At 43.3% G+C, this 72,089-nt stretch overlaps 2 protein-coding genes across 11 annotated transcripts; one reads left to right on the top strand and one right to left on the bottom strand.

The window, feature by feature from the left end:
- Window positions 1-12,741: 12,741 nt before the first annotated feature.
- On the top strand, window positions 12,742-52,752 carry LOC147630941 (uncharacterized). 10 transcript variants are annotated; one of them, XM_086809287.1, is made up of 10 exons: window positions 12,826-13,183; window positions 13,276-13,423; window positions 13,599-13,858; window positions 49,685-49,802; window positions 49,932-50,024; window positions 50,118-50,238; window positions 50,320-50,927; window positions 51,019-51,158; window positions 51,930-52,022; window positions 52,227-52,752. In XM_086809287.1, exons 2-10 carry the CDS (start codon window positions 13,412-13,414, stop codon window positions 52,315-52,317), a joined length of 1,536 nt encoding a protein of 511 aa, XP_086665413.1. In that variant the 5' UTR covers window positions 12,826-13,183; window positions 13,276-13,411; the 3' UTR covers window positions 52,318-52,752. The 10 variants fall into 10 exon arrangements, with proteins under 10 accessions (XP_086665415.1, XP_086665413.1, XP_086665412.1 ...); XM_086809285.1 differs by having other exon boundaries at window positions 12,940-13,183; window positions 49,620-49,802; window positions 49,937-50,024; XM_086809290.1 differs by having other exon boundaries at window positions 12,940-13,183; window positions 49,620-49,802.
- On the bottom strand, window positions 26,019-27,677 carry LOC147630942 (uncharacterized). The gene is made up of 2 exons (XM_086809283.1): window positions 26,599-27,677; window positions 26,019-26,477 (listed from the first exon to the last, which is right to left on the bottom strand). Exons 1-2 carry the CDS (start codon window positions 27,202-27,204, stop codon window positions 26,049-26,051), a joined length of 1,035 nt encoding a protein of 344 aa, XP_086665409.1. The 5' UTR covers window positions 27,205-27,677; the 3' UTR covers window positions 26,019-26,048.
- Window positions 52,753-72,089: the final 19,337 nt, after the last annotated feature.

The following is a 72,089-nucleotide window of genomic DNA, read 5'->3' as shown; positions in this document are numbered from 1 at the left end:
ATTTAGTGTCGATAGGCCGACTGAGGTAGCACATTCATTTAGTGCCAATTCGCCAATTGAAGCAGCACATTTATTTAGTCCCAATTCGTCGACTGAGGTAGCATGTTGATTTAGTGCCAATTCATCAAACTGAGGCAGCACATTGATTGAGTGCCGATTCGCTGAGGTAGCACGTTAGCATGAGGCTGGCCACCCTTGCTTTTGTTTATTACACACAACTGAGGACACAACTGAGGATAGTTGCTTTTTAACCCCATGGTATGTTATGGAAATGAGAATTGTGGAATTATTTGATATTTTATGTGATACGCTCATTTACCACATGGTCGTAACTGGCTACGCACGAGAGCGTGGAGCACTGGTTGCATCGTGTTGGGCGGATAAGCCAGATTTAATGTGTCTTGTGTTTTTGGTGAGCATATCAATGCACGGAGTAGCGTGGGTGCGATGGATTTTGGCCAGTGTGCGGTCCTTGTATTTTGATGTGCGATGATGGTCGTCCATCCATAGTTTTATTAAATTAAATTGTAACAATTTTAATGTAAATAGTAAGCTTGGGAACCAAGTTACTTTTTTTGATATTAATGGCCCAAAATGGAATGTATCAAGCTATATTTATGAGCACTTGCTTTTTGCTAATACATACATACATGCATGAGAAAGCGTGCTCACTCATGCATGGAGGGAGATTGAACCCACTCTCTTTGTCGTGCATAGTTGCTATATTTATCTTCTTCTTGTCTATTTATCAAGCTTATGATTTGGTTATGGAGGAAGATTGACAACAGTGAGAGTAAGTAGAGATGTTGTCTTTGACAAGATGAGTAGCTGGTAACACCAGTGGGATGAAGGCAACAGAAGATGCAGATGTAAGAAGTACTGATGTAAGAAGTGCTGATGTTGCACCACATGTAGAGCAACAATCACAGGTAGACCTGGAGAATCCTCTAGCAGTGGATCCAATGTTAGTCCATGGTCAGGCAAGTTGAGGGCAGATGTAGGTACACATGTATCACCCAAAGGGAAGGAAAAGGTAGATCAACCTTTTGTGGCTGATTTGTCAACAGGTCACTCATATATGGATGGTGATTCTAGCGGCTATGAGTAGAGTCTTGATGAGGAGCTTGGCATTTTGTCTATGGCTACTCCTGGTATAGGGAGAACTAAGGCTATTTTGAGGACACCTAGCAGTGATACAAGTATACACAAGTCTAGGAGGGTTAGGTAGTCTATTGTGACAGGTTGAGATATGATGGATATACAACCCATCATTATGCTTCCATGGTTAAAGAAATACAAGAGTTGGAGCCCACTTGTTTTGAGAAGGCACTTAGAAATAAGAAATAGGAAGATACCAACATTGGATGTAAATGCAACATGGGAGTTAGTACCTTTGCCTAAGGAAAAGAAGGCAATTGGATGTAAGTAGGTGTATAAGGTCAAGCATAACGCTAATGATTCAGTGAGCAGGTATAAGACAATATTGGTTGCCAAGGACTATGCGCTAACTTATGGCATTGATTATGAGGAGACATTCAACCCGGTTGCAAGAATGGCAGCCCGGTTGTTGCAAGAATGGCAGCCCGGTTGCAAGAATGGCAATTATGAGAGAGCTGCTATCATTGCTATGGTTGCAGCAAAGGGTTGGTCTCTACAATCAAATGGATGTAAAGAATGCCTTCTTGCATGGTGATTTGCAAGAAGAAGTATACATGATGCAACCACCAAGCAATGAGAGGGATGCACACCCAAATTTTGTGTGCGGGTTACAAAGCCTTGTATGGCTTAAAGTAGGCACCCAGAGCATGGTCAAACAAGATTGGGGAGTATATTATTACCATTGGATTTCAGATATCCAATGCAAATTTTTCACTTTATGTAAAAAAGACATAGAGGGATCATGCTATTAGTAATTTATGTGGATGACTTAATTATCACTAATGATAGTGATACTGACATACATGATGTCAGGAGGCTTTTGAAGCAGAAGTTTTGAAGGATTTGGGTGAGCTCCGGTATTTCTTGGGCATAGAGGTGGTGAGATCACCTCATGGCATTTTGTTATCGGCAGAGGTAGTATGGCTTGGACATGTTGTCCAAGTATGGTATGACAAGCTGTAAGCCTATTTTAATGCCATTGGAGCAGAACACAAAGCTCTCTACAGATACATGTGAGCTTTTGGAGGACCCCACTACGTATAGGCATATAGTGGGTAGCTGGATCTACATGACCATTACTAGGCCATACTTGAGCTATGCTGTTGGACCTGCGAGTTAGTTTATGAAAGCCCCGATAGGAAGCCACACTTGGATGCCGCTAGATGGATTCTTAGGTACATAAAGTCCACAGTTGATTATGGACTTTTCTATGAGGCTGGTATAGAGATACAACTACATGGATACACAGATGCTGATTGGGTTGGTAGTGTTGCAGAGACAAGAGATCCAACTATGGTTTTATGTTCTCATTTGGGAGTACTGCTGTGAGTTGTAACAATAAGAAGCAGCCAACAGTTGCCTTGTTGAGTATGGAGGCAAAGTACAGGGGTGCTGCTATGATAGCTTGTGAGGTAGCTTGGTTTCAGAAGCTACTTTTGGTGATATGGGTGGGCCTGTGGATAAGGAAGTTGTCATTTATTGTGATAACATGAGTAGCATACAATTAGCCAGTAACCTAATATACCATGCTAGAACAAAGCACAGAGGTGCACTATCACTTTGTGAGGGAGAAAGTTTAGTAGGTGATGTAGATCTAGTATATGTCAACATAGAGGATCAAGTGGCTGACATCTTCACGAAGGCATTGGGCACAGAGAAGCTCCATAGTAGGAGCTTACTTGGAGTGCAGTGTGTGGAGTTAAGCTCAAGGGGGAGTGTTGAGATATCAAGCTTAACTAGTGCTATGAGACGAACATTAATGACCTGCCTGATGAAAAGATGCAGGGGAGAAGAGAGCTTGAGCTCTTGCAAGCACACACACACACTCACAAAACCCTAATAGAGAACACACAAGGTGAGAGGCTGAAAATCTTCTTCTTCTCTACTCAACACTCAACACACCATACACAAGAATAAGAGTACACATAATATGAAAGGTACTCAACCAATACATACACGGGTTCTCTATAGTGTGAACCCGACTAAATAAGCTGGCGCTATAACTATGCCAGTCTCTAGAATGGCTGTCACACAGCCTGTCATCCCACTGGCCGCATATCTCCCATAATCTCACCAACCATGCCAGTGGTGTAAATGTGGGGCCTATCCCCCAGGCGGGTCATCAGTGGCCACCGCCTCACTAGACGAGCTCGATATCTCAACACTCCCCCTCGAGCTCAACCCCATCTCATGTACACTAAGCGAAGCCCTGAATCTGCGGAGCTTCTCTGTACCCAATGCTTTGGTGAAGATGCCAGCTACCTGATCCTCTGTGCTGACATAAACAAGGTCAAGATCTCCTGCCAAGACCTTCTCTCTGACGAAGTGGTAGTGGACCTCTATGTGCTTCATACGAGCATGAAAGACTGGGTTCATGGGGCCAACTGTATACTGCTAATGTTGTCACAGAAAATGACAACTTGTCTATCCACTGATAGACCCAAATCTGTAAGTAGCTTTCTCAACCAAGCTACCTCACATGCTGCCATAGCAGCTCCTCTGTACTCGGCCTCTATACTAGAGCAACTGTAGGCTGCTTCTTGCTACTCCAAGTCACAGCAGCACTCCCCAAAGAAAACATGAATCCACTAGTAGATCTTCTATCTGAGATACTACTAGCCCAATCAGCATTTGTGTACCCATGTACACATATCTCTGTCCCAGTCTCATAGAATAGTCCACAATGCAAAGTAGACTTCACATACCTCAGTATGTGTCTCACTGCATCCAAATGCGATTTTCGTGGAACCTGCATAAACTGACTCACCAACCCAACAGTATAGCTCAAATCTGGTCTGGTGATCGTCATATAGATCAAGCTTCCTACTATGCGCCTATACATAGTAGGATCCTCCAAGATCTCTCCTGAATCTGCACTCAACTTGCCATTCTGATCCAATGGCATAGAAATAGGCTTACAGCCTGTCATACCATACTTGGACAACATGCCCCAAGTAAGCCACTCTATCGTTAGACTAAGCCTTCCTTTTTACTATATAACTAAAGAGCTAATGCCCTAGCTACCATGTGGTGACCTAATCACCTCAATGCCCAAGAAATATCTAAGCTCCCCCAGATCCTTCATCTCAAACTTTTGTCTTAGCAAGATCTTTACATCAAAGATCTCTGCATCATGGTCCCCCGTAATGATCAAGTCATCTACATAGATGACAACAAGCACAACTCCTCTATCACCATGTCTCACATACAACGAGAAATCTGCATTGGCTACATGAAAGCCAATAGTGACAAGATATTCAGAAATCTTGTCAGACCATGCTCTTGGTGCTTGCTTTAAGCCATACAAGGCTTTCTTCAACCTGCAAACATGCTCGGGGTGACCCACATCCTCATAACCAGGTGGCTGCAACATATACACCTCTTCTTGCAAATCCCCATGCAAGAATGCATTCTTTACATCCATGTGATGTAAAGACCATTGCTTTGATGCAGCCACTGCTATCACAACTCTCACCGTTGCCATCTTGGCAACTGGGCTGAAAGTTTCCTCATAATCAATCCCATATGTCTGCGCATATCCTTTGGCTACCAATCTAGCCTTGTACCTGTTTATGCTTCCATCATCACTGTTATGTTTAACTTTGTACACCCACTTGCATCCAATGGCTTTCTTGCCTTCAGGCAATTGCACTAAATCCCAAGTTTCATTTCCATATAGTGCATCCATCTCCTCATCCATAGCTTTCTCCCAACACACATTTCCAACAGCCTCATCAATGCATGTGGGCTCAACAACCTGCACAACCTTTGCCATATATGCATAGTGATGTGCCACATAACCATCATAAGTAAACCTTTGCACAGGGTTCTTCACTCTCCCAGATTTTTGCAGCTTTTCATTCATGGCTTCCATAGCCTTCTTTACACCAGGTGTTCTCATAGCTGGGATCCCAAGCTCCTCATCAAGGTTCATATCTGAACCACTAGACTCTCCATCAACATGAGAATGCCCTGCAGAAATGTTAGGCATACCAAGGGGCTCAACCACTTTCTCTTTTCCTTTACGTGATGTAGTAATCACATTTGCAGGGTTGGTATTATGATGCAGCCTGCCACTCCATGGTCTATCAATAGACCCACTAGATGAGGACTCTCCTGGTCCACTCAAAGACTGTGATTGTTGACCTGCATTCTGTGCAACCACACTTCCACTCACATCAGCCCCAACAGCTTCTTTTTCAACAGCATACCAGCTACTCATCTCATCAAAAACAACATCCCTGCTTACCCTCAACTCACGTGTAGCAGGGTTATAACACCTGTATCCCTTTTGCTCAAGGGAATATCCAATAAACACACATTTTTCAGCTTTCGGATCCAGCTTAGTTCTCAGCTCATCTGGCACATGCACATATGCAATGCATCCAAAGACTTTCAGATGAGACAAATCTGGTTTTCTGCCAGTAAACCTCTCCTCTGGAGTTACATCATGTATGGCTGCAGTTGGAGTCCTGTTCATGATGTATACTGCTGTAGAAACAGCCTCAGCCCAATAGCAATGCGGCATATTCTTCTCTTCCATCAATGCTCGCGTAATCTCAGCAATGTGCCTGTTTTTCCGCTCAGCAACTCCATTTTGCTGCGGAGTGTATCTGCATGTAAACTGTCTCCGAATACCATTCTTCTTCAAAAATTTAGAGAACTCATTGGAGAAGTACTCTCCCCCTCCATCTGACCTTAGGCACTTTACATATTTCCCTGTTTGCTTTTCAACCAAAACTCTGAAATTCTGAAAGTGAGTGAACACCTCACTCTTCTCCTTCATGAAATATACCCACACTTTCCTTGTGTGGTCATCAATGAAAGTCACATAATACCTGCAGAGCCTCCCATAGATATGGTCTTCGTAGGACCCCATACATCTGAATGCACAACATCTAGTACATTTCTGCTCACATATCTATTACGTGGAAACACATGCTTTGTTTGCTTCCCAAATTGGCATGCTTCACATATTTTCTGCATACCTTCCACTTTAAATTTTGAGAGCCCTGTCACAATTCCTTTTGTCTGCATAGACTTCAATCTCTGCACATTTACATGTCCAATCCTTTTATGCCAGATGTCTGTGTCTGCAACAATTCCTGAACCATTTTCAAACATCGCAGCACTCATTTCAAGCATGTCTACATTCAACGTAAACATTCTGCCCACTCTGTTGCCTTTTGCAACCAACCTGCACACTTGTCTTTAAAATCTTCAACATAACATCCATCAGGGTTAAACCGAACCTGCAAACCCTACTCAATCATCTGGCCAACTGAAACCAGATTCTTTATTATGTTCGGAACGTGAAGTACATCTGCAAGGTACTTCACTTTGCCATCCTGCATAGACAATGGCACATCTCCAACATGGGCAATTGGATGAGCAGTGTCATCCCCTGTTTCCACAAAACCTGGTCTTTCCGGGTTTTTCATCTCCTTGAACCACTCCCCATGACTCGTCATGTGGTTCGAAGCGCCTAAATCCACATACCATACATTATCTTTTTGTGTTGCTTCAACATTTTCAGACATGGCATTCATGACATGCTACATAACAAACCACCTTTCATTATCCTCATTATTTCTGCTTGAGGATGCATAGTTGTTTCGTTGCACTTTCCCATTTTGCATGTCAGCCTGCTTCTTATAACATTCTGCCTGCACATGTCCAGGCTTACCACAATAGTAGCATTCACGTGCATCATTATATTGCCTTTGCCAATTTCCACGGCCTCTTTGACTCCCCCTGCCTCTGAATTTGCCTCTTCCACCTGTGTTGTTGTTGTTGTTGTTGTTGATTCTGGGACTGTTGTTGTTGTTGCTACTGCTGCTGGCCATAATTCTGATTACCTGTTCGGCCACCTCCTTGACCGCGTCCATGGCCTCCTCTACCTCGTCCTCTTCCTGAACTCGTGTAGAAGGCCTGTTGCTTTGAATTGTTTTTGCTTTGTGAAGACTGTTGGTCTTCACCCAAGCTCTTCTCTTCGATAATCAGCATAGACACCAAATCTGTAAAGTTGGGAATGTTTTCCCGAGTCTGAATAGACGTCTTGAATGCCTTGTATTGTGGCCCGAGACCACGTAGACAGACCTCCACCTTATCATCATCATCTACTGACACACCAATAGATGCAAGGGATTCCACAGTACCCTTTATCTTCAACGCATAATCATTCACAGACATGCTCTTTTTCTCCACAGTATGAAGTTCATTCTTCAACTGTATCTTACGTGCCTTGGTATTTGTTTCATAAAGCTTTACCAAGGTGTCCCATGCCTCCTTGGGGGACTTGGCATCCTGAATCTGCCCAATCATGGTGTCCTGTATACTAATGGAGAGCCAATACACAACCTTCCTGGCTCCTTGGTTCCAGTCTTTAAACTCTTTCACATCTGCAGCAGTCGGATTTATATCCAATATCTCGGGTGCCTCTTCATGCTCACCTTCTATGTAGTCCCAATAGCCTTTTCCCATCAGGAAATTCGTCAACCTGAACCTCCAAGCATGGAAGTTATTCTTATCAAGCTTCTCAGCCACAATCTGAGTTATCCCATCATTTGACATCTTGCCAAACACACAATTTTACCAGAAACTGCACTCTGGTGTTTCTGCACAAACTGCTGTATTTTCTGCACAGCGGTATATCACAACCAGTGACTTCAATGTGCATACATACACCCAATGGCAACTGTAGACCTCTTTGCAGCACCCACAGTGTCTGCACAGTCAATCTGTCTTCTTGCAGTTCTTAAAACAGAGTTCTGCAGAGAATCGATGACTTACCCGCAGTGCTCGAAATCGCCTGCTTTCTGAAAAACGGAGGTCCAGACGCGCCCGAAACGCGTTTTCGGCCCAAAAATTGTTGTCCGATAAGACCGTATAGTTGCCCTATAGCTTTACTCCCGCAAAGAAAGCTCCTCAATCAGAGATCGTTGCCGGTGCCTCCCGTAGAGCTCCCGACAAGGGTGTAGTCACCAACACAAATAGGGAAGAGTAGTTGCAGCTCTTACCCTCGTACCGCTTCCTGTGGTTCTCTTGCTTGCAGCTCAGCCCTTAGCACGAACCAGGCTGTGATACCATGAAAAGATGCAGGGGGGAAGAGAGCTTGAGCTCTTGCAAGCACACACACACACTCACAAAACCCTAATAGAGAACACACAAGGTGAGAGGCTGAAAATCTTCTTCTTCTCTACTCAACACTCAACACACCATATACAAGAATAAGAGTACACATAATATGAAAGGTACTCAACCAATACATACACGGGTTCTCTATAGTGTGAACCCGACTAAATGAGCTGGCGCTATAACTATGCCAGTCTCTAGAATGGCTATCACACAGCCTGTCATCCCACTGGCCGCATATCTCCCATGATCTCACCAACCATGCCAGTGGTGTAAATGTGGGGCCTCTCCCCCAGGCGGGTCATCAGTGGCCACCGCCTCACTAGACGAGCTCGATATCTCAACACCTGAGTGATAGCTTCTACACTTATGTCACTGGCATAGTTGGTGAGATTATGGGTGATATGTTGCCAGTGGATGATAGGGTGTGTGATAGCCACTTTGGAGTACTACAGTTATAGCATAGCTATAGCTCCAGCTTGAATGGTCAAGTTCCAACCATTATATGTTGTTGTTTGTAGGAGAGCACTTTCCCTTTATGTATGTACTCTTATCTTTTAGTTATATGGTTGTAGAAAAGAGAAGAAGATAGAAGAAAATTCAGCCATCCATCTCTCTCTCTTGTGTCTTGCACTCTCTTGTGTGTGTGTGTTTGCTTGCAAGGAACTCAAGCTCTCCCTCTCCCTTACATTCTCTTTATAAAGAACACCTCGTCTTTGAGCTCAATAAAGGCTCAAGTTTTCCCTAATAGGTAGGCCTCTATGGCATGGTCAAATACTTCCACAACCATAGGGATATGTTGGATACTAGGTTCTTGGAATCCTTTGACAACATACAATGGTGGTCGATGGGGTTAATGGCTTTCTCGCAAATTCTCTACCAATACTGGTGGTATCTTTGGCACCAATGTGAGTTGTTAAGTCTCACTGCTGTAATGTCGGGCCTAGTCTACCACTTACTCTATGGTGCTCGACTTTATGAAGTGGCCATACCATGTGCTTAGTAACAAATAGGGAAGTCACAAACTTCATGTACGTACTTACTTAAGGCTAGAACTAGTGGCCATGTACATTTTCAAGTTATGTCTGAACACTAGACATTTTTAAGTTATGGGCTAGCCAAGTGTGAACACTAGCCATTTTTATATAAGTCAATTTTAACATTTAGTAATGAACATTTATTCCATTGCATTAGAGTTCAAGAGCTCTCCCTCTTGATTTTATTCTCATGGATCTTTACATAGCTTGATGATTTGCTTGCTTAGATAGGAATGAGTATAGGCTTTTCCCTCACTTGAGCATCTCCTCTACCCCCATCTCATTCTCATGGATCTTTGCATAGCTTGATGATGATTTGCTTGCTTAGATAGGAATGAGTATAGGCCTTTCCCTCACTTGAGCTTCTCCTCTACCCCCATCTTAATCGCAAAGGCTATTCTCTTAGATAGGAATGACTCATGAGTATAGGCTTTTCCCTCACTTGAGCTTCTCCTCTACCTCCATCTTGTGAGAGAGAACCACCGCAAAGTGAAGTCAAAATACCAAATGTGAGACCAAATGACACGTGTTTTGGCCAAGTGTGAGAGATTGGTACAGTAGTGGATGCTACCATTCAACTAGAAGGGTTGGTTTGGGGATATAATTAGGACTAGTCCTCAACCCACGTGTTGCTACAGTATGTAAAAGGGAGGCGAAGCAGCCCCAACAATGAAACATTTGAAATTTTTTGGGGGACTCATTGTAATTAGCTAGCCGATTGCTCAACGTTCCAAGATTTCTCTTTTTTCTCCTCTCCTTGTCTCAAAGTTGTCCATGGTTAATATGTAATAGATACTCATCTTCATGTTCATACTTGAAGGGTTTGTTTGGGGATACTCATCTTAATATTTATACTTGCTTAATTTCATCATGCTCATGGGATGATAGTCATGACAACATTAAAATGTTATTGTAATGCTCATTAAAGCATGTGCTTTTGTATCTTTTCATCGAGGATGGTGGAACAATTAAGTCTTGTAATAACTTGTAGATAGCTGAAACGGTATTGTAATGCCATTGAGACAGTTGCTTTTGTGTCTTTTCACCGGGGAAACATTTAACTCCTAGAGTACTTGTAGATGGCTTAAATGGGTCCATTCATATAGTTTTTGAGGCTCTTTTGGTATTATTTGGGCAGACAAATGGGTTAAGTGGAAACAAATGCCATTGGCACTGATCTTACTGTTGATCCTAAGGCCCATCAATTTCTATGGAGGATATTGATGTGAGAAAACGTCTCACTGCATTGCTTGGAAAATGGTATGTTTACCCACGACTTTTGGTGGTCCTGGCTTGAACCTCCTAGATTTGCTACATACCAAGTTCATTTTTCAAGATCAATAGTGGTCTCTTATGTTGATACAACTGGTTACCTTTTTTCCAAGTAAAGGTCAAATGATTAACAATTTTTTTTCTCTAGTCTCTTTGACTTTCAAGGTTGCTTCTTTTTGTAAATTTTTTTATTTAATACTTGGAATGGAAGGGGGGCTCTATAGTAACTTGCAACTTAATTTTTAGCTTACATATTTAGTGTTCCTTCATCTTTGACCCCCCCATCATCTTTGCAAGACTTAGCTGATGCAAGAAGGCTTAACAACAAACATGTGGTTCATCTGGGATGGCCACACTCTAGGTTGGAGAGAGAGATTTGAAGTGAGAGTCATCTATGATATAGAGAGAGAAGACTTAAATTTGTTTTCCTTGGCTTTGGAGAAAGCATAGACTTTGGAGGTTAATACTTAAAACTGGGTTAAAGAATGGTTTTGGCCTAATGGAGTCCCTCTTCATAAACCTAAGACTGCTAATGTTGTATACTTGAAGTTGACCACTTGATGATTACCTCAATAAGGATAAGGTATGGAACCTAAAATGGGGAAATAAAACTTGGTTGTCTAGGTGTAAGAAGATTTGGGAACTCAAATTTCCTTTGAGGATAAATAACTTCCTACGTAAGGTCCTTTTTGGAGCTCTACCCATGGGTATAAAGTTAATGAGGAGAACTTTGGCTATGGAAGATATACTAAAAGGTGTAGGTCTAGGTTGGAGGATGCTTGGTATCTGTTCTGATAACCGGGCATCCTCTAAAAAAATCTAGGTTGGAGTTACCAACAAGTAATGTTTTGATTTTTTTTCCATTAGGCAAAAGTGCATAGTCAATACATGGTTTCTTAGCTAATGTTAATAAGTGGTCACATGGTTCTTAGCTTCTGTTAATAAGTGGTCATCATCTCTTAACTATGAAGTTTTTATAGACATTGCTCTCTTGTAAATATGCAAAAACTGAGCTGATGCTTAAGTTGTTTTTGGTAGGCTCACCCCTTTTCTTTTTAGTTAGAAGGAGAGTGAGGCTTTGAAAGAATCCCTTGATAGAGGTTGGTATTATTGTGGAACTTTGCTAACCTTTGCGATAGATGTCTCCAATAGAGCCCTAAAGTTGCAGTAGTCTTAGAACTATTAGATGCTTGTTTTTAATAGGCTCACCCGTTTTCCTTTTAGCTAGAAGGAGAGTGAGGAGAACTTTGGCTATGGAAGATATACTAAAAGGTGTAGGTCTAGGTTGGAGGATGCTTGGTATGTGTTCTGATAACTGGGCATCCTCTAAAAAAATCTAGGTTGGAGTTACTAACAAGTAATGTTTTGATTTTTTTTCCATTAGGCAAAAGTGCATAGTCAATACATGGTTGCGAGCTAATGTTAATAGGTGGTCACATGGTTCTTAGCTTCTGTTAATAAGTGGTCATCATCTCTTAGCTATGAAGTTTTTATAGACATTGCTCTCTTGTAAATATTCAAAAATCGAGCTGATGCTTAAGTTGTTTTTGGTAGGCTCACCCCTTTTCTTTTTAGTTAGAAGGAGAGTGAGGCTTTGAAAGAATGCCTTGATAGAGGTTGGTATTACTGTGGAACTTTGCTAACCTTTGTGATAGATGTCTCCAATAGAGCCCTGAAGTTGCAGTAGTCTTAGAACTATTAGATGCTTGTTTTTAATAGGCTCACCTGTTTTCCTTTTAGTTAGAAGGAGAGTGAGGCTTTGAAAGAATCCCTTGAGAGAGGTTGGTATTTTTTTAGGGAACTCTGCCAACCTCAGAAAGGTTGATATATTATTGGGGAACTCTGCCAACCTCACAAGACATGTACCCTTGAAGGATAGATGGTCAGCTCACTCCTCTGTGATAGATGTCTGCAAAGCCCTAGAATTACAATTGTCTTGGGATTATTAGACGCTCTTTCATGATGGTTTTGTGTCATTGGCCCTTTTATTGTATGTATTGGTACTCTCTAGCTATGTCAGAACAACAAGCTATGCTTGGGCGGTGGGGTATGTGTAATGGGCCTTACTATAGGGCCACTTTTTGTTGCAAAATTTCAAGGAAAACATGTGCATGATTACTCCCCGAGTGTAAGGTTTCAAGGAATACATGTGCATGGTTACTCCCTACACTATAGCAGAATCTAACCATCCACGCGGGATAAAACTGGTTGAAGTTCTCTCAATCTTCTCTTTGCATGATGTGTTGGCTTTTGAAGGAGGGATTTATAGCTTATGAGGGAGGGATTTATAGAAAGTCTTCTAGGATAATATAGGGTTCTGGAGAACACATATGCAGGCATTGTGTCTACTAAACGAGAGAGAGAGAGCGCCAAGAAGACGTTAAAGTTGTGGGCACATTTCAAAACACGCCATTGCAGCATAGTTTCCTGGATCACTTTCTAGGGTTCTTTTTGGACCGTTCGATCTGCATCTGAGCCGTCCCAAAACACGACTTGGGGCGTTTTTCTGCATCGACAAATCTGAGCTTGTTTTGGATTTGTGCCTTCCTCGATTGCCCATCATGGGTCGGCAAGAAAGAACGGTAAGTGCCCTCAGTTTGGCATCGCAGAGAAAATTAGGGTTTTATTTTTCTGTTTCTTGAATTCTCTTTCTGCATATGTTTTTTTTTTTCAGGGAAAAAAGCAGAAAAATACCTTTTCTTTGTCTGTACTGTCTTTCCACATGCCACAGAAGATGTGACCTTTTAGCAAGAAAAAATTAGGGTTTCTTGTATACATTCCACCTCTATGTATGATACAGAGCACACGTGATGAGCTCAAGGGTGAGCTAAGCAGGAAAATTAGGGTTTTCTGTACTTTCCATATGCTTGTGATGAGCTTTAGTTTTTGGTCACCGGCTGATTTTTTCCGTTGGCATGATTTCACATATTCACTAGGAGTTTTTTTGGGGGTGGGGAGGGATGTGCTCTTACATTATTTTTCTCTGCTTTGGAGCAGGATTTTTACAGAGACAATAGAGACTATGCTAGTCTCTTAGGTGACCAGGAAGCTGAAGATGAAGAAGTGGAGGAAGATGAAGGTGATAGGGCTGGATCACCACCACAGCAAGCACAAGAAGATTTCCTGTCTCAAGAGTGTCAAGAGTATTTTGAGCGTAGGGAAAGACTGAAAGAGCTTGAGCGGCAGAAGTTGAGGGGCGCCAGTAACAATGGGAGAGGCCATGCGACCACGGCGAAGAGACCTCTACCTTATGACAAGTAAGGCTTTCTCTATCTCCAACAAGTGCAGCATCATAGACTATACTGCATGAGCAGTCACATGATTACATGAGTTAAGCGGCTTCTTGTTGCATGATTCATAGTATGAGTGTATGGGTTTTAGTTTAAAAAACATTGATCTTGCATCCTATTGCCTTGGCCAGGTTACATCCTCTTCAGTTCTACTGGTGGAGATATTTCAGTTACTCTACATTTAACAGTCAACTCCTCCCATGAATTAATCTTTTGTTTGACTTTAACATCCTGCTCCTGTGCATCGATTTTCACAGGAGGATTTCAGATCACCAGACCACGTTCATGATAATTTGGAGAGGCATGTGTCTTTACTTGCCTGCATACATGATGCGATACTAGCTGCTTTTCCTACATTTGAGCCATTTTAGGTTGCTCCAAGTGCTCTTGCTGCTAAATAGAAAACAAGGGCTAGGGGTGAGTAATATTTAGATCGCAAGTTGGATGGTTTTTCTCACAGCCCTATCTCTTGGCCATTGTGTGAGGGCCCCTTTTCAGCCTGTTTCCACCATATTTCATTGCAAAAGCGATTGTTGGCCCTGGGCTACCAGAGTCTAGTTAGATTTAGGGTTTATCAAAGGAGTTATGTTGTGAGGCCGTATCCAGAAGACTAACAGAATCAGCCAGAACAACATCAAGTAAGGCAGATGAGTGCGGGAGTAGATTTGATCAGCTGGGAGAGGATTTTTTTTCCTCTGTTCATGGCCATGCTGTGTGTGCTTCAGTTCTTAGCAGATCCATTAAGTATCTTTGTACGTTTGTATGCTTTTACAGATAATAGATTAGGCTGAGAGATTTACGCCTGCCATTGGCAAATTTGCTCAGTTTTGTGCTTAAGTGCACTGGGTCAATGATATTAGAGTAGGGTGTTTTCTACTCCTTTACAAAAGGTACTAGAGCATGTTTAGATAGCCAATTTTCAGCCTTGTATTCTTTTTCTTCTTTTTTTGGGGGAGGATATGAACTGCATTGTTAAAGGCAGAGGTGGTTTTCAGGATTTGAATCTCAAATGCAGCAGCTGGAGGGGCTATTCTGTAGATTTCTTTGTTCCTCTCGCTTCAAGCAGCTATTAATGCTGGCCATGTCACGAATGTGTGATATGATTATGCACATGATGCACCACCGACACCAGGCCTGTTACTAGTTGTAGTTGATGGGAGAAGTGTTGGAAAGACTTGGAAAGAACAGGGCTGAGTGAGTAGACGCAGACAAGAAAACAAGAAGAGCATAAATGAAACGCTAGACAACTTGCGATAGTTGAGGGATTGATTCACACAAGCAAGCTCAGTTTGAAGGGAGTACCAAGGTTAGTACAGACCATAGTAGCTGCCACAAACCAAGTTATTGCTTGTATTGCGATTCGCAAGGCTGTCCCATATGCCTTTTATTAAGCATACCCGTGCTGCCCAAGTTGTCCCTAATCATGCCATCCATGCGTAACTTGGTTGAACACAATGCTAATCAATACACTTAAATACACTTAAGATTTGATGGACACTTGCTCAAACACAAGAAGTAATTTGCTGAATTGACAAGAGACACACAATGAGCCGGAACGGCCGATCTATCCCTCAAATAAAGTATATTGATCTTGGGAGAATCAAGTACATAGTGTCATGGGCATTTCTGACAAGATTTCCATACCAATGCATCTGAATACAGTATTGCAAACAAGTGGTTGTCGATGTAGACTTGCAATCCACACTACCCTCTCAAGTGCCCATGTTCCCTACCATCTGCTCTCTATTGTTCCACCAACACATGGTAGCAACAATATGCAAGAGAGTACCTAGGACAAGAGAACACTACACAGGGTATGTGATCTTGTAATTCGGTTCCTCCCTCTTGCTACTTGCTTCCATATTTAAGCATAAAAGCTTACCAATTGCAAGTAGAGTCGATGACAGCGGAAGTCTTCGTGATGGAAGTCCTTGGAGTGATGAGATCTTCGATTTGTCGCATTTCTTCGCGACAAAAGTCTTCAAGAGGATGAAGGGAACCTTGGGAAAGCTTCCCCTATGGTTCAATTTGAGAAAGAAGGGCTGAAATTAGGGTTTTCAGCAAAAAGACCAAAAATTACAGCAATAAAGAGAGTTGTTTTGTAGAATTTCAGTCATTGGGAGTGTGTAGGAGAGTGATTAGCACCCGGAAACACTCTTGGAAGCTTGAGAAACACCTTAGCAAGCTTGGATATGGAGTTGGGAAGGAGAATGTGCAGAAAATGCAGCCCAACAGTCCTCGTGAAGGAGGTGCCTATCTCTAGAGAGAGGAGGAGTGAGGTGTTGAGTTGTCCAGTGTAGGTGGCAGGTAGGTGCTTTGTGGAGCAAGCTAGAGTGGACACATGGTTGGTTACGTCCTTTGTACAAAGGAGATAAGGTCTGGATGGTGGACAATGGGCTTTGTTCACCTCACGACATCAGTGTGTGTGAATACCGGGTTAGTCATAATTTATAAGTGAGTTTTGGTTGCCCAAAACTTAATGAAGTATGTACGCACTCACTTATAAATTAGTGGTCACTCCTAAGGCTAGGTTTATTACCAATACTTACCACCTGTCATATGCCACATAACCATGTCAGCAGATAGTTTCACACGCACGGTTTGTGGGCGGGTGTCTCTTTACCCGGAACTACACATTGGTCAAGCAAGCATGAATACAGCATGCAATTTCAATTGCAAGCAAGCACATAAAGATGCTATGCAATGCAGCATTGGTATGGACAATCCCCGTTCATGAGACTATACCAAAATAGACGTGCTTCAGGCAAGTACATTAGGTACACCAAGCATTTTCGGGCATGTACACAGAGGTATAAGTCCCAACGGAAAGCCAAGTCCACAGTATCACATGAGTGGCATCAATCCCCGGTATATACAACTGCCATGGACACCAGTCCAATGTATATACATGATGAGAAAGCACGGGTGGACCAATTGGGTGGCCAAATGGTGGCACCATGTATCTTGTGTTTGTTGGACAATGAAAATGTTGCTTGTTGTAAGTTTTGCACATTCTTGTCATAGATATGGTATACAAGACCAGTTGTTTAAATCAAACTACTAACTATGAAGGATCGTGGTTTTAGATTATTTATCTTTTATGATTCTTTGTACCTGAGGATCTTTTCTCCCAATTGTTGGAGAAGCTAATGCATCATATAGCCATGTTATTACTCCTTGCCTTTAACGACTTGTAATTCTTCTTTGAGATCGCATGCAAGGCCTGCATGTGGTGTTCTTCACGCAAGGAATGGTGAATTATTTAGTCAAGACATAATACAACAATGGATAGGACTGTTTTCCTTCACCAAGTGTAGGAAGTTTGTGCCATGATATCGATGTAACGCCCCTGGGACAATAGGGTCTCTCTCTCTCTCTCTATATCGTGTTCACATTAATTGACAACTTAAAATACCATTCACTTAACATAAAATGAGAAGACACACATTGGGGCGAGATTGGGGTGACCCACCCTTAGGGTGGTGAGTCATATTTCCAAGTACATGAAAATAAATTAAACAATAGTCCCAACCCAAAGGCTAGCTACATAGTTGGGTCAAGAACCAAGAGGCACCACCCACCAAGCCACTAAGCAAGGGGAGACGCTTGCTACTTGAGCCACTCCGCAGGAGTAAAAGCACCACCACCCAAGCCACTAAGCTAGAGGAGATGCGTGCTTGCTAATCAAGCCACTCAAGTAGAGGCACCATCGCCCAAACCACCATGTAAGGGAAGTTTTGTTAGGTACCTAGCGCTAATCCTTGATATTAGTGGCCTAATTTGGCAAGGTTAAGCTATGCTTGTGATTAGGAGAAAGCATGCTAATAAGGTTATAATTAATAATAACCTTAATGGCCTGTATTTCTTCTAATCGTAGGGCTTTCCTAACCTTGCTAGGTTAGGCCACTAATCTCGAGAATTAGTGCTAGGTACGTAACAAGTTCCTAGCTTCACATCGAGCCTGTGGGGACCTTGCTAGCCAAGCCTAGTCACACACAAGCCTTGTTTAGTGGCTTGGGTAGTGGTGTCTCTCCTTTTGATGTCACGTGCGCCCTACACTGGGGTACACAATGAGACACTGGCATGATCATCAATGCAATATTTTGTATAGAAGCAGTACCTTTTATAGGAATATTTGTCATACGCCGTGGCTCCATTGTGAGCCCTCAACAACCTTAGAGGTCAGTCGAGAGTGAGTCCTCTTACCCCACTTGGAGAATTCATCAGATAAGTGCATGTAGAGTCAGCCTTAGTAGTAGGTATGCATCAGTAAGCATTGCATTGCCTATGGGCTAGCCAATGGGCCAACCTATGGCTTCAAGACTCAAGAGCCTGTCAACCGAGTGCAGCCACTATGAATTTGTGGTTATGCTCTTTGGACTCACCAATGCACCAGCGATGTTTAACAAAATGATGTCGCGGGTTTTTCGGAATCTCATTAGCAAATGCGTCTTCATGTTCTTAGATGACGTCCTTATCTTCTCAAGGACTGCAGAGTAGCATGAGCGAGATGTGGCACAGGTTTTGCGGCTCTTGCAAGACAATGAGTTGTTTATTAATGCCAAGAAGAGTGAGTTTGGAGTACTGGAAATCCATTACTTGGGATACATCATTTGTTCATCAGGTATTAGCCTCGATCTTGAAAAGGTACATGTCATTCTCAGTTGGGACGTTTCCACTACAGTCCAGGAAATCCGCTCATTTGTGGGTCTTTGTCAGGCCTACAACACACACATGGACAAGTTTTTTGACCTTGCAGCACCTCTCACCGACTTGCTCAAGGACGTGAAGACTCCTCAAAAAGTGTCCGTCTCACGGGCAAGACTTTAGAGGCATTCCAGGCAATGAAGTAAGTTGCCTCTGAGTCACCAGTTTTGAAGTTGGCGTCATGGGATGATCCTCTCAAGGTGATTGTCAATGCCTGTAACCTTGCCTTTGGAGGTGTTTTACAGCAAGATGGTAGGCCAGTGGCTTGTTATAGCTGCAAGTTGAATGATGTTGAAAAGAATTATTCGATGTATGACAAAGAGCTTTTGGGATTCGGAAGAGTTCGGGACTCAGTATCAGTTGGCCCTCAGTTCAGAACCAAGCCACTGCAGTATACCGGATGGTTGGTTGTTTTTCAAGAACCGTTTCTGTGTACTTAAAGAAAAGCGTCAAGTCCTTCTCCATGATATCCATGATTCTCTTGTTGGAGGTCATCGGGGTATCAACAATACCTTGGAGAAGTTAGAGAGGTCATTCTATTGGTCTAAGATGCGACGGGATGTCTACCAACATGTCCAATCATGTTAGATATGTCAAAACGGGAAAGTTTCTCATACAAAACAGGCAGGGTTACTTCAGCCTTTGCCTATTCTTGAGGGACCTTTTCACCATCAGTATGGACTTTGTAGGTCCTCTTTCCGCCTTAGCTAGATCTAGAAACACACAGTATATGCCAATTGTGGAGAGATTCAGTAAGTTTTGCATGTTCATTCCATGCAAGCAGGCAGACAACCACAATTAGGGACATAGCTCGCTTATTCATTCGGTTTTGGTACCCCATTGGTGCTTTGCCGCGAATAATCACATCAGATAGGGATCCAAAATTCACATCCCATTGTAGAGCATTGTTTGACAATTTTGGGACTAAGTTGCAGCTGTCCAGTGCATTCCATCCTCAAATAGATGGCCAAACAGAAATTTATAATCAATTGGCCTTTGACGTTCTCAAATCATACTGCCATGACCAGCAGTCGAAATGGGAACAATACCTTCCATTGGTTCAGGCAATCCTAAATGATACTCACTCATCGAGAGTATTGGCCGGATGCCGTATGAGGCATCATTTGATCGCCGATTCTCATCTCTTTTGACGAGACATGTATCACTATCCCTAGATGCCAATAAGACAATTGAGGCATTCTCGAAAATCATTGAGTCAGTTAAGGAGCGTCTTGCTGCCAAAGCTCAAGAAGCATATACCCGACAAGCCAACAAATCCAAGTGAGATGTCAACTTTAAGGAAGGGGATTGGGTATATCTCCGCATCATGAAACGACGACTTAAGTACTAAAGTGGGCAAGTGTTGTCCCAAGCTTTTATTTCAAAGTTTTGGCCCATTTCTCGTCATTTAGAAGTTAAGTGATGTCTCTTTAAAGTTAAAGCTGCCGGAAAGAGGGACTATGCACATTGTCTTTCATGTTTCTTGGTTGAAGCTATATGTAGGTCGAGCATTGTAGGATATATCAGAAAAGCAACAACTAGATATGATCAGACGAAGCCGAAGTCATAGAGCCAGAGCAAATTCTCCTCCACAGATGGAAGCATGGTTCTGGTCAAAGAATACGACAGTTTTACTCGAAGTTTAAAGAGCGAGGAACTCATGAAACAGTATGGTTGGAACTTGGATGAAGAGTTCTTTCAGGAGTACCCCCAGTTGTTGGCGGACTACTTGGAAGCCCTAAACGTGTCGCCAAGTTAGACAGGTGGGAATGTCACGTGCACCCTGCATTGGGGTACACAGTGACACATTGGTATGATCATCAGTGCAACATTTTGTATAGAAGTTGAAACCAATCTAGTCGAATGAAAGCAAATCATAGAACACTTGGAGCACAGATAGACAGCACAACACCAGAAATAAACTTTGAGAGAACACCAAGATGCCATCAAAGAATACATGTGGATTTTTGATGCTCTCGGAAGATACGGTCCATCATTCTATTATGTAGCGAAAAAACCATAAACAATCACCAAAAGAACACAGCACTGAGCTGGAAAACCCCCCCACCCCCCGCTAAACTTTATTCAAAAAATAAGCTGTTACAACAGACCAAGGTGCTAGTGCAAGCTTGCACGGGATTTTCCACAAAACTTCCTCAGCAAACACTTGCTCAGGGATCTAGGTACAAATAGCACCAAGAACCACTACAAATCAGCCTTGAAACAGCCCCCAAAATCAGTGGTGGCCAACTCTAGAAAAAAGAGAAAGTGTTGCCTTGTTGCACGACCAACGCTCAGGATAGAGAAGGTGATGTCTTGTTGTATGGCCAGCACTCATGAGAGAGAGAGTGCTGACCTGCTGTACAACCAACACTCAGGAGAGGGAAAGCGGTTGTACGCCCAACCCTCAGAGAAGAGAAAGTGCTTGCTGCTGCCCTGTTGTATGGCCAGCACTCGGGAGAAAGAGAACACCAGTCGTCTGCTGCAGTGTACGGCCAACGCTCAGGAGAGGAGAATAGGCTGGTGCCCTTCTATACGACCAGCGCTCAAGAGAGGAGAGAAAGCACATTGTTGCCGACTAGGATAGATGAGGGCGCTTGAAGATCCTCCACGCTTTTATAAAGTTGGCTTAGCCCCAAAAATAGCTGTGCGTTTCCCCCTTTTTCCAAAAGTGCCTGAATAGCCAAAAATATCAAGTTTCATGGTTTTCCCAGCTTGTTGGTCAAGATTCCTCTAGGCGTCTCCTTTTGGTCCACATATGCATGCTTAGAAGGTGATAAATCTGGCCACACTTTAATGATGCGTGAAACTGTTTCAAAATCAAACCAACAAATAAAATCCCTTGTAGCTCATACTCTGTTGCCATCTTTTAGGCCAAAATATGTCGGTGAATGCTTCAGCTTTCTTTTGTGGAAAATCCCCATTCTCACCTTGGCTCCATTCAGTGTGTGAAACACTGGTCAAGACGGGTCACTGGTGAAGGGACCAAATGGTGACAGAAGTAGTACCTTTTATAGGAATATTTGTCGTACGTTGACTTTATTGTGAGCCCTCAGTCTAGGAACAGTCAGACACTAGCTACGTAGGTCAATCTCCGAGCCTTAAGAGGTCAATCGAGAGTTAGTCCTCTTAACCCACTCAGAGAATTCATTAGATAAGTGTGTGTAGAGTCAGCCCCTAGTAGTAGGTAGTAAGCATTGCATTGCCTATGGGCTAGCCAATGGGCCAGCCCATGGCTTCAAGAGCCTATACAAGGGTTGTTCACAGCCCTAGATAGCATATAGGACTAGCCGACAGCATGGGGAAGCCCTATGGACCTTGTCGGCCAGCAGTGGGATGTGTCCAGGGCAGCAGGTCAAGTCTTGTTGCAGTTGGCCAACAGTAGAAAGGGACAACATTTAATGTTGAATTTTAGCATTTGGCGTGAAGACTCATCGGTAGAAAGTGTCCGTTACGGGCAAGGCTTTAGAGGCATTCCAGGCATTGAAGAAAGTTGCCTCCAAATCACCACTCTTAAAGTTGGCATTATGGGATGATCCTTTCGAGGTGATGAATGGTTGAGGACTGATGCGTTGCTTTCATATGCCTTCAGGCTACAAGTCAGCCAGTCCTTATGTTGTCGGCCAATTCAACAACACGACAAACTTGAGCAAGTCTGTGAGAGGTGTTGCAAGGCTAGAAAACTTGTCCATGCCCATGTCGAAGAGAGCAATGACTTGTTGTCCCCTTGTAGTGCCATAGGCACATATGAGAGCTTTCTTCTGTCCCTTAGTCTCACCCTCTTGCTTATCATCAAATACCATTGGTGGCACCAAATTCAAGGCGGGCAATAGTTGAACGGCATTAGAGGTTGATGGCGGAGGTGTGCTACGATCGGTATTGTGGAAGTGGGTGCCTTTGTAGACTTTTCAAATTGCCACTTAGTGCAATCCTTCTTCTCATGTCCGAGAATGTGGCTGAAGAAACAATGGTTCTCTTCGTTGTACTGTGTTTGTTTATCTAGCTGGAGGTAACTTCCAGTGATGTCCTCCTGAGATTTTTCCTCAAGAGTCTTCTTGGGTGTGGAATCTTTCTTATTGCCCATTGACCCTGATAATTTTTCTTTTGGTCCTTTTGGTCTTTGCTGGTATGAGCCCCCTTACCCTAGTTAGATGACTGTTGGGTAGATTGTACCTGCTTGGGCTTACCTCCGTTCAGCATCAGTTCTGATTCTGAGCGAGGATCAGTGCCTGTGCATAAGTCTAAGGCTCAAAATTCTTGACTGGGTACCTAATGTTTGTGTCTAAACCTCCAATGAACTGTTTTAGCTTGTGTTCTTCTGATATACCCATGTGATGGGCCATGGTAATGACCTTTTCGAAGAAGGTCAAAACAAGAAAACCATTCTGAACGAGTTTGTAAAACTCATCCTCAAGATTGGTCATAGTGTGAAGGAAGAGAACGGGTCTTGAGTTCAGCCACAAAAGTAGCCCAATCAAACTGAAATTGGCTTGGCAAGGGGTATGTGTGAAGTTGAGACCAATGCTATCACCAAGTAACAACCTCTCTAGTGAATTGAGGTGTTCCCACATGGACTTTGTCTTGTGGATCTGTGATTTTAGCTAAAGGAAAATGAGCTTCAAACTGATGAATAAATTGAGTTACAGACAGATTGGTTTTGTTTGCCGTTTCTAGCCGTTTGCGGGGCCGTTTCTAGTCGTTTGCCTTGGCCGTTTCTAGCCGTTTGGGGAGGCTTTGAGGCTTGGGCCTTCAGGCTTGGGCCTTGGCCCTTGCCTCTCTCTTGCCTTGAGGCTTGGCCTTTAGGCTTGGCCTTTAGGCTTGAGCCTTGGGCCTTGAGGCTTGGCCCTTGCCTCTCTCTCTCTCTCTCTCTCTCTCTCTCTCTCTCTCTCTCTCTCTTGCTCTTGCGTCTCTCTTGCCTATCTAATATCTATATAAGAGCAAGGCTACAAGGCTACAAGCACACACACACCCCTTCAAAGTTTTCAAAGTTCAAGCCTTGGCCCTTGCCTCTCTCTTGCCTTGAGGCTTGGCCTTTAGGCTTGGGCCTTGGCCCTTGCCTCTCTCTTGCCTTGAGGCTTGGCCTTTAGGCTTGAGCCTTGGGCCTTGGGCCTTGAGGCTTGGCCCTTGCCTCTCTCTCTCTCTCTCTCTCTCTCTCTCTCTTGCTCTTGCGTCTCTCTTGCCTATCTAATATCTATATAAGAGCAAGGCTACAAGCACACATACACCCCTTCAAGTTTTCAAAGTTCAAGCAACTCTCTCTCTCAACTTTCAAGCCTCAAGTCTCAAGCTACACTTCATGAGTGTATCTACTCTCTCTAGTCTCTCTCCCTCAAGCTTCTTCTAACTTAGTAACTTCCAACTTCTTCCAAGCCTCTCACACAAGGCCCTACTCTCTACTATCTAGACTCTCTCTCTCTCTCTCTCTCTCTCTCTCTCTCTCTCTCACCTCTCCCTCAAGCCTCTTGAGTCTTCCAACTTCCAAGCCTCTAGGCCTGTAGGCTCTCTCTCTCTCTCTCTCTCTCTCATTGCTCAAGGCTCAAGCCATCTTCAACCATGGCATTCTCCTCATGTTTCGGGGCTTCCCGTAGAAGGACAATGGGATGGACATGGTGGGAGGAGGTTAACTACACCCCATCCGCTCATGGAGGTGGTTCTCGTCCGCTCATGGAGGTGGTTCGTGGTTTTCGGCCATGGGCATGCAAGCTTTGCCCGTACCGGCGAACGGGTGGCGCCGACAAAGTGCGAGTCCACCTCTTGCATGAGGGTGGGCATGAGGTGAGGTTTTGCACGAATGTCATGCCCGAGAAGAGACGGGAACTTCTTGACAAGCTTGTCGTAGAAGGACACCATGAGTGGCCGTGGATCCTGCGATGATGGGGAGAGGAACTCAAGCCTCTGCAATGGAGTCATGTGGTGGATCGGGATCACGCACGCCATCACCTTCACCATCGAGTCGGAATGTTGCTCCATCCACGACGCTGGCACCCTCCATCTCCATGGCCTCTCAACCATTACGTGGCCCACAGTGACAATCTACACTTGGGGAGAATTGTAACCCCAAGTTGAAGGAGGTGGATATGGCGGTGGCCCGCTTCTTCTTCCACGACCACATTGCCTTTCAAGCGGCTAGGTAAGTGCAATCGATCATTGCCAATTCATCATTCACGTTTTCATCTTGCTAGTCTCCTTCTCATTAGTAAATTGCTTTCTTGAATAGGTTGGAATACTTCAAGGTCATGGTTAAGAAGATTGGGGAGTATGGCTCAACCTATATGTCCCCCTCATCTGAGAGCTTGCGCACTACATTGCACAAGAAGGAGAAGCTCATTGTAGAGCAAGCGACGGACAACACAAAGCGATAGTGGGAGAGGAACAGAGTCTCCCTCATTGTTGATGGATGGAGTGACACCCGCAAGAGGAGTATTCATGGCGTGGTTGCATATTCCCGCGGAGAGATGTACTTCATCTCATCTCATGATGCATCCGGGACCAGGAGCGCAGATGTTCTTGCGGCGGAGTGGGCTACCACCATGGAGATCGTTGGCCCCGAGCATGTAGTGGGCTTTGTTGCGGATGGGAAGCCTTCCAATAGGGCGGCGGGAGCTATCCTCCAAGGTATGCGTGGACATGTCACGGTGTCCTTTTGTATGGCTCATTGCCTAAACAACGTCCACAAGGACATAGGGGCATTGCCATGGATCAGTCCGCTCATTGACGAGGCCAACACCATGGTCTCCTTTGTCCTCAACCACCAAAGACTTCGGCATGAGTTCAACAAGAGGTCCTCTCTCTCTCTTTCTCTCAAATATTCTGACACCCGGTTTGCCTACAACTTTCTCATGTTGGGCCGGTTGAAGGATTGTAGCGGTGCTTTGAGGGGGCTTTTCCTTAGCGTCGAGTTTGTCGACATGCAAGAGTCCCGTACAAACACTGGCCAAGAGTGTAGGTTACGGGCGGATGACGCCTCTTGGTGGGAGCGTGTGAAGACCACAGATGCTATGGTGAGGCCCATAGTCCACCTATTGAGGATTGTAGACACTATGCAACCATGCATGAGGCAAGGTCTACGAGGCCATGGATTGTATGATAGAGAAGTTGAAAGACTTCGTGTGTGACGAAGACAGATACGAGGAGATCATAGTTGTCACGGTACGAAAATACGATACCGTACGGTACGATATTGTACGGGAATATTCGGTACGATATGAAATTTTGGGATACGGTACGATAAAATACGATTTTTTAAATTAAAGAACACCTACAAACATAGACATTTTCAATTTGGAAGGGTAGAGTCTAGAGAAGTTGTTTCAAACCAAAATATCATTAAAAACAACTAAACAAGTTTGAAGTGACAAACAAAAGTACATAAAGTATAGAGGTGCGATGCGATCATGCGTGCTAGGCGCGAGTACAAAAAGAGAGGCTAGAGCCAAGGCCCAAGGAGAGACTAGACAAAGGCATCACTATCAGAGCTCTCGCTGAAATCATCCTCATGAGAAGAGGACACATCAGTGGCCTCGCCGAAGTCGCCATCGCTAAGAAGGTTGCCCTCATCATCGAACTCGGGCTCTCTAAGCTCATGTGAGAAGCCAAAGGGAGCATCCTCATCTGCAAGAGCGAGTGTGGAGCTACCCGATCCACGCCGCACATAGGTATGCACTATGTCCTTGGGAGCACCACGAACCGTGCATCCACGGCTTCCTACTTGCACTCCTCTGCCACTACCTCCACGCCCACGACGAGTGCGAGTAGGTCGTCGATCAAACGACTCGAGCTCTCGATAGATCTCTGCATAGATCCTCTCCTCCTCCTCATCCTGCACTTTGTTTACACTGTGAAGAGTGCCCCCTGTGAGCTTGAATGCATCCACATTCACCTACATTGTACAATGATCAAGTGACAAGCAATGTATTAGAATTTGGTTCCAAATTTCAATAAACATTGAAGTTTGAAATTTGAATGCTTATAACTTATAACTTATAAGTTGTAACTTATACCTGTCTCGCCGATTCCATCTTTTGCATTGCGTGCAGCATGCGCAAGTTAGCGCGGCAATACACTAGCCGCTCTAACTGTTGCGTGCTCAAGCGATAACGTAACTTCGTGTGTACAAGTGAGTAGGAACTCCAGTTCCTCTCACATGCACCTGAAGAGCAATCCTGAGCTAGGATTCTCAAAGCCACCTTTTGGAGGCTTGAGAGCGCATACCCAAATGTCTCCCACCAAAAGAGGGGCTTCACAAGGGATTCCCTCTTCCAACAGGTAGTAGATGCAAACGCGGCTCCTCCCCTTTGGTCATTGTAGCTTATGAGCTCCTCAAGGAACTTCCCATGGCGATCCTCCGGCAATGCTTTGGGCAAGTAAGCATCTCGGGCTTCAAGTAGCTCCACGTTGGTGAAGAGGGCGGGTGATTTGTAAGCCAGATGTAATAAAGCGGCAAGACCATGGATAGGTCTTCGCATCCACTTCCACCTCTTCTCCACAATGGCCAACATACCATCGCGCTTCTCCTCGTCGATGGAAGGAGAAACGCGTAACTCTGCTATGGCCTCTCCCATGAAGTGAACAAGAAGGCCCATGGTGGCTCCCTCCATGTCGGTCATCCGCAATACCCTATAGAAGGGCGTGACCGCAATGACAATAGTGCGGACCGACTGTCAAAACTCCTCCTTTAGGCAAAGCCGTTGCATGGCTTTGGCCTCCGCCGATTCTCGCTCATCCCACTCATTCCACATTGTGGAGACCACTGTTTGGCGAAGGGAGGATTTCACATCGTGGAGGCGCTCCAAGAGGAGCCACATGTAGGCGAAGCGTGTAGATGAAGGCTTCTTCAATTCCAACTTGCTATGTTCGCGGAACATGGCAAGCACCTTCACCTTTGTGGTGAAGAAGGTAACAATAGAGATAGCTTCGGTCATTACTTCCTTCATCCACACTAACTTGCCCATATCCTCCATGAGCAAGTCAATGCAATGGGAGGCACAAGGCGTCCATACTATGGAGGGATAGTCCTTCTCGAGCAACTTCCCCATCCGACGGCAATTTGAAGCGTTGTCGGTGATGACTTGCACCACGTTCTTCGATCCAACCTACATGTCACAATGCACATGAATGGATGCAATGAGCGTATGCAGTATGAGACTTGAGTCATGACTCATGATATAGCCACATATGATCATATCACATATACTAAAGCCTAAACTTTAAAGACTTTAGTGCAATTTGAAAGTTGAAACTTACCTCCATGATGGCTTGCTTGATATGGCGATATATGAATGCACCCGATGTTTTCCTCCCCGCCTTTCCGGAATCCACGCCCCGCACAAAGTATGTGCCAAGAGGGCAAGAGACAAGTATATTGATGATGCCTCTCTTCTTCCGGTCACTCCATCCGTCGGAGAGGATGCTACACCCATACTTGGACCATGCCGCCCGCACCGGATTGAGAGATCTATCGATTCTTTCCCTCTCGTCCACAAGCCTCTTCGTGCGCATGTCATGATAGGAGACGCCGGTCCATCCTTCACATGGGCCCACATTTGCAATGGCTTTCACCATTGACTTCCATTGATCTACCTTGAGCACATGGAATGAGAGATTGCACTCAATAATGGTGCGTGCAATCTCTATATCCGCTAGCCGTTGCCGTTCTCGGAGATGTGATAGAGAAGAAGAGAACCCCCCGGTGGCTTGGGCTAGAGTGGCTTGCCTCATGGGAGACTCAAGCCTTTGTCTCTTTGAGGAGGCGGAGGCGGAGGCGGCACCGATGGAGGTGGCACCGATGGAGGCGGCGGGGGAGGATGTATCACAAGGCGGGGAAATGACCTCATCATCCGCCCTTGAGCTTCTACCACTATCATAGTGAGCACCCAATCCACCCTTGATCTTGTTGAAGATCTCATCGGATATAGCAAGGGGGACTTCCTTGCATGGTGCAACTTGCCCCCCCACCTTTCCAACATGTTGGAGAAGCCTAGTAACTCCACTTGTGTATTGTTTGCCACAATACTTACAAAGTCCACCTACATGACTTGGACTTTCCATCGGCTTTCTCTACATGGATAGCATGCACATTGAAGGCTTCATTCTTCTCCCTTGTCATTGTAATAGAGAGAGAGAGAAGTTAGAAGATTCAAGAGATGGATAGGCTTGAGAGAGAGAGAGAGAGAGAGAGAGAGAGAGAGAGAGAGGCTTGAGAAAATGAGAGAGTGAGGCTTGAGTCTTGACTCTTGAGAGAGAGAGAGCCTAAAGGCTTGAGAGAGAGAGAGGCTTGAGAGAGGGCCTATGGGGGAGAGAGTGGCTTGAAAGTTGAGAGTTGAGAGAGAGAGGGGGGGGCTTGATGGTCACTTGAGCAAGACTCAAGAGAGGGGGGGGCTTGATGGTTACAACTCACTAGAGTAATGAGAGGCTAGAGCTTTGAGAGAGGCTTAGGGGATGGGCATTTTATAAGGCCATGTAGCATGTCCAATGGGCACATGGGCCACAAAGCATGCCCAAAACGGCCAGCAAACGACTACAAAACGGCTACAACAACGGACAAAAACGGCTAGAAAAATGCGCAGTCGGCGGCGGCGCAACGGCAAAAAACGGGCAGATTTCGCATATCGTACGATATCGTACGGTATCGTACCGTACGAATCGTACGTACGAATTGATTCGTACGCGTACGAGAAACAACCATGGAGGAGATCCATGCCTTGTGTCTAGGAAGGTGGAATTCCTACTACTCTCCATTGCATGCAGCAGCTTATGTGGTGGACCCAGAATTCCAAGGCAACAAGCAGGAGAGCGATCGGGAGGTGAGCGCTGGATGGAGGTCCGAGGATCATCTTGGACCGTCTTGTGCATTGGTTAGGCGCAAGATCAGGGACCAGCTTTCCATGTACAGGTCATTCCATGGATCCTATGGCTGTCATGTACAGATTGACCGCTCCAAAGTTGGTGCTGCTCTATGGTGGGAGGACTTTGGTTCGGATGGACCGGAGCTACAGTAGCTTGCCATCCGCATACTTAGCTAGGCCGTCAGCTCCTCTTGCTTGGAGCAACTTTGGAGTACCTACAGCCACATTGCCTCTAGGAAGAGGAACCAACTCGGGGTAGAGCGTGCCAATGACCTTGTCTTCGTCAGCGCGAACTTGCGAATGCGTGACCAAGAAGGCAGATCTCTTCACCGAGTGGGAGATGAGTCAACAAGAAGAGCAACAAGAGGATGAGGTGCAGGAGCAGCATGCGAGTGAGGATGAGCTTGATGCTCCTTTGGCACAAGCTACCCGTGACCATGAGGTGAGCACGTCACGTGGATGATCATTCATCGCGATCATGATTCATGGGCCTTATTACTTAGCTCTAGCCTCTAGTCTCTAGGCTTTAGCACTTTTTGTCATTGATTCATTTGAGTCCGTCTATGTATTCTGCCTCCTTAAGGCGTAGTCCTGACTCTTGAGTCATGACTCATTTTGTATCTACTTAATTATTAATACAATCAAGCGTCAATGCCTTCACTCTTTGATTGGCGTATTTTGTTAATAGGACTCAAAAGCTTACCATTTTAGTGTAAATTTGTGCTCATTTTGATGTACTTCCAAAGTAGAATAAGTGTAGAGTAGAAAAGCTTTAAAAAAAAGTATTTTTTGAGTGCCGTCCCCGTTCCCTACTTATGGCCGTCCCCTGTCCCGTCCCGATGCAAGTCTAGGATAGTAGTTGGACTACACATATGCTGGCTGAATGCTGAAGAGAACTTCAGGGTTTTGCCTAGAGAGGTAGGAGACTCTAGGCTGACTTGATGCCTGAATTCTACTTGATAAACTTGGTTATGATGAATGATTTTATGCTGAATATCAGCATAAAATCAGCACTTGCTTATGTATGGACAAAAGCTACTGGTCGGCCAGTTCATGCTGTCAGCCAGTTCTTTATTGGACTAAAATGCCAGAATAAGCATTGAAATCTAGTGCTTGCAGCATTTAATGCTGTGCTTACTTCTGGTTATGATGAATGATTTTATGCTGAATATCAGCACTTGCTTATATATGGACAAAAGCTACAGGTCGGCCAGTTCATGCTGTCAGCCAGTTCTTTATTGGACTAAAATGCCAGAATAAGCATTGAAAGCTAGTGCTTGCAGCATTTAATGCTGTGCTTACTTCTGCTGCCCCAATGATGCTGTTGGCCGACTGCCAACTGTCCACGACCTGCTGCAGTAAGCCCATTATGCTGGTCGATAGGAGCATAAAAGCTCCCTCTATCTGTTGGCTGCCTCTTATGGTGGTTCAGGGCTGTAAACAGCCCCAACCAGGCTGCCACTGTGGCCACTGGCCATGGGCTGGCCTTTTGCCGGTCCATAGGCATGCCTTTCTAGCCTCTACATTCTTACTACATATGCTAATGCTTTCGATGCTCAAACCTAAGCTATGACTGACTGCTACATGCACTTATGTCTCCAAGTGGGTTAAGGGGACTGACTCCAGACTAGATTGACCTACATAGCTCGTGCTTGTCCCTCCTTGTACCGAGGGCTGACAATGGGGTCACGGCATATGACAAATGTTCCTAAAAGGTACTACTTGTGTACAAATGTTGCACTGATGATGATGCAAGTGTGTCACTGTGACCGCTCCCTACAGGAGACCTACAGATCGGAAGACAAAATACACATATTTAGAACACTTAATTTAGCTGTTATTAAACAATTGAAACAAATACTGGAAATACTGAAAATACAAATGACACCAGCACTGGGGCCGGAAAGCCCCCCCCCCCCCCTCAATACTTTTTTGTATTTCTTGGAGTATTTATATTTGTACAAGTGTCACGGGCCTGACAGGCCAGATTTCTCCACAAGGGAGTGAAAACAACCAAAAAGAACTGGTTCAAGTCGATGAAGAGGTGTTGGGCAGAGTAGCCCCAAATCACAGGCTCATTCCCACCTTCATTGGGTAGACACCTGCCTTTCATTGGTCTCCCGGGACCGTGCACCAAGAGGCACGCCCGTACTGATGCAGGCCAAGGAGTACACCGTGGAGGGAACGTGGCTTGGTTCTCCCCAATGAGCTTTGCTCCCAAATTCCTTGGTGAGCCTAACCTTCACTGGCTCTCAGAAGCTCTGACAGCGCGGTTAACAACACCACACAAGGAAATATACTAACCACACCAGGAAGAATTTCCTGAATATGGTCAGCATATACATGCCATACTCCTGCACTACACAACTTTAAGCATTTTCTGAATTTAAATTAGCAAATTTTAGATTTATTCAAATGAGAAAAAGAATGCGAGAGCACCTGGTACGGTGAGTACAATCCAGATACAACCGGTACTATTTGTAGCAGGTACAATCAAGCACTTTAGGTACTTCACACGTGTGCAAGTACAACCAGCCAGGTACTATGTAGGTACCTGTACTTGCAACAGGTACATCAGGTACACAAGGGCAGCCAGCAGGTACAGTAGGTACACCAGGGGTTGGTACAGGCGGGTACAATAGGTACTGTAGGTATTGCAGGTTCAGCAGCCAACAGGCGGGTACAACAGGTACTGCAAGGCTGGTACAAGCGTTGACAGCAGGTACACTAGGGCTGGTACAGGCGTGAACAGCAGGTACACAAGGGTTGGTACAGCCATGGACAGTAGGTACACGAGGGCTGGTACAACAGGTACTGTAGGGCTGGTACAAGCGTGGACAGCAGGTACACATGTCTCCTTGTGAAATACAATCTGCTCTGGCTGAAGGATCTCCTCGAGCTCATCAACTTCTGGCGGATCTTGTGTGATAGGCTCATGTGGATCTGGCCCCACATACTTCCACAAAAGACTCACATGAAAAGCATTGTGAATCTTCCAATGGCTGGGTAAAGCAAGCCTGAAGGACACTTCATTGATCTTGTCAATCACTTGGAAGGGTCCATAATATCGAGTAGAAAGCTTTGGATACGATCCCTCTTGTCCTGGCCTCTTCCGAAGCCTAGCTTTCTCAAATTTCAACAATATCCAATCACCTTCCTTGACTTGCATGTCTCTCCTATGCTTGTGAGGAGCCCTTTTATGCTTATCTTGTGACCTTGCAATGGCTGTCCGCACCTGAGCAAAGGCTACATCCAAGTCACGTACATACTCATCAGCCCGCAAAAATCTCATCCTTTGTACGAAGGATGGGTGGCAAGACCACTCTGCCATAAATAATCTCAAACGGGGCCTTTCTCGTGGAGGCATGAACTGTGTTGTTGTAGGCAAACTCTACAAGTGGAAGATACTTCTCCCATGCAGTCTTTTGATCTGCCACATAACACTTCAACAAACCCAACACGGTTGAATTTGCAGCTTCACTTTGGCCATCCGTTTGGGGATGATAAGTTGATGAAAACTCAAGTTTAGTACCCATGTTATCAAATAAAGCCCTCCAGAAGAGGCTCGTAGTCTTGGAATCTCTATCCCCAACAAGGGACTTAGGCATACCATGATGCTTGAAGATGTTAGCAAGAAAAAGCTTCACCATATAATCAACTTTAATGGTTTTCTTGACGGGCAAGAAATGAGCTTGCTTGCTAAACCTGTCCACAATGGTCCAAATAGCATCATTCCCATGCTGGGATCTAGGCAAGTCCATAGTAATACTTTCCCATGGCTGCGAGGGAATAGGCAATGGCTGAAGCAAACCTGGAGGCTCTTGCCCGTGAAATTTCACCTTTTGGCAAGTAAGACATGTACGTACATATGCCTCAATGTCTTTACGCATGCTTGGCCAAAAGAAATATCTCTCGTTATGATACCTCTATGACCAGCATAAGGTGGAGCGCGACATTCCTCCATAGCCTTTGGACGCATTTCCTTCACCACACATAAGCATTTATCCTTCATAAGATAAACCCTCTTTGATCACATAAGAGGCATGCGAGTGACTAGCCATCAAATCAGTCTATATATGGCAAAAATTAGCATCCAAATGATACAAATCTCGCATGGCAGATAAGTCCCCATGAGAGGCCATTGAAATTGCAGCCACAAAAGGCCTCCTAGATAATGCATTTGCCACCACATTTTTCTTTCTCGGAGTATGTACAATCTGAAAATGAAACATGGAAAGAAAGTTTGCCATTCTCATTTGCTTCTCCGAAAGCTTTGTTTGAGATGGAAAGTATCTCAAGCTTTGATGATCTGTCTTGACTACAAATTCAGCCCCAAGAAGATAACGTTTCCATATCTTTAAGGCATGAATTACAGCCAAGAGCTCTTCCTCATAGATATCCATATGAAGCTTGGCATCATGCAATCGACGGCTCTCATGTGCAACTGCATGACCTTCTTGATTTAAGACAGCCCCTATACGATCGCACAAGCATCACATTTCACTATGAATGACCTTTGCAAGTCGGGAACAATCAATACGGGTCCACATATGATAGCATTCTTGAGTTGCAAGAAGGCATCCTGCTCCTTTGGAGTCCATTTAAAAGTGGCTCAGAAAACTACATACTTGATGTACATTTTGCAACTCTGACCAATTTCGAATGGTTTCTATCTTGGCAGGATCCATTCTTACTCCATCATTGGATACAATGTGACCCAAATAGTGTATCTCTGAAAGAAAGAACTCACTTTTCTTGGTATTAATGAAGAGTTTATGCTTCCGCAACTCTTCAAACACTGTGGCCAAATGAGTTCTATGCTCCTGCTCATTCTTGGAGAAAACCAAGATGTCATCAAAGAATACACCTGTGAATTTTCGATGGGGTCGGAATATCCTATTCATCATGCAATTGAATGTGGCTGGGGCATTGGTGAGACCAAAAGGCATCACCAAAAATTCATACAATCCAAAAGCTCTCACAAAGTCACGCGAGACTCTATATGACTAATGACTAACCTTGGCCACCCTTTTATAGGCTCTTGGCCGATCATCGGGCATCCACACTTGGGCGCCCGCCCGTCCATACTTGGGTGCCCGTTCGTTAGTCTATCCCTAACTCAGCTCGCCAATCAGCCTGCCTAGCTCCAAGCTTCCATACTCCCCTTCCTCTAAGAGCTCACTAAAAAGCCAGGGTAATCTCTCTGAAGAGTAGTCAATGTCTCCCATGTAGCGTCCTCCTCAACACGATCCTTCCACTTGATCTTGTATTCCGTGATAAGTGTATTACGCAATCTTCTTTCACGAAATCCAAGAATCTTTTCAGGTTCGTGTGGAATAAATGTCATGTCCTTGACATCTATGATTTCTTGAGGAGTAACTAACTAGTCTGTTCCACCCAATACTTCCTTAAGTCTACTGACATGAAATACAGGATGAACTTTCACATGAGAAGGCAAATCCAATTCATATGCAACTGAACCAATCCGTCGTGTAATACGAAATGATCCACAGTATCTGGGAGATAATTTCGGAGATCGACGTGTCCGTAAAGTCTTGGAATCTTTCGGAACTTGCAAATACACCATCGTTCCTTCAAAGAACTCTCTGGGTGAACGATGTCTATTAGAATAAAATCTGTCTCGGTCTTGAGCACTTCTAATAGATTCCTTCGCAACTTGTAACATTTCTTGCATATCTTGCAAAAAAGTTACGTGATGCATCATGCTGAAGAGGATCCCACTGTTACAGGTGATCTAGGTTGAAAACCATACATAAGCATAAAAGGACTAAAACCTGTACTCGTATGCTTAGTTTGTTATATGCAAATTCTAACATAGGAAGATAATCCTCCCATGAACTCTGCCTTTTGAATACATATGCTCGAAGCATATCCTCCAAAATTTGATTCACTCTTTCAGTCTGGCCATCAGATTGAGGATGATATGAGGAACTCAAATTCAAAGTTATTTTCAACTTCTCAAAAACAAGTTTTCAAAAATCACTCGTAAACTTAGCGTCCCTATCACTGACTATGTTCTGTGGTAACCCGTACAGTCTAAACAATTGCTCGATAAACTGCCTTGCTTATTGCGTAGCTGTAATGGTCTTCCGGGTTGGTAAAAATCTAGCCATTTTTGTCAAGCAATCTACCACAACCCAAATAGAATCGTGGCCTTGATGTGTTGTTGGCAATCCGGTAATAAAATCCATGGAAATACTTTTCCATTTATTACCTGGGATTTGCAAAGGATGCAACAACCCAGCCTGTCTAAAGCGTTCAGCTTTATTTGCTTGACAAACTTGACACTTGAGAACATAATCTTCTACATACCCTTTCATCTTTGGCCAATAAAAAGTGTGTTTCACTAACGATAGTGTCTTGTTGTCATGTGCACAGTGGGTATCTACCGTGTGCTATACGCATGCAAGACTAGTTTCGAGGCTTGGGGAAGCTTGGAACTAGGCAGGTTGATTGACGAGCTGAGTTAGGGATATACTAACGGGCGGGCACCCAAGTATGGACGGGCGGGCGGCCAAGTGTGGACGCCTGACCGGCCAAGAGCCTATAAAAGGGTGGCCAAGGTTAGTTATTGTGTATAGAGAGTCTCGCGAGTTTGTGAGAGCTCTATGGTCTTGGAGCCTGGATCTAGTGCAGACGTGCACCTGCTTTATGCAGCCGAGGCCGGCAGCAATCTCGAGGCCCGCGAGGGCAGCTTCACGGCGGTATGGGACGTCGTGAGGAGGAGATTGGTCGGTACGTCAACCTAGTTAGCTCAGCTCGTGGCTCGGTGGGGACAGCCAAGACTGTGGGCTTGCCCACGGCTGTCATGGTTGGGAGGTGAGTCAGGCCTGCACCCCCTTGCTTGTTTGTTGTTCGTTTGTTTGCAGGATTCGAGTTTCGAACCAAGATCGATCACGAGGGGATCCGTGGGGATTCGACAGTGGTATCAGAGCATACCTCGTGAACGAGCAAGTCGGTAGGTAGAGAAGAAGAGGTCGAAGTACGGTATGTGTTAAAAAAGCTTGCTGTTTTTTCTGTGCATATTGCAGTTTTCAGATTAGTATGTGTTTTTTCTTCATCAAAGAACCCCATGTTGATGGGAGATGGTAGCTTTGGTAGGGTTGAATGCTTTTGCAAAGAAGAGGCCTTGTGTGTAGTCGCATGACCTACAGGGAGAGAAACTGGAAAAAGAGAGAAAAAGCACGTTGCTTTCGTTGAACGCATGAGAGAGAGAGAGAGAGCGAACGAAGTGCTGGCGAGTGGGTTGCTGGCCGATTTGTGTTGACATGACAGTCGAACAGCTGCTACGTTGCAGGCGGGCTAGGCCTGTAGGCAGCCGGGGGGGCCAAGCCTGCCAAGCCAGGCGGCTTGTGCAGCCACCCCAGGCCGGCCAGGCAGCGCCCAGAGGCAGCGTAGCCCGCCAGGCCAAGCTGCGTAGGCGCCAGCCCAGGCCCACATGGCCTCATGACAAGGCCTACGCGAGGCTGGCGCAGGTCGCACAGGCGCCAGCAGCAATTGGCGACGGCGATGGTTGACTTCAGCAACTCGCCGACGGCAGCTAATCCAGGCGCCAGGAGGGAAGCGAAGAAAAAAAAAACACACGTAAGGAAAGCAATGTTTTTTATGCTTTCGTTTTTGTTTTTTTTAAGGGGAGGTTAAAAGTTTTAAATTTTAAAAGAACCCCCCCTCTCTAAGGTTTCCAAGGTTTTTATTTTTTTAAGACAAGAGAATATATATATCCATATATATATATATATATATATATATATATATTCAAGAAAAAAAAAAGAAAAAAAAACAAAAGCTAAAGCAAAAGCTAAGTCTAGCTTTTCGAGTTTTTTTTTGGCTTTTGGGAAACCTTTATAAACCCCCTCACGTGGGCTTCTTGCCACACATCTCTCGAGTTCTCAAGTTCTCAAGTTTTCAAGCTCTCAAGCTCTCAAGTTCGCTCGCACTTTCATTGTGCAAAGATCGAATTTTCTCTCCGCGTACCCTCTTCTCGATGTCGACCCAAGAATCAAAGTTGGAGCCCCTCGTGGAAGGCGAATGCTTGCCGGCTACGGAAGGCACTGATGCCGATCTTTTTGACGAGTTTGTGTCAAAATCAGATTTCCAAGAGTTCAAAGTAGCTCTCGAAGCTTCTTCGACGGAACGTCAGGCACAAATCGCAGCCCAGATGCAGGCTTTGCAGAACTCCATCGCTCTATTGACCACTACCCTCTCTACTTTTTCGGGAATGGATACCTTGGCTTCAGCTTTAGGCCCCAATATTACTCCGGAACCGTTCGGGGGCGAGCAAAAGCAGCGAACCAAGGAGATCGTGGACACTTGGCTACACAAGTGGCAAGTTCACTTTCAGTTTCATCCATATGATGATGGAAAGAAGATACAGTTAGCAGCAGGTTTCCTGTCCGGCAAAGCTTTGCTTTGGTGGAAGGAACTGAACCCAAAGCCAATGACTTGGGCGCAATTTGAAGATATTTTCAAGAAAGAATTCCTCAAGAAAGAGGATGACTACGATGATGTTGTCCGGTTTTCAGCTTTGACCATGACCTCGCAGCACCTCACTTATGAGGTCTATCTCCAGAAGTTTCGTGACTTGCAGATGAAAGCTACAAAGATGGATCCCACTACTCTTTTGGGGTTTTTCGTAGCTGGTTTACCAGACTCGTACTACCGATTACAGGTTAAAAATAATAAATGTAAAACTTTGGACGAGGCCATTCATTCAGCTCGTATCTATGATGATACGATGGTCTCTTCCAAGTCAAAACCCGTTACCGAGTAGGGGAACAAGCATAAAAGAAAGTTCTCCGCACCTATGGCTAACACGACTGAAGGCAAGTCTTCGGACCAACCTTCGAAGAATACAAGTTCGACACCAGCGAAGAAGAAACGTCTCCTTAGGGCTTTGAAGCTCAAGAAGGAAGGACGTTGTTTTATCTGCGAAGAAAAAGGACACATGCGTAATGAGTGCCCGAAGCAAAAGGGTACCAAGACAAACGCAGGACCCAAGCCAAAGGCAGCTAACCAGTTGTCTTTGACAGGTACGTCAATTACTGTACTCTCGCCCTAGTACTTGTTCTGATTGTCTGTTCAATTCTAAGGTATTTGGCATGCATGATCTTCTCCGAGTTTATGGAGAAGTGAATGGCCATAAAATTCACATTCTGTTAGACCCTGGCAGTTCGCATAACTTTGTTAACTACAAACTTGTGCAGAAATTGAGTCTTGATACGACACTCAGCGACCATACCTATGAGGTACGTCTACTTGCGGGCAGACAAGTTTGGGATCGCAAGGTGGAGATGCTTCCAATCCAGATTCAGGACTACAAAGATACTCTGGAATGCTATGTCATGCATCTGGAAAATGTAGACTTGTTATTAGGGATTGAGTGGTTTAAGACTCTTGACGTCCAGATAGATTGGTCTAGTCATATTTTTTCTTTTCAGCATAGGGACACCAAGTATAGTATTTTAGGTGATTGTATTCATCCCTCTCAGGGACCTCTTGTAAATACAATTGATTTTGGAAATATAATGAATTCTTCTTTGTACACCGCTTTCCATTGTGTCTTGATTCCACTTTCTTCTTTTCTCATCTCTTCCATGGATGTGAATGAATTAAGTGTCTTTGAAAGCAAAGAATTACAGAAGATACTTGATTCGTTTCAAGATGTATTTCCTAAGGAACTGCCATCGGGTTTACCACCTGAACGGGCAGTAGATCATCGTATTGACTTGATCCCTGGTGCTCATCCTGTGAGTATTCCACCTTATAGGATGAGCCAAGCTGAGGAAGATGAGTTGGCTAAACAACTCGAATCCGTCCAAGTAAATCACCTTGGGGTGCACCTGTGTTGCTTAGGAGAAAGAAGGACAATACTTGGAGAATGTGTATAGATTACAAAAGATTGAACAAGCTAACAATTAAGAACCGTTATCCTCTCCCTAGATCAGATGACCTAATTGACCGGTTAGCAGGAGCGAAATATTTCACGAAGATAAATTTGCGTACTGGCTACCACCAGATACGTATTCATGAAAGGCATGTCGAAAGAACCGCCTTTCGGACTAGGTATGGCCATTACGAGTTTCTCGTATTACCTTTTGGGTTAACCAATGCTCCAGCCACTTTCCAACAAATGATGAACGATTTTTTTCGTGAACATTTGGGAAAATTTGTGGTGGTGTTCTTGGTTAATATTTTGATTTATAGTCGTACTCTTGAGGATCATGTCAGACACCTCACGATTGTCTTATCTATTTTAAGACAGAATCGACTATATGCCAAATTGAGTAAATGTGAGTTCTTTATGACCGACATCATTTACTTGGGACACAAGATCACTAGAGATGGATTGAGCATTGACTATGACCGAGTTCAGAAGGTTTTGGACTGGCCTATACCACGAACAGTGAAACAACTTCATTCTTTTCTCGGTTTTGTAGTTTTTCTTAGGAAATCTGTACGGGAGTACTCTCAGCTCACACTACCGATGACCGACTTATTGAAAGGTCATCAGTCAATCAAGTATGTGTGTGATGCGGATGATTTGAGAGGAAGGAAAGCTCGTTGGGCAGAGTTAATGCAAGATTTTGATTTTGAGATCCGTTATCGGAAAGGGTCCATGAATAATATTGCAGATGCGCTTAGTCGGATTAGAGAGGTGAATACTTTGTCGTTCATCGAGATTTCTACTGACTTATTTCAGTCATTGAGAGGGCTTTGCAGGACTGATAGTTATTTTGGTCCATTTTGACAGAAGATCTAGGACGGGAGCTCATTGATTGACCAAGACTCGGTGACTGAGCAGTCTACCATTTAGGCTGCAGGAGGTCAGTGGATGATTCGGAATGGTTTACTATTCTGTAATGACAAAATTTGTGTACCACAGATCCCGGACATTAGGTCCAAGATTCTGAGGGAGTGTCACGACGCCCCTCCTGCTGGACACCCTGGGGTACACAGGACACTATCATTAGTGAAACACACTTTTTATTGGCCGAAGATGAAAGGGTATGTCGAAGATTATGTTCTCAAGTGTCAGATTTGTCAGGCAAATAAAGCTGAACGCTTTAGACAGGCTGGGTTGTTGCATCCTTTGCAAATCCCAGGTAATAAATGGGAAAGTATTTCCATGGATTTTATTACCGGATTGCCAAGAACACATCAAGGCCACGATTCTATTTGGGTTGTGGTAGATCGCTTGACAAAAATGGCTAGATTTTTACCGACCCGGAAGACTATTACAGCTACGCAATTAGCTCAGCAGTTTATCGAGCAATTGTTTAGACTGTACGGGTTACCGCAGGACATAGTCAGTGATAGGGACTCTAAGTTTACGAGTGACTTTTGGAAACTTGTTTTCGAGAAGTTGGAAACAACTTTGAATTTGAGTTCCTCAGATCATCCTCAATCTGATGGCCAGACTGAAAGAGTGAATCAGATTTTGGAGGATATGCTTCGAGCATATGTATCCAAAAGACAAAGTTCATGGGAGGATTATCTTCCTATGTTAGAATTTGCTTATAACAGTACTAAGCATACGAGTACAGGGTTTAGTCCTTTCATGCTTATGTACGGTTTTCAACCAAGATCACCTGTTACAGTAGGATTCTCAGGACTTCAGCATGATGCAGCACGTAATTTTTTGCAAGATATGCAGGAAATGTTACAAGTTGCAAAGGAATCTATTAGAAGTGCTCAAGACCGAGACAGGTTTTATTCTAATAGACATCGTTCACCTAGAGAGTTCTCTGAAGGAACGATGGTGTATTTGCGAGTTCCGAAAGATTCCGAGACTTTACGGACAGGTAGATCACCGAAATTATCCCCTAGATACTGTGGACCATTTCGTGTTACACGACGGATTGGTTCAGTTGCATATGAATTGGATTTGCCTTCTCATGTGAAAGTTCATCCTGTATTTCATGTCAGTAGACTTAAGGAAGTACTGGGTGGAGCAGATCAGTTAGTTACTCCTCAAGAAATTATAGATGTCCAAGACATGACATTTGTTCCGCACGAACCTGAAAAGATTCTTGGCTTTCGTGAACGAAGATTGCGTCATGCGCTTATCACGGAATACAAGATTAAGTGGAAGGATCGTGTTGAGGAGGGCGCTACATGGGAGACACTGACTTCTCTTCAGAGAGATTACCCTGGCTTTTTAGTGAGCTCAGGAGTGAGCTCTTAGAGGAAGGGGAGTATGTCATGTGCACAGTGGGTATCTACCGTGTGCTATACGCATGCAAGACTAGTTTCGAGGCTTGGGGAAGCTTGGAACTAGGCAGGTTGATTGACGAGCTGAGTTAGGGATATACTAACGGGCGGGCATCCAAGTATGGACGGGCGGGCGGCCAAGTGTGGACGCCCGATGATGACCGGCCAAGAGCCTATAAAAGGGTGGCCAAGGTTAGTTATTGTGTATAGAGAGTCTCGCGAGTTTGTGAGAGCTCTATGGTCTTGGAGCCTGGATCTAGTGCAGACGTGCACCTACTTTATGCAGCCGAGGCCGATAGCAATCTCGAGGCCCGCGAGGGCAGCTTCACGGCGGTATGGGACGTCGTGAGGAGGAGATTGGTCGGTACGTCAACCTAGTTAGCTCAGCTCGTGGCTCGGTGGGGACAGCCAAGACTGTGGGCTTGCAATCTCGAGGCCCGCGAGGGCAGCTTCACGGCGGTATGGGACGTGGTGAGGAGGAGATTGGTCGGTACGTCAACCTAGATCCAGGCTCCAAGACCATAGAGCTCTCACAAACTCGCGAGACTCTCTATACACAATAACTAACCTTGGTCACCCTTTTATAGGCTCTTGGCCGGTCATCGAGCGTCCACACTTGGCCGCCCGTCCGTCCATACTTGGGTGCCCGCCCGTTAGTATATCCCTAACTCAGCTCGTCAATCAGCCTGCCTAGTTCCAAGCTTCCCCAAGCCTCGAAACTAGTCTTGCATGCGTATAGCACATGGTAGATACCCACTGTGCACATGACACTTGTGTATCCCAGGGTGTCCAGCAAAAGGGGCGTCGTGACACTCCTTAAGAATCTTGGACCTAATGTCCGGGATCTGTGGTACACAAATTTTGTCATTACAGAATAGTAAATCATTCCGAATCATCCACCGGAGCCTGAATGGTAGGTTGCTCAGTCATCGAGTCTTGGTCAATCAATGAGCTCCCGTCTTGGATCTTATCCCAAAATGGACCAAAATAACTATCAGTCTTGCAAAGCCCTCTCAATGACTGAAATAAGTCAATAGAAATCTCGGTGAACGACAAAGTATTCACCTCTCTAATTCTACTAAGCGCATCTGCAACACTATTCATGGACCCTTTTTTATAACAAATCTCAAAATCAAAATCACAACTGGTTAGCTGCCTTTGGCTTGGGTCGTGTGTTGGTCTTTGCACCCTTTTGCTTCGGGCACTCATTACGCATGTGTCCTTTTTTCTCGTAGATGAAGCAACGTTCCTCCTTCTTGAGCTTCAAAGCCTTAAGGAGACGTTTCTTCTTCGCTGGTGTCGACGTTGAATTCTTCGAAGGGTGGTCCGAAGACTTTCCTTCAGTCGTGCTAGCCATTGGTGCGGAGAACTTCCTTTTGTGCTTGTTCCCCTGCTCGGTAACGGGTTTAGACTTGGAAGAGACCATCGTATCATCATAGATACGAGCGGAATGAATGGTCTCGTCCAAAGTTTTGCATTTGTTGTTTTTAACCTGTAAATGGTATGAGTTGGGTAAACCGGCTACGAAGAGGGTAAACCGGCTACGAAGAAACCCAAAAGAGTTGTGGGATCCATCTTCGTAGCTTTCATCTGCAAGTACCTAAATTTCTGGAGATAGATCTCATAAGTGAGGTTCTGCGAGGTCATGGTCATAGTAGTAAACCGGGCAACAACATCATAATCATCCTCCTTCTTGAGGAATTCTTTCTTGAAGACGTCTTTGAACTGTGCCCAAGTCGTTGGTTTAGGGTTGAGTTCCTTCCACCAAAGCAAAGCTTTGCCCGAGAGGAAACGTGCTGCTATTTGGATCTTTTTTCCATTGTCATATAGATGGAACTGAAAATGGACTTAGCCAAGTGTCCACTATCTCCTTGGTACGCTGCTTTTGCTCACCCCCAAACTGTTTCGGAGTAATATTGGGGCCTAAAGCAGATGCCAAGGTATCCATACCCGAAAGAGTGGATAGGGTAGTGGTCTGCAAAGAGATGGAGTTCTGTAAAGATTGCATCTGCACGGCGATTTTTGCTTGACGTTCCGAGAAAGAAGTTTCGAGAGCAACTTTAAACTCTTGGAAATTTATTTTTTACACATAGTCGTCGAAAAGATCGGCATCGGTGGCTTCTGTAGCCGGCAGGTCTTCACGTTCGATAATGGGCTCCAACTCAGATTCTTGGGTCGACATCTTGAAGAGGGCAAGGTGAGAGAAAATATTTATCTTGCACACAAAGAGAGTGCTAGAGAGCGTGAGAGCTTGAAAACTGGAGAGACGTGTGGCAAGAAGCCCGCTTAAGGGAAATATATAGGCTGCTAACTTTAGCTTTTGCTTTTGTGTTTTTTTTGGGACAAAAAAATAAAAAATAAAAAATAAAAAATAAAAATAAATAATAAATAAATAAATATATTTTGTTTTCCTAAAAAAAAAGAAAAAAACAACTTATAAAGCAATACTTGGGTTTTAAAACTCTTTTTTTTACAAACACGCTGGTAATTAGATAGGTCATGTAAACCCTCCAGTGAAGGTTCAAAAACAAAAGCAACGCGTGTATTTTTTTCAAAAACAAAAGCCAAAAATATCGAAAGCTTTTTTTCACCCGACGACTGCTTTTCTTTGCAGGAACCTTAGTGCCACCCGTCGACTGCTCTTTGCGCTCGCTTGCAAGCGACTAGAGTGCTTGGAGTGCCATTGTGCGCATACCTGCCTATCTGTGTGCACCGCCTGCTTGCCTGTGTGTACCGCCTGACAGCATGTACCATGCCTGAAACTGGTGTAAAGCTCATACGGCTGGCGTCTTCGCTCATAAGGGATGCGTAGCCACTTATGCGCCACACAGCTACAGCCAAACAGTCCTCATAACCACAGGCGCTACTTCTCTCTCTCTCTCTCTCTTACAAGAACACAGCCGACTGGCTTTTACTACTTTTCTCTCTCCTCAAACTGTTTACACAGTTGAAAAATATCTTTCCTCTTCTTTGCAAAGCAAACAACCCTTTCTAGACCACAATCTCCATCATCATGGGCTCCTACGATGAAAAAGCAACATACTGAATCTGAAAAACAGCAGTATGCACAGAAAAAACAGCAAGCTTCTCGAACTCATACCTTTTCTTCGACCTCTTATTCTCTACCTACCGACTTGCTCGTTCACTAGGCTTGCTGTGATACCACTGTCAAATCCCCATAGGATCTCCTCGTAGAACGCTCTTGGTACAAGACTCGAAACCTGCAAACAAACGAGCAAACGTGAAGGGGGTGCAGGCCTGACTCACCTCCCAACCTCAACAGCCGTGGGCAAGCCCACAAGTCTTGGATGTCCCCACCGAGCCACGAGCTGAGCTAACTAGATGGACGTACCAACCAATCTCTACCTCGAGACGTCCCATACCGCCACGAAGCTACCCTCGCGGGCCTTGAGACTGTTGCCGGCCTTGGTTGCATGAAGCAGGTGCACGTCTGCACTAGATCCAGGCTCCTGACCATAGAGCTGTCACGTGAGACTCTATATGACTAATGACTAACCTTGGCCACCCTTTTATAGGCTCTTGGCTGGTCATCGGGCGTCCACACTTGGGCGCCCGCTCATCCATAGTTGAATGCCCGCCCATTAGTCTATCCCTAACTCAGCTCGCCAATCAGCTTGCCTAGCTCCAAGCTTCCCCAAACCTCGAAGCTAGTCTTGTGTGCATGTAGCACACTGTAGATACACACCGTGCACATCACAACAATCATCAAATATAAATAGGGCGGATTGATCCTTGATTTGACCCCATGCTTTGCAACCATCCTCTCTTTTCCGTCATGCTTTGTGTTTCCCTGCACATCGGGAACTGCATGCACATTTGCCTTGGTTTGCTTGTCCTCATGCTTTGGTTTGCGGTTAGGACATTATCTAAACATATGCTCTTTGCTGCCACAATAAAAACATTTCCCTTGCTCTCTTTGCTCGGGGGTCAAGCCAAATTTGTTCTTCTTTGGCCCATGATCCTTAGATGAGGTATTTTCGGCTTTAGAAGCTCTTTTTAGGTGGCTGTCCACCTTTTTGCAGGTTTGAGACAGTCTTATCTTTGCTCTTAGAACCCCCTTGATCTTGCTTAATTTTGAGCACCAATTGCTTCGTAGCAAGAGCAGAGGCTATAAGTTGTTGCAGAGTGTGTTTCAGGTGCAATTCAATGCTCGAATGATAAGCTGGTTGCAATCCGGAGCGAAACTTCCTCTTTCTTTCATCCTCGGAGATTTGCGTAAAGGGAGTTACCTCAAGCAACACTTACCAAAACTTATTGACATACTGTTGCACACTTTCATTATCTTTTTGCTCAAGTCTATCCCACTTTTGGGTGAGAGTTTGCTTCGCATTAGGTGGCAAGAATTGGGCATAAAATCTGTCCTTAAACTCTTTCCAAGTGCAAATGGAGTCTTTGGTGGTCTTTTCAGTGATCCACCAATGGGCAGCTGTCCCCTTCAAGAACATGCTTGCATGACGAATTTTGGACTTCTCAGTGAAGTCCTCATCACTAAAAGCCATATCAAACTGTGCCACAAATGCTAGCACTTTAGAGGCATCATACTATCCATGAAAGGCATCAAATTTCACGGACTTGTCCGTTGCCTTGAACCCCTTGAGCTTCTTGGGATGTGGTACATATTCTCTTTTTCTCTTCCCCTTATCCAATGGGGCAGCTCTCTCTGCATGAGCTGCATGGGCAATGATAGGTGTTCCACTAGCCAAAGTGACATGGGTCTTTGATTCTTGTGGCCCCACCGCATGTGACCTTGCTGAGAAATGCCTTGTCTCGCCACGAGACAACTCAATAGGCAAGGTCTTTTGGCTTGCATGCGACCACTGTCCCCATGATGTATATACCTAGAATCCAAATGGCCTTGAGCATGCATAAACCTGTTTCCTCCTGTGTCATGAGGAGTGGATGCATGGAAGGTGATCTTAACCTTTGAGAGGCTGGGTCTCCATGCTGCAAACGGGGTGGATTCTTGAACATAAGCTGTCCATCCTCTCCCTCTTTAAGGTCACCCTTGCGGATAAGATAAGAGAGTGCCAGCTCCCTTGGCTTCTTACCCACTTCTCGAGCCATAGACTCAAAAGTCATGTCCACCATAGCATCAGCTTTCTTGGCTTCTATGACACTTTGTACATGGGGGTCCTCATGCAAGAATTTCAGCTCTTGCTCTTTTGCCTGCAAGAGCCTCTTCACGTGCTCCAACTCAGCCCTCAATGCATTGGGCTCTTCCTCGTGCATGGGTTCTTTACCACGTGATGGCTGTTCCATGTATGTACTGTCATAGACTCTCTCAAGAGGCTTATGCCTTCCATGCAATGCATCGGAATCCCGTGAAGCACTTGATTGGCCCCTCGAATTCGGCACTTCCAATGGGTTGTCCTGGCTATCCATTGAATTAAGTGTTCGTGCTTGCTTCTGATCTCAAAACTCCGTGTCTCCTCTTGAGAAAGAGAGACGACCGGGCTCTGATACCAATGTGACCGCTCCCTACAGGAGGCCTACAGATTGGAAGACAAAATACACATATTTAGAACACTTAATTTAACTGTTATTAAACAATGGAAACAACATCAGTAGCACAAATATTGGAAATACTGAAAATACAAATGACACCAGCACTGGGGCCAGAAAGGGTCGGCCCCCTGGGGACTCAATACTTTTTTGTATTTCTTGGAGTATTTATATTTGTACAAGTGTCACGGGCCTGACAAGCCCGATTTCTCCACAAGGAAGTGAAAACAACCAAAAAGAACTGGTTCAAGTTGATGAAGAGGTGTTGGGTAAAGTAGCCCCAAATCATAGGCTCATTCCCACCTTCATTGGTGGACACCTACCTTTCACTGGTCTTCCAGGACTGTGCACCAACAAGCACGCCCGTATTGACGCAGGCCAAGGAGTACACCGCGGAGGGAACGTGGCTTGGTTCTCCCCAATGAGCTTTGCTTCCAAATTCCCTGGTGAGTCTAATCTTCACTGGCTCTTAGAAGCTCTGAGAGCGCGGTTAACAACACCACACAGGGAAATATACTAACCACACCAGGAAGAATTTCTTGAACATGGTCAGCATATACATGCCATACTCCTGCTCTACACAACTTAAAGCATTTTCTGAATTTAAATTAGCAAATTTCAGATTTATTCAAATGAGAAAAAGAATATGAGAGTACTTGGTACGGTGAGTACAATCCAGATACAGCCGGTACTATTTGTAGCAGGTACAATCAAGCACTTTAGGTACTTCACACGTGTGCAAGTACAACCAGCCAGGTACTATGCAGGTACCTGTACTTGTAGGAGGTACAACAGGTACACAAGGGCAGCCAGCAGGTACAGTAGGTACACCAGGGGCTGGTACAGGCGGGTACAACAGGTACTGGAGGTTCAGGAGCCAACAGGCGGGTACAGCAGGTACTGCAGGGTTGGTACAAGTATGGACTGCAGGTACACAAGGGCTGGTACAGCAGGTACTGTAGGGCTGGTACAAGCGTGGACAGCAGGTACACCAGGGCTGGTACAGGCGTGGACAGCCTTAGGCGGATTACAGGCGATGGGGAGTAGGCTGCAGGCGACGCAGAGAAAGAAACCACCAACCCACCACGTGGGGAATTTTCAATAAATGTTCCATGCAAAAGCCTTATCAAAGGTTATAAAACCTTAGATTCAATTTAATACTATGGGCACCATCAAAAGGAAATGTCCAGCCTTTCTTTTAAATGTGTGAACACATTAGCTTATAAACATTAAAGTCAACTATAGCTTATGGATTTTACATTTTAAAAGTGGCAAAATGACAATACTTACCACTTGTTCACACGCCACACCACCAAGTCAGCAAACAGCATTCCACGGTACACTGGGGACGTCCCCGTCCAGTGTACTGTCACGGCATAACAGGCAGACACACGCAAACAAGTCGTGCAAAAACAAATTTATGCATGCAGGCATAAATGCATGTGCACAAATAGTGGACGAAATCTCCCCTTCATGAAACTTGTACAAGAGGTTCCTGCCGGGCACAAAACTGGTGCGACAAATATAAATAAGTATGTCCTGGTCTTCCTATGGAGTGACAGTCCCATAGGTAAGACACCATCGTGGCTATACACGGGTGGCACCAACAGGCTCCCGTCCATACAGCACGAAGCGAATCACACACGGGTGACACGAAACCGGTTCCCGTCCATGTGACGCAGCACTGGTCGCACACGGGTGGCACTGATCTGGCTCCCATTCATGTGACACCACAAAACTGGCCCTTTCACATGGGACATTGGCCTGGCCCCATGTGAATATGGCACAAATCTGGCCGCTCTATGGAGTGACAATCCTATAGAAGTGGCTCCAGAAATGGAGATGGACCAAATGGTGACAGTCACCTTGTACCCTAGTGCAGGGTGCACGTGACAATTCACATGCTCACGATGATGCCTACCATGATGATGTTTAGCATGATGATTATGGGATTGACACACAGCTAGTCTATCCTTTTGTTTGAGTTTTTTATTTTTTCTTTTAGTCTTTCCATGGCTCAGTATCATATGGAACCCTTGTACTACTTTTGGTCTCTCTGTTAGCACTTGCACATCATTACTAGTATTACATTGGTGCTTTTTATCAAAATAGCCTCCTAACCTCATTCCATATCCAGCAGCCTTGTAGAAATCCTTCTGAGCTATTATATCAGGCAATGCTATGTAGAGGACGTTGTTAACTACACGTTTTTGTTGCTTTGCTTGCTTGCTTAAGACTTCACTTAAGAAAGCTGGGTGTTACCCATGTAGAAGAAATGAAGGACTGACATTTTGGAGAAGAAAGCAGAATGTTCAATGTGCCTCATTGTGCATCTGTTGTATTCTTGACTGGTAGTTGTCATTCTTCCCTTCTTTTGTCTGTCATGCAGTTAAAAACATCGAGGTGCATTGTTGGTTGAACAGATGCAGAGTGTTTGGAAGGTTAGTTGTCTATCAGCTAATGATCATAATGGAAACTTTCGGCGCAGCTATGGCTCATTCTTTGGACCCTCTGAGCCAGTTGTGGCGAGGAGGATTATCGAGGATGCTCGTGCAAGGGAGGAAGCCAGTAAAGTTGCTGCAAGGCTGGCCAAGGAGGTTCCTGAGGTACACTCAATACCATTCAACATTGTTGGATACCTACCACTTTTTAGCTTTTGTGCAATTTTCTGTTTTCCAATGAAGATAAAGTGTCTGAAAAGATTGTTGAAGCAAGTTGATATCTCCTTTCATCAGCGTAGAATGGCAAAGGGATTATCTGGATTATCAAAGAGTGTGCCAGAGTCAAGGGCTACGGAAACAGTGAAACAATCTAAACCCATAAGCGAGGTATACATGTCATCATTTGCACCCCCGACTGCTTATGTATCAAGCAAGTGCCGACTATGCCATGTTGGATCTGAAATCAGGTGTTCTTTGCAGGCAGCAATGAGATTGCAACACCTGAAGGAGGCACGCGATTACTCTTTCCTTTTTTCAGATGAAGATCCCACTACATCTGCTCCACGTGATGATGCCCAGGCCACAAAAGCGAGAAGTCAAGGTACGGTATGTCTTGTTGTAAAGTGAAAATAATCTTATGATGAGTATTGTAAGTCTGATACTATTTCTGTTCTCTTTCCAGACCATGATAGACCAAGGCAGACCACGAATGCGGCGAAAGCTGGCTCAGCAACAACACAGAAAGGATCCACTTTCTCGAAACCAAGCTCTGGAGTGAAGTTGACAAAGTCCAATGTCTCTACACAGCACAAAAGTCAGGAGAGGCAGTTAAACCCTACAGCCAAGCTTTCAAAGCCGCCTGAGAGGCCTCCTATGTCAAAGACTAAGGTCTCTTCTCAGACGGGATCAAATCCTAATTCTAATAAAACAATATCTGGACCTGGGCGGCCTCCTCAATCTCGCCCTGTAGTATCCACTGCTGGGATTCTTAACGGAAAAAAAACCGTCTCATCATCATCATCAGCACAGCTAAAAAGCTTGGTTGCAGCAGGTCCTAAAGTGACTGGTGGTAAGCAGTCACTACCAAATAAATATGGTAAATCAACTTCTTCAGGGAAAGCTGCACCGCACAAGTCAGTCCCTGTTGGTAATTTAGAAAGGAGAACATCTCATTATTCAGAAAGGAGTCAGGTATCAACAGCACGCCCTGACCAAAAGCGACCTCCCGTAGCATCAGCAGGTCATCTGGACCAAAGGCGGCCTGCACAATCTGGGGCTCCTTCCAAGCAGGTGTATATTTGGTGATGTGTCATTTGCTCTAATACCATGATGCACTCTTTCCTGCGAGCTGCTGTTAAAGGAAATTTATTCACAATTTCAGGTGATGAAACTGCCTCCCAAGCCTATTGACATGAGGAGGATGCAGAAGAGGCCTCGGGAATCAGAATCCGAAGACTCCTTTTTGGATGATGATGAGGATGGAGGGGGCGACGTCAGCAGCATGATTCGAAAGATGTTTGGGTGAGTGTCATGGTGGGTTTTTCTTGATTATACTGATCTAGTTCCTGGACGAGGTATGCTAAGAATGCTGAAACGGGGATTAATCATGGTGGTGCACATAAGTAACAAGAATAGTTAGGGTGGATTATACCACGCTAAAAACTCCAGGATGAGAGAGAGATACAAAGTAGCACACTCAACAGTATCTTCTGTGAACCCTTTGATTTTGGAATGATCCGTGAGATGGACTTCAAAGTTTTATGGATAATTGGCTACGCTTCTCATCTCTACACCTGTTCAACCTCACTGAAACGATAAATTGACACATTTGAAGTGTAACTGCACACTCACACTCACGAAAGCCTGGAGTTTGAGATCTAATAGCGCATCACCACCATTCATTTCAACCCTATTCAAAGCATAGAATTTTGCATGGCAAACGTCGTGAGACAGTTCGGTTCCTATCTACCGCCAAACTCCGCAATAGAAAGGTTCAGTTTCCAGTACAGATCGTTCTCAACAATATCTTCTATTGCAATGTGTTATGAACCATACAATGAACGGCTTCTAATATAGATCATCATGCTATGTGGCGATCCCTTTTCCACATTCTTTTATGTGGCTCTCGCCATTCACACAATATCTCATGTGGCATTCTTATCTTTTCATAACTTATCTTACACCTATAAAGTGTGTTCACACACTCAACCAAATAACTTGAGCTTTATTTTACATTGCACATTTCAACAAGATGGAAAGGCCTCCTGATACACTCCGGTTTTTAAATTTCAGCTACAACCCAAACAAGTATCGTGATCTAGATGACGAAGATGATCAGAACATGGAGGTGGGTTTCCGGACGATCCAAATGGAAGAGAAACGGAGGTATGCTTTACTTTGCTCCCCTCTCTCTGTCTTGAGTTAGAGTATTGCAGTGAAGGCCTCTAGTTTGGATGCATCATGCATATGTGGTCAAGTCACGGTTGTGGGGGGTTTCTGCTTTTGAAAGATGAAATCAATCTTGTTTTTGTCCACCCAAGCTTCCGCGAGTATTTGCTGCGTTGCTTATAACCTTCTTTGTATATGCAGTGCAAGGATTGCCCGAGAAGAAGATGAGCGGGAGCTAGCCTTGATAGAAGCAGAGGAAAGAGCAGAGAGGGCCAGAAAGAAACGGAAGTAGCAGCAGCAAGATTAACATCGGCAACCCTTATTTATCATCATTCCCTTCCAGAAGCTGCCATGTGCTCTTCCCAGAAGGTCATTTCTTATTTATCCCACATTCAAGTCATCATGGAGTGCAACAGGATTCATGAGAGTCGCTCTGAGGGGTGCAACAGGGTTCATGAGAGTCGCTCTGAGGAGCTGGTGTGATTAATCACATGTATTATAGCTCACCTCCTAATATTGTGAAGGTCAATTTTCTGAGAAAATTGTGGTCCTTTACTTTCTCTGTTTTGCTGTCTGGATCTCAGTTTCTATGTTGTGGCCTTCATAGTTTCTATGCTGATCCTTTTGTCTTACCATATTGTGATTCATGGGCTGCCCTATCATGCATGGCTTCATAAGGTCAACATGTCTTTTGCATCATGTATTTTAATGAGAGGCTGTTCTTTTGAGCCCCTTCTCTTGAGTTACTTGAGTTCTATCAATTGGAAGTTTGTTTAAGTGTTGGTTTTGCATCACAAATGTTGATGGGGTGTATATTTGATGCATGGATGTGTTATTTGAAGTCCGTGCAAAATATTGGGTGGTAGTTATCACGTATCTTTAAAGACTAGCCCGGTGGCTACATTCAGCTGCCACTTAGCTTTAGAAGGGCTTCTGCTGCTTGTTTTTTGAAAGACTCCCTTTGCTTTACACTTCTCTTGTAAGAGAGTTGGCTTCTTCTAACAAACCCTCTACCATGTGACAAAATAAGGGGTATCATATTTCCAAGAGCAAATTGAGGTGGTTCACAAGAACTTAAAGAGCTTAAGAGCAAGACAAGGGAGTTGGAAATGTGCCTTGTAACCATGAAAGCACACAGCAACCTGGCTATAGTCTAGCAGTAGCGCCCAATGCTCCTAAACTGGAGTTTCTGGGTTCGAATCTACCCAATGTATGACATGTAATTTCAGTAACCCCTCTTGCAATACGATTTAAAAAAACTACTCAAGCAGATGAGTCGTCAAAAGTAGCTGCAGTCGTGACACAAGCAGTATAATCTAAGGTTATGAGGTGGAAGGGCTGCATTCTCCAGGAGAGCGTTGGAAATCTGATGAAAGATGGCAAGTCACACAATAATAACAAGATGGTGTTTGTTATGGAGGTGGTTGAGATCGCTTGATCACCTACCGAGGTTTAATGGTTGCCTTTAAAGATCTTTGGCAGTCTTGGTGAACAAACCGTGGAAAAATGAGTTGGCTTAGTAGTGCACAATGATCTATTTTTCAAAAGGAAAACGCCAAAACTTTAGTATGTGTAGGTATCTTGGATGTCGCATCCACAGTAAACATTGAATTGCAGTTGCATGTGAGAGCAAGAGCAAGAGTGGTGGGCTATTGCATCTTGGGCTGTAGCCTAGTGGTAGAGCCCGTACCTCCTGAATTGTGTGACCTCGCAAAGTGGAGGGCTCGGGTCCGAATCTTATGTAGTATGCTAGCACAAGAAAACCTTGGGACCAAAAGACACTTGTATCACTTCCAGTGAACAATATGTCAGATCACAATCCACTGCAGATCACAATCCACTGCGAGTACAAGCTCCAAGAGAAGGGAAGCTCATGCTAGTTGCTCTGGTTACCGATGCTTCATTTCAACCATCTTTTCAAGTTTCTTGGTAGTCACAAAGTTACAAGACTTGAAAGGCAGATTACATTACGGTATGTGGGACTCCAACCATGTAGAGTGGTTCCAATCTCCGCTTGCATTGTGTTGATTTGAAGCTCCTAAAGAGTGAGATCAGCATCCAAGGTTCCATGTGGCACTAAAACCGCATAGAGTCGTTCCAAAGAGAGCTTCTCTATGTTGCCAAGAAGGAGAGAGAGAGAGAGAGAGAGAGAGAGAGAGAGAGAAAGAGGTTTCTCTCTATTTTTATGGCTACTTCATTGGGAAGGTTCTTGGTATTTTTAAACATCATGACTTAAAAAAAATAAAATTCATGGCAAAGTGGTTTGAGGAATAGTCTTTTTTTAAAAAGTGGATTAAACAAATTAGTTCATAGTATCACCGCCATTATATAAAATGAGCTCCACAAACAGTGGTGATGCTGAAAAATGAATTACAAGATCTAAGGACATATTACCCTCAAGAAAGCCAAGCTACTACCATACAAGATTATTTACCGTAGGCTTACAATCTATGTACAAGTATTTTCAATGAAGACAAAATGCAAATAATTTTTTGAAACAATTCTTTGTGAGTGGTATTGTATATATGTAAGCAACATTTTGAATGAGTTCATTGAATGCTTGAGTTAATGAACTTGTTGGCAAGATTCGTACTTGGGATGAGCGTCAGAAATAAACTTAAAAAAAAAACACTAGTGAAAAGAAGGATGACCTTCAAGCCCAACCGGTTTTTATTGAAAAAAATGCATAGATATTTAGTTTTATAACTGAAAACTTCACAAAATTTGAATCTTTAAATTCAGGGCTGGGCCAAAAAGTTGTTGGGAAAGTTGGCTTTATAAAAAGTGGATGATTGGAACACCAATCACATCTACCTTCGAAAAGACCAAATGATAAAGGTGGAGAAGGAAGTTGTCTTGAGAGGAGGTTGAGTAAGTAAGGCCTAAGTACGGTCTCAATGCCAATAACTAGTAAAAGACGCCCTACTGTCTTCCCAACATTATGTTTTTGGGAGCATGGAAACCATCACCAGTAGTACATTGCTCAGTTTCATATGAATAAAAACCCAAGGCCAGTGTTGAAGTCCCTGCAAATATACTACCTTACATAAAGGCAAGTGTTTGGTAGAGTGCTCAAGTTACCTTTGCATTAAAGGGAGTTCATGGACTATAGTTTTTTTTTTGAGTACGTGTATGATAAAGAACTTTGTCAAGAAGAAGTGTATGTTGGGTTGTGCCCCCGTACAAGGGACGTCACCGAGAGCCCCCTATCCATATCCATCAAATACATGTAAGCCACTTAAAAAAATAAAAATAAAAAATAAAATAAAATAAAAAGAGCAAAACATTCTATTTAAAAACAACACTTTTTATCATTGTAACCATCACTATCCTTATGACATAGTCATCATCAACATTTCACACACAATTAGTATATTTTGGACAAGTTCCTTTAGATCCCAATCAGTATGTTTTGGACCTGTTCCTTTACATGCTACTACACTCTAGAACCAATTCCTTTAGTCCCATTATCTAGGTCAAACCTCAAAATCACGGCCGATGTTGGCCTCCCGTGATAACCTTGTCTAGCTCTATCTAGTTCAAGATTTATAGCGGGCATAACCACGAGGATTTGTTGAAACGAGTGATGCTAGAGTACCAAGTCACCTAGCCAAGTTATCCCACATGAGCTATCATAGCTTTGTTGTACTTTCCTCATATAAAAGGAGGACATTTGAAGCATTGGAATACAAGCACAACATCTTAAGTCTTTTTATGAGTACAAGTTTCCATCTTATAACCTAACTGAACTTGAGTCTAAATTTAATTAACACACACTCATCACCATGAGTATTGTTCATTTTTATCCACCTTAGATTAGTGTTGTCATTATTGTAGGTTTAGATTAAGATTAAGAGCTAATTAAATAGTTGATTGTCATTAGGGAGCTTGATCCATGAATTTCATCATGGTATCAGAGCTTGGTTTAAGCTCCCCTTTAGCTTAGCTCTAGCCTCCTCTAATCTCTCTTTTGCTTAATCTCATTATTACTCATCTAATTATCCACTAATATCAATCTTAGCCACTTCTCCCTTCTTGTGGTCCAAAATTACAAGCGTTTGTTCTCCTCAACCAAGCCACCATTTCCCTTGAAATTTTAGGAACAAGTTACCCAGCATTAGGTGCATCTACAGCTCAGAGCAATTCGACGCATTTGAACTATGCAATCTGAAATAGACGCTGCAGTCTCAGCAGTAGTCGTCGCGACTGGTCTTTTGATGAATTCATTGCGCCTACTCCAAATTGAGTCAAGCACTCTTAGGGAAAGATTAGACATAGCCTAAGCTACCCACAGTCCAAAGCTGGGCCCGAATGGAGACCATGTGTTAAGCCAAATCAAGCAAAAAATTAGTAAGAAGAAGAAGCGTAAATCTGCCTGTGTTGTTTCTTTTTTGGTTGGATTTTCCTTGTGTTCCTTATCTTCTCATCAAGGGCAAAGAGCTCAAGAAAAAAGCCCCTTCAATGCTTACTTCCTCATGCTCAATTTAAGGCTCCATCTTTTAGCTCTGTTAATCACAGTGATTAACACTTAATCACTATCATTAGCAACCATTTAGCAGAAATTGAGCTCAATCAAGGCCAAAATTGAAACATTAGAGTGATATTCCACTGTGGGAAATTCTTTGTTGCATCAAAATTCATCTCAAGCACTTGCATTGCTCAAACTTAAGTGAATTTTCACCGCATTAGGTTTATCTCTAGCATATAGTTTGCAAATCACTTGTAAAAGGATAAGACACTGCATGAGCACTAAAATCAAGGCTCAAGGTAAGACCCCTTCCAATCATGGAGCATGTAGAAGTCGTCTCAAGATTTAATGTGATGGTTTTTTCACATGGCAAAGCAAGACCATGTACTTGCTTATGCAGTGGAGGTTGAGCCACTTCAAAACAACAAAGCATTGGGCCTCATCGCTCAAAATCTTCATGATGATGTGATTAGTGGCATCACGGATGCCAAGTTGGCATGGTAGGAACTCAACAAGATTTTCGGCACCGACTCAAAGATCAACCTTCTCATGCAATTTTACAAGCTTGACATGAAGCAGACCAAGACCATGGCATAACACATCAGTAAATTTAAAGGTATCAAACAACAACCTAGGGCATTAAAGAAAGTCAATGAGGAAGATGAATCTATTGCTGTATTTCTAAAAAGTGTTGATATTATAAAGAACCTTATGAATCAATTGTTGCTACACTTAAAAATGTGCCCAACACTAAACTTCAAGATATAGAATCATCTCTACTTGAACAAGAATCCAAATTCAAAGATAAAGAATCATTCAAATCACATTCAAATGAGCAAGCACTGAATACAAAGGGTGGAAGATTTCAAAGGAAAAATCAATCAACATCTTAACTTCCAAGATGCTATCATTGTTGAAAACTTGGTCATACTGAGAATGAATGTCGCAATAAAGATAAAACAAAGCTTGTTTGCGACTATTGTGGAAAAATTGGTCACCTAGAAGAAGATTGCTATAAAAAAAAGAAGCAGGCAAACTACATCGAGGCCAAAGATATCCCAGCTGAGCACTCAAAAGCCAAGGAAGAAGAAGAGTACTCCACAACACCGTCCACAAAAGCCTATGCGAGTTCCTCAAAGAACTCCACTAATGCAACAAGTGTGGGTACCAAAAACATGGTACCAACAAGTGTGGGTACCAAAAACACTGCTGCCTGCTGCAAGCACAAGGGTACTACCAAAGAAATACCAAATCTTGGGTCCCCAAGCATATCACAAAGTCCCCTAAGCTTGCACAAAGAAGAAAGCCTTAACACCAAGCACATCGGCAACAAATTACAGTGTTCGTCAAAGATGGGTGTCTATGCATGTACTTCAACAACAAGGATACTATGATTGTAATTCCATCATATGGTTGCCAAAATTGAACAATGTGAAGAAAAACTCACCACCGACTTCAACCCCACAACTTCACCTATAGTTCAACAAGAATGGAGGCCCAAGAAACAGCAAGCAAATCCCTCAGCCACTCTCGTGCATTCAGCACCAATATAAGAGCTTGTCTGTTCAAGCAAATAATCAGCAGTCTGTTCAACACAAGAGCTTGTCTGTTCAAGCAAACAATCAGCAGTCTTCCCTCGACATCATTTCAGCAATAAAATCAAGAAGCAATACAGAGACTTAGGAGCACATCAATAACAGAATAACAATGCTCTTGTGACCCCTCTAGAAGTAAGAAATGAGTGTATAAGAAGCTATTGCATGTTGCAAATCATGATATAGATGGATGACCCATAAAATAAAAAAAAAGGGTCAAAATCTATAAATTTATGGAATTCTATCTCACAGAATTACAGTTCAAGTAATTCCATCTCACGGCTCAAGAACCTACACTTTCTTGATTTAAGCCTCATCACACGGATTAAGCCATATCACACAATAGCCTAAGCTTATTGCTTACTATTATTTTGGCTAAATTAATGTAGCAGCTACTCCATGAGTACATATCCATACTCATGCACTGGAGAACATTTTGCACCAAAGCCTCACCATCAATAACTTCCAAGTACATCTTTGCATGGGGGGGCCCTGGTGGGCAAAAGCCTAGTTCGCCTGGAATTTTCCTTCAAATTACAAACCTCTCCAAACGATGCCACAATCTTCACAACTCAACGATTTTCAATCCCTAGTGAAGATCTCTTATAAGCCTCGCAAGCGGACGTAATTATTTCAATCCTCACCAGCAAAACAAGTGGCTACTTCAACACACAGAGTAGTTCAATAGGAGTCTATATGACTCAATTCTTGTACTTCATGGAAATTTACTTCTAAGAGTACTTTAATATACATAAAAACATAAAAAGCACATGGGCATAAGAAGACAAGATCAGGTCCTACGCTCAACAATATTTGACAAGAATCTTGCCACACAAAGGAATATCATCACAAGCCAATTACTTCAAAGGATGAATGTCGCTTCAATGAATCAAATGAGGAATTGACAATCACCATCTCAATTTGATGATTAAGTCTACATTCCTCCGGATCCTTCTCTCTCTTCTCTCCCAATTATTAACATCTCTTAGTGTCCCCACTTACAAAAATCACATGTAACCTTGCCGATGATTGCCAAAAACAAATTGAGCAAAAAAAAGGGCTCATACAAATATAAAAATGCAATCATTCGCAAATAACCCCACCCCCCATCCCGTTAGGAATTCCCAATAAACAACTAACCTCTTCATTCATTAACTAGATTTTCTTATTTTCTCCAGAGAAACAAAGAACATTGAACGCATTAAAGCTATCGACAAAGCTTGTTCATTCTCCCCACCCAAAGGTCTTCAACACGATCATGCGGACGTGATCGTCATCAGGAAGGGGGGAATGTTAATCCAATTATAGGATTAACAAGAGCTACTGCCATTATCTTACATCAAGGAGTCACGCTAGATACACCAAAGGGTCATACATTCATGATATGAAGCAATAGTGCCCAAAGCTACAACTTGGATGGGCGCCCGTAATGGTGTGATAGAGTATTTATGGCGATTCTCGCTCTTCAAGAGCATGTGGTAGCAAGTTAGGATAAAGTCCTAAGTGATGTACTTCATGGATATATTATGAGAGTAGTCATTGTAATAGTATTAGGCCTCTTACGAGCCTAAAGTGCCCGGCTGGCCAAAGTTTAAGTGAGTGTGAACACTTATGGCCATGTATATAAGTGAAATTCTCTCATAATACAAGATACTCTCCCATTGTGCAATTGAGTCTTGCTCTTGCTAATCCTCTTGCTAATCTCTCTCCCTAATGCATGCTAGTGAGTGTGTGTGAGTGAAGTGAGGTGAGAGGAGGGGCGAGGACCCATAGTGCAACACCGGCAGTGTGATAACGCTCGCGATAGACGCGATCGAATTGCTTCTCAAGGAGTTGTAGAGCTTGGAGACCTCAAGGGTTACGAGCTTGGCCATTGGAAAGATCCTTATTATGACAAATGCTATTCACCAGGTAATCTCTTTTTGGATGTGTTTCAAGGAGGGTTAGGGTGAGCCATAACAGTGGTTTCATATAAAGGGTCCAGAAACTACACAAGATCTTTCCTCCAAAAAGATAGAGTACCATAAGAACTTGCTTGTGGTGTGAGAACCTCTCTTCTCAAAGGAAAAATAAAAGATGGAAAGACCACATAAACTACAACTAAGAAATAGTTGTGATCCAAAAGAACCTCCTAAACAGGTAGTTCAACCAAGGACCTCCACCCAAAAGTAAAGCACCATAGGAACCTTCTTGTAAAGGGTAAAGGGGAGAAAAGTAGGAGTAAAGGTTTGTCTTTCTCCATAATATTGTTTGGGTCTTTTTTTTAACATCATATCTATCTTTGCCATTTTACTTCAAAACCTTTGATTTCCCTCAACATTTACACCAACAATAATGCTTTCTTCAACATATATACTCCAATGCCTCTAATTTCCTCAACATTTGAGAGAATAGAGTAGCCAAAAACTTGAGTGTTAATTTGGATCTCTTTTCAAGGTCCGCTATTAAAAAAGGTATCTTCACCATTATAGTATTTGTGCAACTTGGTCAGCTCTTAGCAAAGGAGGTCATTGCATCTATCTTGGAGCTAGTTGCCAAGACTTGAGCAATGGTTGAGTTTTCCAAATTGTAGTAGACAAGTATCACCTACAATTCTCATGGGTAGGGTGGTGCTCTTGGTGGTGATGTGATTAGTTGACATAAGAGGTTCTTGTGTAACTCTCAAATTGGTTTTACAATTAGGTTCTTGTAGGAACAAATTATGAGAAATGGAAGGGTGAAAGAAGTTCTTATAGCCCTTAACCCATTCTCAGAGTGGGTTCTTGTGGAAATCAACTTGATTGCAACCAGGGTATTATTATTAGCTAAGCTACTTTTAAAGAAAGAAAGCTCATGAGAAAGCTCATTTGGACAAATTCTAGCCATGGTTGTTTTAATTTCCCAGTGTGATTGATAGAGAGAAAGCTCATTTGGACTTCTAGCCATGGTCTTTTTTATTGCCCAGTGTGATTGATAGAGAGAAATCTCATTTGGAAAACTTGTAGCCACACACTCGGCTTTTACGGTCTTGCTAACAAGAATGAAATATACTTGCTCTTTTAACTTGTCCACAAGAGTCCATATGGCTTGATATAGTAGGCAATTGAAGTTGCAACCGCCTTCTAACTTATCAAGGAAACTTATCCACTCTTCAAGTCAATGATGTGACTAGCATGCGGAGCCTTCCCACTTATCAATGTGACTAGCATAAAGAGCCTTCCCTCTTATCAAGGATGTCATCAATAATTGGATTTGGGAAACTTAACGCTATAGGTTGTGACTCCTATGCTATCACAAGCACGTAGGTGTATACAATATCTAGAGAGATCATGTAAATATGCCTTTCTAACAACCCATATTTTGCAATCTCACCAAGTAACTCAAATCCCTTTTCTTCATGGCTTCAACAAACTTGACTAACAGTCAGGAGACTACAACCAAGACAAAATCTTTACCCCTTCAATTTCAAAATGTACTTCATCACCCTTGTCTCTAACCCCCTATACTATCATTTACCCTTGAAGGTGTACAATTATGAAAGAACTTCTAGAAAGCTTTTACGGTCTTGCTAACAAGAATGAAATATACTTGCTCTTTTAACTTGTCCACAAGAGTCTATATGGCTTGATATAGTAGGCAATTGAAGTTGCAACCACCTTCTAACTTATCAAGGAAACTTATCCACTCTTCAAGTCAATGATGTGACCAACATGCGGAGCCTTCCCACTTATCAATGTGACTAGCATAAAGAGCCTTCCCTCTTATCAATGATGTCATCAATAATTGGATTTGGGAAACTTAACGCTATAGGTTGTGACTCCTATGCTATCACAAGCACGTAGGTGCATACAATATCTAGAGAGATCATGTAAATATGCCTTTCTAACAACCCATCTTTTGCAATCTCACCAAGTAACTCAAATCCCTTTTCTTCATGGCTTCAACAAACTTGACTAACAATCAGGAGACTACAACCAAGACAAAATCTTTACCCCTTCAATTTCAAAATGTACTTCATCACCCTTGTCTCTAACCCCCTATACTATCATTTACCCTTGAAGGTGTACAATTATGAAAGAACTTCTAGAAAGACTTGTTTCCAACTGCATATCTACCAAACATTTGAGCCATAATCATCTTATCCTACACATAGGACACTCCAAAACACCATGTCAAAAATGGAAATTTGTAAAGCATTTTCCATGCTTATGCAAGTGTGTTCCATTTGTCTTGATATGATAGCTGCATCCACATGTGGTCTTCTCAACAATGCATCAACCACTACACTACTTTCCTTTGATGTGCAAAATTTGAACATGAAACATAAAAAGGAAGTTTTCCCACCTTATATGCTCTCGTACAACTTTGTCTGCATGAGAAAGTACCTAAGGTTTTGATGATATATCCAAACTATAAAATCAACCCCCAAAAGGTAGTGTTTTTGAATGGTTAAAACATGAATCACAACCAACCACTCTTTTTCACTCATAGCCAACGGTATTCCCTTGTTGATTCAAAGTAATCTGCATGTAACTCCGCACTCATCACATTCAATTGAGTCTCTAAAAGACATTATATTCCACTATTGTCCACTTCAAGAAAACCTTCTTTTTGTAAGGTCATGCAAACTTGTGAAGCAATGTGTGCAAATGGATCTCTAGTTATATACACATAACCCAAGAAAGGTCCTAAAAGCTTGGGACATTTTCTAACAACAAGCTTGAAAAGAGCTCACTCTTTTTGCCATTGATATAGAGCTTATGTTTATGAAGCTCTTCTAATCCAATGGACAAGCGAGCTCGATGCTTTTATCCAATCTTGGAGAACACAAAAATATCGTCAAAGAGTATTCTTGTAAAATTGTGATGGATTCACAAGATTGGTTTCATCATCCTATTACAAGTGGTCAGTGTATTTGTAAGCACAAATGGCACCAAGTGCATTTGAAATCTAGAAGGTTGTTTTGTGTACATCATGCGGTGGCACATAGAGTTGATGGTATCCACTCTTCAAGTCGATAATGCAAGTATTAAGAAGAGCCCTCCAGCTTATCAAGGATGTCATCAATCCTTGGTGTTGAAAACTTAACGCTATAGTTTGTGACTCTTATGCTATCACAAGTGGTGGGTGCATTTGTAAGCACAAATGGCACCACCAAGTACTCATATAACCCAAAAGAAATCTCGAAAGCTATTTTCTCTACGTCATCCGATCCCACGCATAGACTCGATGGTGTCAACTCTACAAGTCAATGTGACTAGCATATGAAGAGCCTTTCACCTTATCAAAGATGTCTTCAATCCTTGGTGTTGGAAACTTAACCCTATAATTGACTGCTATGCTACATAAAATATCATACAATATCTAGAGAGATCTTGCTAATATACCGCAACCCAACTTTGGCAACAAGTAACTCTAATCCCTTTTCTTCATGGCTCCAACAAACTTGACTACTAGTAGACAGGAGACTACAATCAAGACGACATCTTTACCCCTTCAATTTCAAAATGTGCTTCAACACCCTTGTCTCTAACCCCCTATGTTGTCATTAACCTTCAAGGTGCAAATCATTAAAAGAGATTCTAGAAAGACCCCTTCCAGCTACATATTCATTAAAAATTTGAGCCAAAATTATCTTATCTAGAACATGGGACACTTAATGTCATGCCCCAAATAAGGTGTTCTTCAAACAACCCTTCTTAAGTAGTCTCATCCATGGTTGTGGCTTGTATGTTGCCACAAGCATTGCAGTTTGCAAACATATGCGAAGGCATGTCCAAAGACATCCCTCAACTTCTATATGTGCAAAACACATGAGATGCTTTTGCATCATGCCCATGTTTAGCAGGATCTCAACATGGAAAACAAGAGGTGTTACTACCTATGACAAGATGTCCATCCGTAAACCCCTTTGGGGCAATCTCTACCTGAAATTTAATCCTTGTTTGATACACCTTGGGCACTCGAGATGTACCAAACATCTGTGGAAGGGCCGTGGGTTGCACCTATACAACAGAGTGGAGAGCTCTTTTAGCAAATCCATGTTCATCTTTCTCATTCACTGAACAAAACTTCCAAGATCAATAACTCGATCATCTAGACTTGAGAGCAGTATGGATGTTGTAAACATCAAAACCTATTTCCAAAAGCTCTCATATTGCCAATAGGGTGGTAGTCCAATTGGTAAGAGGTATCATCTGCAATGAAGAATACCTTCATAGCTCACACCATAGTCATGTAGTGATAAATAAGGAGAAAGGGATTTGATTCCTGGCAGCGCGCTGTCTCAATAGCTTCAGGTCCCCTGTAGTAGCTGAGTTCTAGTAGCCCAATTAGTGTGAGTGTCCTGCAGACAGTAGGACTATCATGAGCTTCATGGAGGATTAGTTTCTTTAAAGTAGGATCCTTAGGGATACATAGCCTGTGATTGTGAAGTAGAGGCTTCCTTCATGAGTGGAGTATCCCTTGATTAGATTCTTCTCTTTTTTCTCTGAATTTTCCCCTTCTTCTACTAACTTCATCATCCTCTCATAATCTGGATCATGAGATGAGACTTCTTCCACCTTGACCAGTATGGGATTATTTGGCATTGAAATTGAACTCAAGAAAGATTTACGGCTAAGTGCATCTACAACTACATTATCTTTCCCAGGGCAGAATTTGATGTCGAAGTCATATTCTTGTAGAATTTCAATCCATCTCCTTTGTCGCATGTTGAGGTTAGGCTGGGTGAAGATCCACTTTAGACTTTTATGGTAAGTTACAAGCTGGAATTTGCCCCCCAAGAGATAATGTCTCCATAATTTGAGGCAATGAACAACTGCTAAGAGCTCCAAATCATGGGTGGCATAATTTGCTTCATATTGCTTCAGCTTGCGGGAAGTATAAGCAACTGGTCTTCCTTCTTGGCCTAAGACACCACCAAGTGCTAGACTACTAGCATCAGTAACCACTTCAAATTCCTTGGCGAAATCATGAAGTTTCAGGACTGGGGCAAAAGTAATAATGACCTTGAACTGATCAAAACTGTTTTGATGGATTGGCACAGCCACACTATTTTGCAATCCTTCTTAAGAAGATCCGTCAAAGGTGCAGCTACCAAGGCATAATCTTTGATAAAAATCCTATACCATCCCATGATTCCCAAAAACCCACGAACTTCACGAATTGATTTAGGGGGTGGCCACTCCAGAATATCCTTGACCTTGGCAGGGTCTAGTGAAATGCCATCTTTGGAGACGATGAATCCAAGATACTCAATTTGATGAGTAAAGAAGGTACATTTGCTCTTTTTGGTATAGAGTTTGTGTTTGCGCAACAATTGCAGAACTCTACGCACATGCTCCTCACGCTCTTCCATTGATTTGGAGTAGATTAAGATGTCATCAAAGAAAACAAGCACAAATTCATCCAAGTAAGGACGGAATATATCTTGCATTAGGTGGTTGAAGGTTTCAGGAGCATTGGTTAACTCGAATGACATTACAGTAAACTCATAGTGGCCATAATGGGTATTGAAGGCTGTCTTGGGTGCTTCCTTGACTTTGATCTGATAGTAACCAGACACCTCAAATCTATTTTTGAGAAGACTTTGGCCCCATGAATCCTGCCAAGAAGTTTGTCGATGCGAGAGGGGATAGGATACTTATTCTTGACAGTGACTTGATTTAGCCCTCGATAATCTATGCAGAGGCAGAGAGTTCTGTCCTTCTTTTTTTGGAAAAGAATAGGTGTCCCCCAAGGAGAGCTACTGGGGCATATGAATCCTTGCTCAATGAGTTGGGAAAGTTGCTCTTTAAGTTCAATGGCTTCAAGAAGGGACATTTTATAGGGCGTGTTTGAGACGGGTTGAGCTTCAGGGATCACCTCGATTTCATGATCGACTTCTCAAGGAGGCGGTAGCCCTGTTAGCTCGTCATGGAAGATGTCAGAGAATTCTTGGAGCCAAGAGGGTTCTGTCTCCATACTTTGTTCAATGGCTTTGTTGAGCTTGACTAAGAAAACTTGCTGACTCTTACGTGTTCCCTTGAGAAGATGTTTTGCCTTGACTACCCTAGATTTAGGTTTTCCTGTTATCCCTTGAACATATATTACTTGGCCATGCTCATTTTCAAAAGTGATACTCCCCTGATAAAATGAATGCTAGCTTTGTTTGCAATTAACCAATCCATCCCAAGGATTCCATCATAAATTCCCAATGGGGCAAGACTCTAAAGTGGCCATGAGTTTGCTCATTACCCAACTCAAAATCAAGGTTTCCTATAGAGTGGCGAGATACTACTTCTTTCCCACTGGCTAACTCTACAGTCATTCTTCTAACTGTTTTTTGACTCAAGTTTAATTTTTGCAAACACCTAGGAGAAAGAAATGAATGGGTACTGCCACAATCAATCAAAAGCTGAAATGGCTTACCGTGATGAGTGGCTGGGGTTTGGATTACACCAAATTGTTTATTGGGACCTTGGTGTTCTACTATCGCATGGACGGTGGCGCGCTCTTCTTCAGCCATTTCCAAGGTCGGTTCTTCACTTATAATACAAGCGGTCCTATAGCAACTGCTTCTCTGCGGCCTCTGCCACGCCCATCGCCTCTTGCCCCTTGGTGGATAGGGGTTTCACGGCCTTGATTTCCTCTGCTACCTTGGGAAAATGATGTTGCCATCTTGGGACAGTTGGCTCTAAAGTGTCTCGGCTCATTGCACTCAAAACACAGAGGGCCTTCTCTCGAAGAAGCAGCATACGAGCGGGGGGACAAAAGAGTTGCCTTGTCGCCCTTTGTTGTAGTAGGGGAAATTCTGTTGGGGTTTCTCGTAGGGTTGATCTTTAGGATTTGCCTCAGGGTAAGATCTCTTTTGATGCTTAGGTTTGTCAATCCTCATTTCTTTCACAAGGGGCTTTGCTCGTATGAGAGCATCTTGTAATGTGCTTGGCCTCATTGCTTCAAGGCGGGAATCTAAGGGTTCATTTAACCCTTGGCAAAAACGAGCCACTTGCTGGGAAGTAGTCATACTTGGGGCATACTTTCGAAGAGTGATAAATTTGGAATAGTAGTCCTCAAGAGTTAAGCTGCACTGCCTAAGACTAAAAAACCCATTCATCTTTATGGATTCATGGGATGGGGGAAGAGATCTTTCCTTTATTGCCTGCTTGATGTCTTCCCACATTTGAGAATGCTCGGTGACTTCCTTGACACGACACCACTATTTCCACCAGAGTTTAGCATCTCCGATGAGGCGAAACCGTGCAAGCATAGACTGATTTGCTACTCCAGTATCGGCCCGGCAGAGAAATAATTATCCATCGCCTCAATCCAGACTTCAGCATCCTTCTCAACCTTTGAACCTTCTCCTTTAAATGAGGGAGGTTGCATTTGCTTGAGCAGGAGCTTCTTCTCTTGGGTATCAGTGTAAAGCACATTGGGAAGTGGAGGGTGATCGTCCTGGCCATCATTGTAAAAATAATTTTAAGATTACAAGATTCATATTTGCACAACGCTTATTTTTAGAGAGTAAAACATTGAAATCATTTTATTTTCAAATATTTACAAGGATGAGTTTTATTACAAAGATCTGAGACTAATATAATTAGTCTTATTTGCCATCAAGCGAAATTCCTAAGTTTGACTATGACATAAGGGTAGAGCGGTCCACATAGGTGAAATATGGGGGTTCCACTGTAGTTTCTAAGACTCTAAAAACTGATGGTAAGGGTGGTAGACTCTGGATTGGGATAGGTCCCAACACAGCTACTCTATCAGCAGGTAAGAACTGCATCACTTGGTCATACACCCAGCGATCCTAAGGTATGCGAATCCCATCTATAGTCACAGAGGTGTCGGCCCCGCAATGAACCAAAATAAACGGATCATCTTCAACTTTTCAATCTAACGAATCCGCTTTAGGTCGGTGGTAAGGTTCCCAATTCGATCTGCTCGGATGAAGAAATATCTCGGCCCACGATTCCAAAAATCTCTACCCCATCCTCTTTCAATACGAGAGAAATGAGGGAGGGACATCTTCTCTAGTATCTGCACCATGGTGTCACGGAACTCGAAATTTGAGGAGTGACTAGCAGTCTCGAAGATGCATTGGAAAACTAGAAACTTTGAGTAGGCATCTTCCTCTTCCTACAATCATTCAAACATCAATTCAACTTGTTTGTTTTAGTAGGATGTTTTTTTTAATTAGCATTATGTTAGGTAAAACATTCATTGCAAAACAACCTTAAATGGCAATTCCTAAGAGCTAAGATCGATTGTGATACCAATTGTAAGGTTCTCCCCTTCTAAAATAGGAGAAACACTTAAGATAGTCCACTAAGTCTTAACTTGGAGAAAATTTCCTATTTATCGACACCTTGACCATGTAGCGATTCAAGGATATGATTCACAGGTAAGACCTAGTCCTATCTTGCAGCAGCAGGGGAAGCGTGATCTTCTAAAAATCAAATCACCCATAGGATAATTGATCATAAATTGGACAACTACTAGACTTGATTTCTAGAGGCAACGCTTTTTTTCTCATCCATGCAAGGCACAGCCGCTGCCGCTGACCTAGTCTTCTAGAATAGAGTTGCCCAAGAATCTATTTATCTAGCATAAGGCTTTCACTTAATCTGTTGGAAAGCTACCCGACTAATCGGGTCCACCCGTCTGTAGGATGGTGCCATCGGGGCATTCCATCCTCCCACTTTCCACCCTGCTCACGTGTCAATTTGTTTTCTAATTAATCCTACCACACTGTTTGACATAAATAAACATGTTTCTTAATTAAGGCCTTTTTTACAAGGTTTGTTAAAATAGCCTTTTTACACAATATAATCATGCCAAAGACAAGATATATATATAAAAAGTTTATACATGAATCAATTCCATACAAGCCAAACCGGCTCTCTTATTCTTTTCCTTTATACTGTCGATGATCTAGAATTCGACCTTCCAGCCTTTACATGCTGGGCAAAACCCTACGGGACCATACACCTCATTGTCGGCCCTGCTAGGTGGCGAGGACTCAAGTCAGCCTGTCGCCCTCTCAGGCTCCATCGCTCGATCCTCTCGCTCCCCTTAAAGGGATGTCTGCACACTAGGGTGGGCTTATTCACCGCGCTAGCTTGGGTCCTTAGAACTAGGCAGCATCATAATCTCTCACCTCGGCGAACCTTATTCTCCCAATGGTATGAGAGATACCTTGGGCCATTCCCGGGCTTTCCTAACAACGCCACCCAGTTACACAAGCATGGAATGGAGTTAGCGTTGAAGCCAGGAAAAACTTGCACTCTTTAAAGATAAAAATTTCAATGCAATTTATTGAATACAGCATCACACAATTCGTAACTTCATACAATTTTATGTCATTATTTTAAAAGGAAAAGATACACATTTATTAGCACTAATATAAAAAAAACTATTCTTTAAAATATAACCAAGCTAACCTGGCCACCATTTCCTTAAGGAGCTTGAAAAGGGAGGGTTGGAGCCGCATCGGGAGCATCTTCCCTAATCTCGTTGTTGTGCGCTCCTCTTGAGGTAATATTCTGACATTTTTGGGATGGGGCCATCTTGGACGTCCTCTTGTAGGGCTCGCTGTCATGGTCGAAACGCTTCAGTCGGATCTCAATTCTGAGATCGTTTGCTCACCGTATGAGCAAAAGACTATAGCGCACGAACCCTTTCTTAAGGCAAAAACTTCTTATTAAAGTCTACGCAAATTGGGGGGGGGATTGTGAGATGTTCTTAAGACAAAAACGTTTTGCTAAAGGGGAGAAGGGCTAAGGGCTGCTGTAAGTCTCTTCACACGGGGGGAGAAGAGTTAAGGACACTGCCTCCTAGTAGAGGGGGATGGAGGAAAATTACCTTATCTGAAAAGAGGCAAATGAGGGGGTGTGAGAGGGGTGGCTGTACTACAGCAAGTACACTGCACAGGGACAGACGACGGTACGGATGGTGGCACAACAGGGCATACGCTGCGTAGAAATGCGTGTTCTCTGCGTGTTACCTGTGGAGCACCTCGGGGATTTATATAGTAGTGGGGTACGGGTACGGGTGCTGCGCAAAGCAAGGACGATGTACCAACAAAGGTTATGGATCAGTGGCCTGCATGGGTCTAGGGGAAAGGTACGGTGTCGGTTATCAGGAAAAGGAGTGGTACGCATGTACCTTATCTGGTCTCGGGTAGCATGGGTGTCCACGTAGGGGTACGTGTGGACCACACAATGGGCGGCCGTTCTTTGGTTCTTGTGCGGCCATCGTATGGGCACCCTAGTAAGTGTGTACGGTCCAATTTTTTGGGGCGGAGTTCCCAAATTTGGGACGCTCGTCTCGATTTGCGTGTCGGACTGTCCCGAGGGGCGATTTTTTTAATAATCCGGGAGGTTCTCCTGGTCGTTGGGGTTCAGACCATTCGTCAATCGGATGCCTGGTCGTGCATTTATTAAGGTTTAAAGATCGTCGCTTTTTAACTAAAATGACTGAAATTTACGTATAAGCTTGATTCGGTGTCCGTTTTGGGTGCTGTAAAATCCTATATTAGAGTAAAATCGCACGCAGATTCCAAATTTGGGCTCAAAATTTGAAGATTCTAGGTAGAAATGACTCAAATAATAAAATTATTAATTTTTATATCATAAAAACTCATAAATTTATCTATTACATAGACATTTCTTTATTAGTGGAGATGGGTATGTTACAATAGGAATGACCATTCTTTGGGGGAGAGAGACATGCTTTAAAAAAAACATTAAATTTAAGCATAAATAAAAATTTATGTGTTTTATCACTACAATTCATTAAAGAACTTCAATTGTATTAAAAAACCATTCAATTGAATGCTTCTCAAGCTTGAGAGGGGTTGAGAAGAGAGAATCATTTGGAGATTAAAAAGAAGACCATAAACCACACTTTACCTCTTAGATTGCTTGATCCTAAAATCAATGTAGAGGTCCCCACCAACCAATCAATTGGTTTGGTATGTTGATGAAGACTGCAATGAATACTGAAGAGAGAGAAACTCCAATCTCTCCAATTTGTAGAGGATTTTTAGAGGATAATAGAAAATATGATTATTTCAGTATAATACTGGCATGGTATAGTTCTCATATTTTTTTACAAAGGGCTAAGGATCTATTTATAGGTGAGGGAGGCCTCTAACCAAGTCCAACTAGTTTCTAGAATTTTCTAGGTTCAGTTTGACTAAATTTGGACAAGATTTAGACCTAGTTTGGCTCTCTTTTGATTTGGTTTGATGCAGGAGAGAGGAGAGATCAAAATATCACAACATTTTTGAGTTTAAAACTCTACCACACATGTGAAATAGGTGCCTCCTTGAAGAGCCGCCTTCTCCTTATTACCAAGGTGTCAAAATTGAATCATTATATCCAAAATATCTCATTTTTTAGTAATATTCATAGTTTTTTACTAATAAACATTGTCCTTAGTCAACTCTTCATCTTATGTAAGTATTTACTCATTTTTGGGGGTTTTTCTTTTAATTCTTCAATTTATCTCCTCCCTACATTTGGATTAATCTTATTGGTCCATAGGAAACTTAATTGGACCATAATCCAAAAATTTCTAAAAATCTGGACCCTTAAAGGTCCTTTTTACCTTTTTTCAATTAATTTCAATTGCACATTGGAAAGTTCTTTTTGAATTTTTGTTTCAGGGGAAACCATTTCAGACACTAGGAGGATTTTTATATCCAAAAATATCTCAAATTTAGATTATCTCTCTCTAGACATTTTCTCTCTCTTGGTCAAAATAGGGTAAAACAGAATCTTTCTTTTATTTCAAAGAGGGGAATAATTACAAGATCAGAAGGGGAGGTTCTTACACCTGCACACCTCAAAAGTTGGAGGGAGGAAGGAGTCAGTGAAGATCAACCAATGGCATTGCTTTTTTCCTTAACCTTTGGAGAGGGGCCCCATGAGTTATCTAATGGTGTTGTGCTCTTTCCCTTAGCCTCTCGGATAGATCATTGTTCTCAATAGGAGTCATGGGTTGAGCTTTTTTAGAAAGGCTTTAGCGAGA

Source organism: Cibotium barometz, chromosome 15, assembly GCF_041138505.1.
Source record: "Cibotium barometz isolate CiBa-2024 chromosome 15, ASM4113850v1, whole genome shotgun sequence".
Lineage (NCBI taxonomy): Eukaryota > Viridiplantae > Streptophyta > Polypodiopsida > Cyatheales > Cibotiaceae > Cibotium > Cibotium barometz.
Note: the sequence above shows the minus strand (reverse complement) of the source record. Positions and strands in the feature narration are given on the sequence as shown.

Coding starts and splice junctions, on each gene's coding strand:
- LOC147630941 (XM_086809284.1), top strand. CDS start 13,163: ATGGGTCGGCAAGAAAGAACG. Junction 13,184..13,598: donor TGGGTCGGCAAGAAAGAACG/GTAAGTGCCCTC, acceptor GCTTTGGAGCAG/GATTTTTACAGAGACAATAG. Junction 52,023..52,226: donor CAAATGGAAGAGAAACGGAG/GTATGCTTTACT, acceptor TTGTATATGCAG/TGCAAGGATTGCCCGAGAAG.
- LOC147630942 (XM_086809283.1), bottom strand. CDS start 27,204: ATGACCGACATGGAGGGAGCCACCATGGGCCTTCTTGTTCACTTCATG. Junction 26,478..26,598: donor AGATGGAATCGGCGAGACAG/GTATAAGTTACA, acceptor TGTACAATGTAG/GTGAATGTGGATGCATTCAA.